The sequence below is a fragment of the Diadema antillarum genome, unplaced genomic scaffold (genome assembly GCF_040938485.1).
Source record: "Diadema antillarum isolate AM-2024a unplaced genomic scaffold, OU_Dant_1.0 seq00000318_RagTag, whole genome shotgun sequence".
NCBI classification, from domain to species: Eukaryota; Metazoa; Echinodermata; class Echinoidea; order Diadematoida; family Diadematidae; genus Diadema; species Diadema antillarum.
The window spans coordinates 377,138-449,226 of record NW_027271337.1 but is presented as its reverse complement, the minus strand read 5'-3'; the positions used below and the strand labels follow the sequence as shown (position 1 = coordinate 449,226).

The 72,089-nt window shown below is 38.7% G+C and overlaps 1 protein-coding gene across 1 annotated transcript; it reads left to right on the top strand.

Annotated features, from left to right (window-relative positions):
- Positions 1 to 25,398: 25,398 nt before the first annotated feature.
- On the top strand, positions 25,399 to 46,560 carry LOC139730501 (A disintegrin and metalloproteinase with thrombospondin motifs 1-like). Its single transcript, XM_071641341.1, has 11 exons — positions 25,399 to 25,470; positions 26,362 to 26,422; positions 28,010 to 28,305; positions 29,035 to 29,200; positions 30,989 to 31,173; positions 33,048 to 33,137; positions 33,786 to 33,934; positions 34,119 to 34,262; positions 40,230 to 40,362; positions 43,340 to 43,438; positions 46,318 to 46,560. Exons 1-11 carry the CDS (start codon positions 25,399 to 25,401, stop codon positions 46,558 to 46,560), a joined length of 1,638 nt encoding a protein of 545 aa, XP_071497442.1.
- The last annotated feature ends 25,529 nt before the right edge of the window (positions 46,561 to 72,089 follow it).

Genomic DNA, 72,089 nt, shown 5'->3' with positions numbered 1-72,089 from the left:
AACTCAGCAAGTTGACTTGTTTAGAACGAGAAGACAAAATGATGAGTTCTCGAAATTCAGCAAGTCGATTTGTTGGGGACGATAAGGCAATATGACGGGTTGTTGGATCTCGGAAACTCGACTTGTTTTCGACATGAAGACAAGATGATGAGTTTTTGGAACTCGGCAAGTCGATTTTTTTTTTGGGGGGGGGGGATGGGACATGAAGACAGAATGATGAGTTGCCGAAACTTGGCAAGTCGACTTGTTTTGGACAAAAAGACAAGATGACGAGTTGTTGAAACTCAGCAAGCTGACTGGTTTTAGACAAGAAGACAAGGTGATGAGTTGCTTTAACTCGGCAAGTATTGTTATTTGAGACAAAACGACAAGATGACGAATTGTCGGAACTTGGCAAGTCAGCTTGTCTAGGACAAGAAGACAAGAAAATGAGTTGTAGGAACGCAGCAGGTCGACTTGTTTGGGATAAGTAGTAAAAATGAAGAGCTGTTGAAACATGGCAAGTCGACTTGTTTAGGTAGAGCAAACAAGGTGCCGAGTTATTGGAACTCGGTAAGTCGACTTGTTTGGGACAAAAAGATAAGATGACTAATCATTGGAACTAGGCAAGTCGATTTGTTTAGGTCAAGAAAACAAGGTGATGAGTTGTTAAAACTAGGACAGTCAACTTATTTTGAACAAGAAGTCAAGATGACAAGTTGTTGAAACTCGACAAGTTTCTGGCGCCACGTCCGGGTTTCATGAGCTTACAAGCAAAAAACAAACAAACAAAAACAAACAAAAAAAAGGACTTTGTAAATAGCGCAACTTCTGGTGCTTTAAGCTTTCTTTGGCTAACAAGCAACTTAACCACATTGTTGGTACTTAGTTACTTGTACGTATTTCATGTATATTTGATGTGTGTGTCCTTTTAACTGTACACATTTTACTTACCACGTAAATTCAATTTATATCATTATGGTTAGAATCAATCACAGCCCCTGAAAATGTATTCGCCTAGGTGTATCCTTACCTTACCCATTCTTATGTCTCTTACTTTTAGCTCATTAAATTGTCGAGATTTACAAGCAAGGGCGCCGGAAGGGGGGGGGGGGGGAGGCAGAAGGGTCGCTTGACCCCCCCCCCCCCCCCCCCCCCGTGCCCTCCCTGTAACAAATAATTAATCAATTATTTATACACCAAAATGTACAATAAAAGCACTTTTCTTGTCTAGGAGTAGAAAATGCAAAATTTTCGAAAATCATAATACATTATACATTGTTATATCTACACACTAATATTTACTTATGAGTAAATTTAGTGTATAGATGGTAGCCTCGCGTCCTCGAGTGTGCCCTCTGAAACATACCTTAAGTAAACCTTTCATTTTTCCTTTTCTTCTATGCTTTCTAGTAATATGAGAACAGTGCAATCACGTTTACGCTTTTAATGAATACATTTCAGACGAATGTCCAAGTGAAAGTGGTTCGCTCGCTCTGCCCGTAGTTATAGTAAAATGAATAGTTGTCATAAGTTATGATCATAGTCCTTTGCAGTGATCTTTTACACGTTTAATTCCCTAGAAATTTGATTCAAATCTTTATGTGCCATGGTGGAACCCCACCCCCCCCCCCTTCGTGTGCCACATTATTCTGAGACACCAACTTAGTCATGCCTTGAAATTTGCTTTTGAATGGTTAAATGCTCAATAAACGCGACTTTTATATTCTCTTTTTACAAAAAAGTCCCTACTGTGGGAGGGGGTATACCCCCTCCCCACACCGTCCCTCGCCGAGGATCTCAGACCGTCACATAAAATAATGTACCCCCGTATGTTATAATCATAGATCTTCGAACTGATTTTTTTCCCACTATGTTTGATTCCCTAGAAATTTGCTTTTAAATGCTCTATAAACGCGACTTTTGTACTCTGTTTGAAAAAAGTCCCGACTATGAGGGGGGTGTCCCCCTACCATATCCTCCCCCATCCTCCTCAGGCTCGCTTCGCTCCCTCGCCGAGGATCTCACACCACCACATAATGTGCCCCCGTCGAGATTTATGTTGTTGGAAGAGTATAATCTCATAGATATTTGACGAAAACAACATCCAGGTACACGAGCATTTACAAGACACCAAAAACATGAGTCGTTCTTTCTAAGCTTGATTTTTTAAAATCTTTTTTTAATTTTTTGAACATAGTGAACATAGTTCTGATATTAAAACTGGTATTAATTTTGATCATTCCATGGTTACTATTGATTTCAATCCTTGTGAAGTCCAAAGAGGGAAATGATACTGGAAATTGATTGTTCTTATTTGAAACACGATCCTGACTTTTGTTTGTGTATTAAGGATAGAATTAAGGATCTTAAAGATTTTAATTACAATACAGGCCTTAACCGAAGTATTCTATGAGATGTTTTTACATGCACAATAACATGATTATGTATTTGATATACAAGTTGAAAGAAAATAAAGAAAGAAAATGTGGCAAAAATAAATAGTACTCATATAAGCGTTATGTATGTTACTTTGATTTACTTTACATAGAAATAAAATCATTTTGAATTGAAATTGAATTCAAGAAAAAAGAAAGTTTGCAGAATAAGATATTAGACCTTAATCAAGAAATATTAAATACTTTAACAGGTAATAGGTCTGATGAAAATAAGGCTGAAAATATTCAGAAGTTAATGGAAGAAATTAATTTACTAGAAATACAACCTGTAAAGCTGAATGATATTTCAGATAAAGAAACTGCTGGTCATATTGTACGCTCTGGAGTGAAATGGGCAGAGCATGGAGAGAGGAGCTCCAAATATTTTTGTAATTTAGAAAAGAAGAAATCAAGAAACGAAAATTATTCGTGACCTAAAACTGGGTAATAGTCGTATTGAGATTGAACCCTCTGAGATGAATGATTTTTTTTCTTAATTCAAAGTTATATGCTTCAGAATTGAGTGATGATAATATATCAAAGGGGAAGGAGTTTCTAGATTCCCTTACTCTGCCAACATTGTCAGATGTCAATAAGAATGTCTTAAATAAACCTGTTAAAAAAACTTAAATATTGAATATAATAAAGGCTATACCGGTTTAAACGGTTTTCCTATGGAATTTTATATTGTTTTCTTTAATAATGATTCTGATTTCCTATTATCTTCTTTCATAATGTAATACTCATATGAAAGTGGCTTCGTATCTTCGTCACAAAGAAATGAAATAATTAACCTTATACCAAAAAAAAAAAAGAGTAAAGATCATTCATTAATCAAGAACTTTAGTTCAATAACATTATTGAATACAGAATATAAAATACTCGCAAAATTGCTGGCAAATCGTTTAAAGACTACTATCATTAATTCATGATGACCAACAAGGTTTCTTATCTGGCAGAAATATTAGTCATAATATTATTGATGTGATTGGTTACTGCGAAAAGTAAGATGTTAGAACTTAATCAAGAAATATCAAATACTTTAACAGGTAATAAGTCTGATGAAAATAAGGCTGAAAATATTCAGAAATTAATGGAAGAAATTAATTTACTAGAAACACAACCTGTAAAGCTAAATGATATTTTAGATAAAGAAACTGCTGGCCATATTGTACGCTCTGGAGTGAAATGAGCAGAGCATGGAGAGAGGAGCTCCAAATATCTTTGTAATTTAGAAAAGAAGAAATCAAGAAACGAAAATTATTTGTGACCTAAAACTGGGTAATAGTCGTATTGAAATATTAGTCATAATATACATACTATTATTGATGTGATTGGTTACTGCGAAAAGTAAGATGTTCCTGGTGCAAATTCACTGTTAGATTTTTTTGAAAAAGGCTTTCGACAGAGTGGAACATAAGTTTATGTTTGAGGTGCCGAACAATTGGGCATGGGTGATAATTTTATTCAATGGATAAAAACTCTGTATAATGATCGCATTAATTTTTTATGAACAGTGTTTTTTCGACCAAACCGGTGAAAATGTCCAGTGGTATTTTTCAATGCGCCCTCCTGTCCTAAACAAACTTGTACAAATCGACTTTCTGAGTTCCAACTCAACAACTCGTCATCTTGTCCCAAACAAGTCAACTTACAGAGTTTGATTAACTTGTTTTAATTCTTGTCCCACACAAGTCGCTTTTTCGAGTTCTATTAACTTGTAATATTGTCTTCTTGGCCCAAACAAGTCAACTTGCCGACTTCCAATAATTCCTCATCTTATCTCCTTGTCCCAAACAAGTCGACTTGTCGGGTTCCAACAACTTGTCAAGTTCTTGTCCCAAACAAATCGACTTTCCGAATTTCAACAACTCGTCCTATCTTGTCTTCTTGACCAAAAAAAAAAAAAAAAAAAAAGAAGAAAAGAAAAAAGAAAAAGCGACTTGCCTAGTTCCAACAACTGGGCACCTTGTCTTCTTGACATCAACAAGTCGACTTGCCGGGTTTCAACAACTCGTCATTTTTACTTCTTATCCTAAACAAGTCGACTTGCCGAGTTTCGACAATTCATCATCTTGTCCAAAACAAGTCAACGTGCCGAGTTTCAACAACTCGGATTCTTGTCTTCTTAACCTAAACAAATCGACTTGCCGAGCTCCAAGAACTCGTCATCTTGTATTTTTGTCCGAAGCAACTTGACTTGCCGAATTTCGACAGCTCATCATCTTGTTTTCTCGTCCAATACAAATCGACTCAACAACTCGGCTTCTTGTCTTCTTGACCTCAACTAATCGACTTGCCGAGTTCCAAGAACTCGTCTTCTCGGTATTTAACTTGTCTTCTCATCTTCTTATCGTGACATCTGGTTGACACTTATAAGCTTCCGTAGGGTCGTGAGGGGTGAGAACAAGTTTGCGATTTTCGGTGTGAGCTTGAAAAGACGCCCCTGAGGCGTGAGTTTCAAGTCGAAAGCGTGAGACTTTGCAGGTCTGCCGACCCTTTTCTCTCGCAAGTTTGAGTTATGGTGTGAAACTATTATGTTGCGCATGTTTATCAAGGAATTCATCAGACAGAGTATACTATATTACCTTACACGAGTTCAAAAGGGGGGGAGGGATGACCAGGTACCCAAATTAGATGGTCTCACTCTTAGAAAATTGTTTAGGAACATGCTTTGTTGAATGCAGCATACTTAACCTTTGCCAAAATGTCTAGTTACGACAGATGCCTCTTGAATTCACATTATACCAAAAATACTACTTAGACTGTCATGTACATTTCATGTCACGAATCGACCAACGCCCCCGCACAGCAGAGCCCGCCCCCCCCCCCCAAAAAAAAAGAAAAAAAAAAGAAAAAAAGAAAAAAAATATATATGTATCAATTTGAAATTAACAAATGAAGAATCCTTTGTTGTAATGTTTACTCCGGTTAGCGTCACGGGTCGACAAACGCCCCCGTGTGAAGATGTTTTGTGATGTTTATTCTAGCAAAGAGGACTCTCAGGCGTGTTATTTGCGATCAATCTAACGCCTCGGCTTGATTTTGACATTCAATTTGGAACTGGCTAAAAAACAAACCATAACAGGCGGAGCGCAACGGTAGCGTCCCCCTTCATTTTTTTTTTTAAAACAAACGAAATAAAAAAGGGAAGAGGCGTGAGTCCCCTCCCCTTTTATTTAGTAAAGGCGCCCCTGGATCGCCCCTGTACTCCAAGGGGTGAAGGACAAGAATCAACGACCAATCTTCAGAGAGGATGCCACAAATCATTACGACGCGTTTCCAAGCTTGCCTGCTTAACTAAACAAGGGGCAATGAAGCAGTGGCTTCAGTTTATTCTGGTGGTTTTGTTTTATCATTCCTCGACATTGCTCAGGAAAACTATGTAGCTCAAAGGTAGATTCCATCTTCACTCCCTATTAGGCCCCACTGATTTCCGCTCGCAGCAAACCATGATTCCTAGGGTTAAAATGCTATAATCGTGATAATGCTAAAGTCTGAATAATGTCGACATTGGACGATACTTTACAGCGTTCAAACCAATCGGACGTCACTCGAACGAAATAATAAGCAGCAGATTATGCAATATCTCCTGCCGCTTAGCCTTACAGGATGCTAGGAACACTTGTTGGTTGCCAAAGATCAATTGATAAGCTGGTTACATAAGAATTCAAACATTATAAACTAACCATTAAAGAATAACTTAAGAGTTGTCGGGACTGTTTTAATGATGACAGCATCGTTTGCTTTTTCACGGTCAGACGCGCCTGTTCGACGAAGACTTATAGGGTTCTAAGGATTTTGACTTATACACTTGACATTTCAAGGACACACATATGGCATTTATCTTCTGATATACTTTATTGGGGAATCAAAAAAGAGTACGAGTATACATGCGGATTTATTGAGTGAATCCACGATTCCTAAGAATTTTAATCTTTATGAAATTAAATTAAGCAATTCACTATTATAAAAAAAAAACCTTCATCTTATTGAAAACATTTGTCGGGGGAAATTTATCATTTTCCATATACTTTCCGAAAAAAAGTAAAGCGATCTTCCATTATGCTAGAAAAATGAATATAAGATGACTTTTGTGTATATTCTTTTTAGAGTCCAAACGTGACGTCACAAAATAGTGTAGTCCTCTCATCCGACACTAAAACTTAACCGACATTCCTCCTTCTCATTTCTTATCAATGCTTAAGAACTATTAAAAGGAAAATACGTTGTAGATACACGTCACAATGGTGGGCGATATAAAAGATTGTCTTTTATTGTTTATCTGTCTTTGTTCAAATATTTTTTTTTTCCTTTGGCTGCGATGTGTAGGCGAGAAGTTCAAGGATTCTTATTGAAAAAGTATGACCACTTTGTATCAAGGATAAGCACATAAAGAGCTTTTGCATGCCTGCATACACATTCAATGCGTGAACATGACAGTACCTATATAAGCACGTATCTCACCCGTAGTCGCCCGGAGGTGTGCACGCAAATCTTTTTACCTGCAACAATGTTTAGGCCCTGTCAAACCTTTCCGGGCAAGCTACGCGGGCTTGTTGCGTGCAGGGATTTTCCAGCATGCCGGACAATTTCTGAGGGCGGACAGGGATTTGAATGGGCGAGTCAGTAGCATGTGCTTGCTGGACGCGTTATACTTAAATTCTATTTGAGGGTTGTGACCTGTGTACCAGTCGTATGGGGGCTGACAACTCAGTGAAGGAATTCCTCTGAAGGAATGGCAGAAGTCCCACAGATTGTTATTATCATGGCTGCATACGGGGACTGCGAAGTACCTGCGTGGGAGTTGCCTGCGAGGTGCTTCTGCTTCTGTTCCATTTTCCCTTTTTGCCGATGACACCAGCATTTTTTATTCGAATCGAAACTCTCATGTCCTACTGAATACCATTAATACTGAATTGAAATCAATATTCAAGTGGATTCAGGCTACTACATTGTCACTGAATTTGATTAAGACAAAATTTATGGTTTTAGCAATATAATCAATATTTTACGGGGTAATTTGTCGTAAACGATGTGGAATTGAATCAGGTTGAATATTTAAAATTCCTTGGTCTTTATATTGCTTGCAAGTTGACATGGAAAGTTCATGTTGATTCTCTTAGGAAAATATCATCAAAAAATGTAGGTGTTATGTTTAAGTTAAAGTAGTATTTTCCTAAGCATGTTCTGCAATCATTGTATTCTACTATTTTGTTGCCCTATATATTTCAAAGTTATGGAATCCTGGCATGGAAAAACTGCTGTACAACTAGATTTAATTCTTTAGTATTGATACAGAAAAGAGCTATACGGATAATTAACTTCGCCACATTCCTGGACCACACTAATGCCTTATTTTTTTTCCAAGTAAAATTCTTAAGATCCAGGATCTATATTATTTAAATATAGGAATATTTTATGTATCAGTTAAACTCAGGTGGTCTCCCCGATGTATTTTCTTCCATGTTTGTTAACCCTATTAAGCCCAAGCTATTTTGACCCTTCCCAGGCCTAAGGGGGGGAGGGCACATTGTTCCCCCTATGTAACTTGTTATTGATTGATGTTTCATCGTCATATTTGGCACTTGGGTAGAGCAACTCATACTCTACATGACAGCATACTTGAATTTTTTCAAGGTTACCCATAGAGGGCGCTATTTACCAAAATATTAAAAAAATACATAGGCAATATGCTAAAAACATGATTGTTCTGTATAATTTCTTTATCTCCAGTATATATGTCTAATCATAGACCAATATTTTTCATATTTGCCACAAACGATGTGCAAGTCAAAACTCATCATTTGTTATGGTTGAAATTTCTCAAGGTCACCACATGGGGGCGCTATTCATAACAAAATAAAGAAATACAATATAAGACCTGTGATGTATTGTTTGGGATAGGTACATGCATAGTTATCATATATAATATTCCTATAATATTGGAATTTTAAGTTTGCAGATTGATAATGTGATAAACAAATGATATCAGAGGTAAAACTTGGGTGAAGGAATCAAAATGACACCAAATACAACGACAATCTTTGGAAAATACTGTTATTTTCAAGTATCTTTATTATATTTACTGTTTTACGCCGTTGTCACAGAAAAACAACGGCAATGATAGGAGAAACATTTCAGGGCCATAATTACTTCACATTTTGCTTCTTCAGCAAATTTCAGCCAAGAAACGCCCATTTCATACATTGTAATATTGTAAATTGGAATTGGAACAGAAAAATACGCAACATCTTACTGACATGGTTGTTAGTTTATGGTTCCCATGGCAACCAGCAATATCAAATATAGATAAATTATATATCAAAATGTTTGAGGTAAGATTTTAGGAAAAGTCACCAAATTTGGTGAAAATTGGATAAAGGGCGCATGAAAATCTGTTAGGGGGCACAATGTGCCCCCCTTGGGCTTTATAGGGTTAAAAGATCGAAGCTCATTCTTACCCTACGAGACAAAAAGATTATTTTCATCTCTCTCCTGTATGGACCGTATCTGCTTTATAAACAATAACTACTACAGGACCTAAATTTGGAATGATTTGGATAGAGAATTAATCCAATCCCAATCTCTTAATTCATTTAAGCATAAACTGAAATTAGTGCTTCAAAATTCATACTTATTGGTGTTTTTTAATCCTCCTCGAGATTCTCTGCACATACTTCTTACTTCTGTCATCATATCATGTAACACATGCCTCGCTCACGATTTCTTATTATCTCCTGGACCTTCTTTGTGCATATTTTGCATTTTTGCTATTGTGCACTGTGTCTGGCTTGTAACCTCGCTCGGGTGCTCACGCAACTCTTCAGAAGTTTTGTGCCGCGGACATTGTCTTTCTTTGTCTTTTCTTTGTCTTTTTCGTTCTTCGACGTCTATATTTCCCCATTTCACAAATTGTAATTCCTTTCAATAGTAAATATCAAGTAAGAATTCATCTCATATCGGCCATCTGGGAATCTACACCCTATTCTTGCGGTCGGCTACACGTCACTTCCGGTTGACTGGAGTGAAAACAAACAGCTTGCACGCGCTAAGCCTGCATAATGCGCATACTACATGCTGTGCATGTGCGACGCGTATAATTTATGTGCAACTCTACGCAGACATGGGGACTGTTTTTCATTATTCATTTTGTCATTTGTGCCACCATTCATGAGATATATGCACCATGTCTTGCCAGCAATATTCTAAAAATCTGGATCCTGTCGATCGATCGATCGGTCCCGGTATTTTGCCAAGTTGAAGGCAGTCGGACTGGACCTGTGCCCGTATGAAATCGCGGCAGGACTCTGGATCAACGACCCGACAAAATGGCCAGATGTGCAGTAGAACCTCTTTGAGTAGGCCCTACCCCGATATCTACGCTTACTTAGTACCTCATAGAAACTTCAGGTAGGTCTACAGGCGTAACGTTAGTACTGTAGTAGGCTTAGGGTAGGGCCTAATTTAGGGTAGGCCTAGGGCCTAATCCTGCCGCCCGCACAGCTACAGTAGTACAGCTTGCGCTAGCGCTATCCTCGCGGGGCGCCCCGGCAGAAAACACGTACAGCGTTACCACTCCAGGCTCACGCGCCTGTTTGTTTTCACTCCACCGCTATCCATGACCCCGTGACACGCAAAATACCCGGATGTCCGACCATGAGAATAAGCAATGCTTCTATGTAGATTCCTCATATTTCACGCGTTAAATCGTCTTAGATGCTGTACTCGACAATTTGTTGAAATGTGAAATATGGAACAATAAAAAAGGGGCCTTCTACTGTCGTTCTGCGTGGATCTCTCCGGGCATCCCCGCGACTCACCCGCAAAAAGTTTTGGTCATGCTCAAAACTTGGCTGCTGATGCTCAAAACTTGGCTGCTGTTAAATCGGACTTACGTGCGCACCTCCAGGCAACTACAGGCGAGATACTCGCTATAGGCCTACTGTCTGGTGCGGACCAAGTGCGGAGAGCTCCGGGTAGCAAATTTGTTCCCCCGCAAGTCAAGCCGAAAACTTCCCCAGATACGTTATGGCAAGGCCTTGAGCATGCTCAAAACTTGTTCCGAGTGAGTCTTGGGGGTTTGCTCTCAGAGGTACACGCAGAACACCAATAGGAGACCCTTACCGGCAGCACCTCGCAGGCAACTCCAACGCAAGTACTTCTCAATACCCGTAAGTCGCTCGTAACAGAAAACGGATCGGTTTCAAAGCTCTCAGGCAGGTCACACGGAATACACGCAAGTAGAAGATAACTAGCACGCGTTTAGGTTAAGAAACAAGTGCGAAACTCGCAAACATTCTTGTCCGCCCACGAAAAATTCTCCTGAATGCTGGAAATTCCTCCTCGGAACAAGCCCGCGAAGCCTGCCCGGAAAGGTGTGACATGGCTTAAAGTGACTCGGATGGAGGAGGTATCTAATTGAAACTAACTCATAGTCAGTGCTCATCAAACAACTATAACAACACTTCAAACTCGGGGTACCGATGGTCCAAAGTCCTTAACACAGGACATTGCAGAAAGAGCCCTTGTCTCTGTAACTGTAGGCGTGATTCTTTTACCCTATAGAAGTTATAAAGATATTAGAAACTGAGGTCTGAATTCACGAAGGTGGTACCAATGAAGCCATGGTTTAAACCATGGAAAAAAACCATGGAGCGCCACGTGTCGCACGGAATATTTTGTTACGAAATTGGTCATTTCGCCGACAAAATGACAATTTCGTTAATGAAATTATAGTTTCGTGGACGAAACTTTCATTCAGTTACAAAATGTTGTTATTTCGTTACAAAATAACCATTTCATCGACGAAATCACTGATTTCGTAACTAGATATTCTATGCGACACTAAATGGTGCTCCATGGTTTTTGTCCACGGTTTAAAGCATGGTTACATTTGTACCATCACCTTCATGAATTCGGGCCTAAGAAATCATTTCACGCTGTCTTAGAAGTGCTTTTTGAGACTGGAATCTGACCTTCGATTTTGTACAGAAAAAACAAAACATCTGATTTGAAATAGCATCTGCCGCCGATGACGTCGAAGACTAGTAACGGATTTTCGTATCTTTTTTTTTTCATTTTTAAGTCATCATTATCATTCATCATCTGGAAGTCACACTAATCAGTTTTATGTACTATTGAAAATCATTTTGAAGAGTAAGCAATATACAATGGTGTATCCCGAAAGTAGTAATTTTGTTAAAAAAAAGCAACATGATAAAAGATGAAAGGAAGATATTATTCAGAGGGGTGAAGGTTTCTTCACTTTGTCTCCCTCTTATACAAGTAAATTTGTTAAGATCGCAACTGCTGATCTGTAAATTAACAAACATGTCTGAAAAAACGAACCCATATGGAAAGCTTGTCTCTTATAATAGACACAGAACACGCGCGCACCCTGTGTCAACCTATGAAGACGCACAAGCAAAACCCGATATACTGTCATTAATGGAGAAATATCATAAAATAAGTAAAGTCCGTGGACTTGGGGCTAGCGGTTTTCTAGTCTTAGGACATTTTTCTATAGAATACTAAAATTAGAAGATAAATGGACTTCTAATAACGTCGGACTGGCTGCTCAAAAACAGCTTTGTGAGTTCACTTCAGAATAACTGCCCTACAGGATTGTACACACTTCCTGAAGTATTCGCCGTGTGATGCAGTAATACCTCCCTATTTGAAAGGCTGTATCTCCGCAACCGAATAGTACATGAAGCTGAGGCTTCTACCATATTACGCGCCAAAAAAATTTCTATCATATATGTCAAACTCATTGGGATTGAATTTTAGGTCTTGTCGGAATTGGCAAAAAACTGAGAAGGTCCCGTCCTCACAATCCAATCACAATCAGCGACACAGAGAAGCTCATTTTTATGAAACATGACGTCGCTGTTTATTCGTGGCTGCATTTGGACGAGTTATGATTTCATATACCGTGAGTTATAACGTAAATTGGATATGTATTTCTCGTTTATAAGTTTTCTGAAGTCAGCAGTGAACCCTTTTATTAACTAACCACATACTGTACCAGTTATGACTTTATATGTTGCTGAGAAGATATAGGAAAAGGGAATTTTCTTCTTCTTCGATGATGTTCGATAATCATATCTTTCACGGCTAGCACATATACACAGAGTGCACCATCGTGTAATAGGGGTAACCGCGAGTGGAGCATGAAGCGCAGTGCAGTGCAGTGCAGTGCAGTACAGTGCCGGTGGAACTTGCAGTGGTCAACATTCCAACATGATTGTGAATCTACACTACATCAGCTTAATATTTTTTACACTTGTGCTTCTTAACCCCGTACTTTCTCTGACCCAGGACTATCGTTAGTCCCGTACCAATTTTTTCAGCTTTTTACACTCGCCAATTAGTCCCGTACTAAGCTCTTGTCCGGGGCTAAGGAGAAAATTGACCTTTTTACACTCGTATTTCTTAGTCCGGTACTTTCCAAACCACATGAATATTCATGATTACGATGTGCACTGTACATGTACACGCACGCACCGGCAGCACTTGATTACTTCGTTTCTGATTGGTCAGAGGGGGTCGGACTTCGTCTCCGTCTCTGTCGCTTAGCTCCGGATTATTTTTTCGTTCTGTTTACACTCGCTTGCTTGGCACCGCAAATGCGGGGTTAGCACCGCATTTGCGGTGCTAACCCTGCTATTTTGCAGGGCCAGATAGTACCGGACTATCGGTGGGGCTAGCCCACTTTGGCAAAAACAAGTGTAAACAGAAAGTGGGCTAAGGAAAGTCCGGTACCAACGGTGGGGCTAAGGCCCCCCCCCCCCCCCCCTTATTAGCCCCACCGTTGGTACGGGACTAAGCAAACATTTGCAAGTGTAAAAAGCCCTTATTTGTGCATCTTTTAGAGTGTACTTGGGTTTGCTATTAAAGGGTGTGTACAGTTCTGGTCGAGCTGAGGATTTAGCTTTTAACGTTTTTCGAGATATTCACAAACCACTCTATGAGATGTCAAAGAACATGCAATTCTAAGGGGTATCAAAAGTTTATTCGACGAAAAACGGTTTTGAAATGGCTGAGATATCAAAAAACAAGGTGAAACAAAGAGATCCTAATAAAAGGCGTGACCTGTCGCCTTTTATTATCATCACTTTCTTGGATATCTCAGTCATTTGAAAACCAATTTTCATCAAATAAACGTTGAATCCTTCTTAAAATTACATGCTCTTTCATATTTCATAAGAGGTTTCTCATTATCTCACTTAGGAATGTTCAAAACATGAATCCCCACCTCAACCAGTGCTGTACAGTCCTTTTAATTTACTGAAGTTGCTGCACCGGCGACTGTCAGCAATATATGATTGATACCTCAGTGAGTGTGTGTGTGTGTGTGTGTGTGTGTGTGTGTGTGTGTGTGGTCAGTTAAAAAGCAGATAATGTAAACAACTTCATGAAAAGCATGTAATTCATGTTGTCAATGTAGGTTTAACCGATATAATGCTATGTCTATGACTGCTCCTATGTTGTTTCTGAAGCATTTTACCCATATTCGACAATGGACCAGTCCGTATCACTGCTGTGTACACGTCATGTACACGACGTGTGTGGCAGACCGTGTAGGCTCATGAATAATTCAAAGCGTGCACCTTCGCGTTCCGTGTGTGCGGACAGCGTGCACTCTCAGCCGTAGAATGATTTTAGTAGACTACTGGCCAAAAACCTTTTCATACGGTGGGACTCGAACCTGTCATCTACTGCTTTCTGGGCAGCGACACTATGACCACCAGGCTGTCCCTGGTTGCCGGCAGTGACACGATGAACATGGAACAAATACCCAAGCTCCGAGATTCTGACATTGCTATGTTAAGTAGTCCAAGGCGGACAAGGCAGTTGCGATCTTAACAAATTTAATTTGTAGAGGGAGATAAAGTGAAGAAACTCGCGCATAATAAAAGATATTTGATATATACATTAGTGTTTGTCACAGCGTCGTATTATACTTGAAATATCAGGTCAAAGTTCGGTCAGCTACTCGTTCTTAGTTGCTTAAAAACGGACGGTAACAAAACGGTGAGGATGACAGCAATGAAGGTGACAATGATTATGAATAACAATATTTAGAACGATTAATACAGCAATTGCCATTAGCATCATTTTACTACCATATACCACAAACACCATCTTGCATAGCTTAGAAAATTTGAAAGTCAATCTGATAGTCATTAAGTGCGATTGGATACTACAAAACATGACGGCGATTTGTAAACACTTTCTTCGAAAATTTTGTACACAGAGATGGAAGAATATGGGAGCTATGACCATCAACATGAATATCAAAACAGCTCAAAGATTCACATTTATAAGCTGTTATGAAAAACAATCCGAACAATAGTTTTATATCGTTGCGCACGGCAGGCTGTCTGTAGATGCGCTCTCAAAAGTTGCAACCCCGTGTGAAAAGAGGTTTTTTTTTTTTTTTTTTTTTTTTTTTTTTACCTTTTGGTTCACGCACAATTAGTGTCGTGTTTTTCTACATTCTATTGATTTTTGGAGGCGGGGAAACATAGACGTAAACCAATCATTCCATTTGGTACGGTTCAATGATTTAAACGCAGTCGAGAATTCGTCCGACTAATAATAATTGTTACATGATCGCCACAAAGAATTGACTGTCCTCTTTTAGCAAGAGCGCGATGTGCGGCCCTTGTCTTACTTGCGTTGTGACAATTTATTACTACTCTGAGTTCATGCTGCTATAGGGAGACTACAACCTCTTCAGGAACTGATACATTGACTCCATCGACAGGCACTGAAATTCCGAAAGTCGAATATAGCGCATTGTCCATAAAAGGCTACATGGTTTCTCGGTATTTGTTGAAGGCCATTCTAAGAGGAACGATTTGGATTTCGTCCATACATCAGTGGATGTAGGCATAAAGGTAAATGTGTGTTCATGTGCATGTGTATTTGACAGTGCAATGATTGGAAGTGCTAGGGTTATGATGGGTGCTGTTCGTTACTCCGAAGGTTCGTTAATCCGAAAATGAAACAAGGTTCGTTAGTCCGAAGGCTCGTTAATCCGAAAATTAAATAGGGTTCGTTATTCCGAAGATTCGTTGATCCGAAAATGAAATAGGATCTGTGATTCCAAAGGTTCGTTATTCCTAAGTTTCATTAATCCGAAAAAAGGGCATTAGGTTCGTTTTTCCGAAGGTTAGTTTTTTTTTTTTTTTGCGAAGGTTTGTTAATCCAAAAATGGAATAGGGTCCATTCTTCCAAAGGTTCGTTTTTTCCGAAGGTTTGTTAATCCGAAAATGAAATAGGGTCCGTTCTTCCAAAGGTTCGTTAATTCAAAATTGAGATAGGGCTCATTAATCCGAAAATAAATAAATCCACAAAAAGTTTTGAGGACGTTTAAAAAGGACGAAGTAACAGACATAATATAACGCTTTGTAACGTCCATTGACGTTTTCAAAACGTTTTCCAAAAAATCTGTGCTAAGTCCCAACTTTGACGTTCTATGTACGTTTTAAAAACGTCCATTTTATACGAAGACGTACGGAACCTCAAAAACGTTTAGGAAACGTTCTGAAAACGTAACGTGTTTGCTGGGAAGTGACTAATTCACTTTACTGATGGTCGCTGATTTCTCTTCGTCCCGAGTACATCAGAGGAAATGGCGCTCCAAAGATACTTGAACTGGTCAAACAATCTTCAACTGAGTGCCTTTAATGGAAATGGTTGGAGGGGTTGGTGAGTTCCTGGTGATAGCTCGCGGAGGACTTCTGTCTTGTCAAGGCTAATCTCCAGACTAAGGGTTCGAGCGGCCTCAGCAAATCTGTTGACGGTGGCTTGCAGGTCAAACTCTGAATGTGCCATGAGGGCACTACCGTCAGCAAACAAGTGCTTCTTGCAGTAGTCGCTCGAGAGTCTTTGTCTTTGCATTCAGTCTTCGCAAGTCAAAGAGTGATCCATCCAGTCTGTATATCAGGTACACCCTTCAGTCAAGGTCCTGTACAGCTTGGTTGAGTACACAAGTGAAGAAAAGTTTGAAGAGGCAGGTGCCAGTACACATCCCTGTTTCACCCCAACGGAGATTTCGAAGGGCTTTGAAGTTCGAGCACTTGAGAGGACGAGACCTTCCATTTCATAATGGAAAAGACGAATGAGATTCACAAACTTAGTTTGATAGCCAAGCTTTGCAAGGATCGTCCAGAGGGCCTCTCTGTTCACAGTGTCCAATGCTTTGATAAGGTCAAATGAAGCAATGTATAGGTTCAAATAGTTTTGTTCTATGCCCTTCTCTTGGACTTGTCTTACTGTAAAGACCATATTTACAGTGCTTCTGGCTGCAAAATGATTAGGAGATGCTGGTAATCGGATGATTCAGAATGATAGGTGCCAGTATCTCACCAGCAATACACAGAAGCTATATGCCCCTATAATTACCTCGATCCGACTTGTTGCCTGTATTTTTGACATAGAGTTTTTATCAGGGGTACTGAATAGAACATAGATAATGCAAGAAGTTCGGTTTCAAATTCTGTGTACATGTTTCAATTCGTTAATTACATATAATTTTTCATTTTGAAGTCGGCAAATATGAACTGAAGATCATGTTCTTTCGTATCCGTACACTCTCTATACACGACATTCATTACCTCCCAAATGCTGTATTTATGTATAGGTTCCCTTCCCGCGAACTCCTACCAACCTTTTACGCTCCAACTCAGCTATACACAGATTTTAGATAACCTACACTTAGACAATCCAAGAAACGTCCTTGCCCACCGATCCGTACGACATGCTGGCTATGATGTCTGGAATTCTCTTTCTCATGAAATACAATGTAGGACTGTTGTCAAACAGAAGATATTTTTAGAACATATGTGAAGAATACCCGTCTTTGTAAATATGTTTCAGCAATACCATCTGCATGGATTTTGCCCGCACTTCCAAGGTTCATATGTTTATTTTGTAATGAGCACATCACGTAAGTTTACATAGTCTGGGTGCCAAAGCCAGATTTTGGGGGTTAATCTTGTTTTGCTGTCTTCCCGATGTTTTTGATGGTTTTAGCCCATCTTAGGGGTGCTTAATCTGAATCTGGATGAACTCTTGTTCCCTTGAGAGCTTTGAGATATTCAAGATGGCTGCCAAATAAGTTGCCGCCCAAACCGGAAATTCCTGAATTATTTCCACCTAAATTGTGAAAAACAAGAAACAATTGAGGTGTTATGCCATTTCGAGGATGCGGAATCCGAATCTGCGTGATGCAACTCTTGCATCCTTGAGGGTTTCGGAATATTCAAGATAACCGCCAAACTGGCCACCCAAACCGAAAATTCCTATGTATTTCCAACTGAATCGTAAAAAAATTGGAAACAATTGGTGGTTTTACCCTATTTGCGGATGTTGATCCGAATAAGCATGATGCAACTCTTACATCATTGAGGGTTTTGAGGTATTCGAAATGGCTGCCAAAATGGCTGCCCAAAACGAAAATTCCTGTATATGTCCATATGAATCGTGATAAATTAGAAACAATTGTTGGTTCTACCCAATTTCGAGGATGCTGAACCCAAATCTGCATTATGCAAGTTTTGAACCCTTGAGACTTCGAAGATTATTCAAATTGGCTGCCAAAATGGCGATACATTCAAATGTTTCTCCTTCTATGGTAAAAAAAAAGAAAACGTTTATTTTATTTAATTTGATTTGATTTATTTCCGCATTCAATCAAAAAAAAATTGAATACAAATTTCAAAAACACAACGACAAAGAATAGCAAGGGCAATGAAATAAAACGATAACAGTACACAAATAGGTATACATGAGCAATTGCATTGGGCAGTATACATACAGAGAAACATACTATAAAACGTCGGCCTCATGCCAAAAGGGCCTTAACACCGTAGACTTTGTACACTGTTGGGGCCCTTTTGGCATGAGGCCGACGAAAATATATAGTATTTGTTTTCAGTAAATAACAGGGGTCAATTTGAATGCAGGAGACTGGGTGAAATGGATGGGGACTCATAAAAGGACTATCCAATACAACACAACTCTCTTGGAGGAAATTAAGTGATCAGGTGGATGTAGTGCAGTTGCAGGTGTGGGTGCCAGTTGAAGGAAGAAAATAGAGATTGAATAAAAATAATAACCATTCACCATAAGTATTTGTTATCTGAAAGGGACTGTACAGTACTGGTTGAGGTGAGGATTCATGTTTTGAACATTCCTAAGTGAGATAATGAGAAACCTCTTATGAAATATGAAAGAGCATATAATTTTAAAAAGTATTCAACTTTATTTGATAAAAATTGTTTTTCAAATGCCTACGATATCCAAAAAGTGACAATAATAAAAGGCGTCAGAATACACCTTTTATTAGGATCTCTTTGTTTCACCTTGTTTTTGGATATCTCAGCCATTTCAAAACCGATTTTCATCAAATAAACTCTTGATACCCCTTTAGAATTTCATGCCCTTTGACATCTCATTCAGCGGTTTCAGAATATCTATCGAAACGTTAAAAGCTAAATCCTCACCTCAACCAGAACTGTACACACGTTTAACGTAATGAGTGAGGAGAATATGATTGTATCAAATACCGCTTTAGTGAAGCTTTCAAAGAATAGATAGTTGAGCAAGACTTTATGTTGTCCGGAAGATTATTCCAAATGTCTGGACCCGAATGTCTGACAGATTTGTGTGTCGCTACTAATTTGGGATTCAAAAGATTGACATTTCTACATATACGAGTCGGGTACGAATGGACAGAAGTATTGAAACTAAACATGTTATTGAAAGATGATGGAAGTTGATCATGAATATAGCTAAACATGATTACTGCTACTTGAATAATATTCAAGTCAAAAACCTTTAATGTTTTAAGTTCATGCAATAAAGAATCAGTATCAGCTAGGAAATGCGATCCAGTACAAATACGCATAACTTTCTTTTTTTGATTTAAAGATATAATCTATTTTGGTGAAACCGCAATTTCCCAAAACAGTATTACAATAACTTATACGTGGAAGAATTAAGGCACTATATGAAAAAAGTAAAGTTGAACGAGGGAGGAAAAACTTTAGGAAATAATTAGGGAATAATCCGTATATTTTTAGAAATACACGTCTATGTATACTCCCAAAAATTTTGAATTTGTTTTCTTTTCTAATGGTATATCATCAATGCTAATATAAAGTGAAGTTTGAAATACATAAAACGAGTCTTTTTTATATGCAAAGAAAGTTTATTAGACTTAAAACAATTTGATACGTTACTAATTTCAACATTTAAGATATCACCTAAAATTTTAAGATTTTTATAAGAATAAAATATGTTAGTATCATCACCAAATAAAACGAAGGAAAGAAGGGAGGATGTATCAATGATATCATTGACATCAAGAAGGAATAATAGTGGGCTCAAAAGTGAGCGTTAAGGAATACCACATTTGATTATAAAGGGATTGGAATCAAAACCATTAAAGTAGCATATTGTCTTCTATTGGTTAGATAATCTGATGTAACCAAGTTTCACTTATTAATTCCAATAACAGATAATTCAAAATTGTTTAAAGATTGCAAAAGATTTTCGAAATATTCAAAGTTTTTATTCAAACTCCTAGAGTTTATATGAAGAAGTGAAATATTATCTGGACTGTACGGCATGGTATCACTGAATTTCAAGGGTGTGTGATATATACTGTCGTGCACAGGTATAACGTCAGCAAGAATATCGGGAGTATTCACCTGTGACTCCATTTTAAAGTACAGAAATGTAAAGTACCGGAGATTTGGAAGACAACAACAGCATAGGTGCACAGATGCATTTTGCAAGTGTATACTAATGTGCTGGTTTGTGTACAAAGTGCTAGTGTGTGTGGGGTATCAATATACAACAAAGAATACGATACAATTAGACCCATCTTGGTCACAGTTACAGTGATTACTAAATTACAACAGATCATCAGGGGATAGCCGGACCAACCGGTATAAGGTTGTTGTGTTTTAAACACGTATAGCGAAAGGGAAATGAGTTGTGGAAAATAGCTTTTGTATTCGCCATCGCAATTCACACAGCGTGACGTTCATGTATGTTGTGCGAGCTATTAAACGCAGGCCTACATGTTTGCGAATACTGTATACGCCAATATTTTCGTGTACAGATATTTTGGCGAATCACGGTATCAGTGGCACTTTCGCGTGTTGTTAAATTCGCAATTGATACTAGTAGTAGTAGGGTCTACTGCCAAGCCCGAGAAACACGTTCCAACACTTGCCAACGTACTTGTAACGTTTTCCCATTTGCATTATGACTTTCCAAACATGACAATAGAAAAGACACATCAGAAGATTTATAAAATGAAACAATAATTACGGGACCTTGCAGTGAGACACTCACACACGGCATTCACAAGTACATACCAAATGTTGCAACAAATAGATGTAGACTACAAAGTTTCAGAGCTGCGCTAGCGCTAGCGAAAGTTTTACATGCATCCCTAGGCCTCACCCAACCACGTCGAGCCGGTGTTCGTTTACGTAGGGTAACGTAGCAAGGAGATTGCACATTCTAATGCATGTTTATGATCGTACTGCACTTCCAGAATCGGTCACACTGTAGCGTATGTTAGTAATAGTATGTGTACGTACTGGCCGGTGTATTAAAAGCCGCGTGGTCCGGCCAGCGTTGGATGCATATCAGGGCCGGCGCAGTGTTTTCAAAAGTGTGGGGGCCCACCTGCGGGTTTCATGAGCTAACAAGCAAAAAAAAAACAAAAAACAAAAAAAAAAAAAACAAACAAACAAACAAACAAACACGTCGGCTCATCTCTTCTCCCCGTCCACTTCCGGGTTTCTTCAGCTGACAAAGTAAAAAAAAAAAAACACAAAAAAAACAAAAACAAAAACAAAAAAACAAAAACAAACAAAAAACAAAAAAAACCGCCGCCATACTTCAAGATCTCTATCTATTTCTATTTTAGTGCCACTTACATACTTCCGGGTTGAAAAAAAGTGTGGTGGCCCAAAGTGATGACACCTTATGTATTCCTTTGTATGGTGAACAAAAAGTGTGGGGGCCCGAGCCCCCACGGCCCCCACGGCTGCGCCGGCCTTGTATATTGTATATAGTCTACATGTCTAACATTCCTATCGTGAGAACTAATATTTTGGCATTTCCAAATTTTCTAATTAATACTTTCTCATTAAAGTTTACATTCTGAACAAAAACAAACGAACAAACAAAACGCAAGTTAGAAATCTATGTCAGGCTGCTCGAGCAATCTATACACACAGTGAACCAAATGCAACATGCGTCGAATTTGAGAGCACCATGCCACAGTGGACTGACGTGGGATCAATCAGCCGTGGCGCGGAGGAGAAGCAACGCCCTTTTTCGACATGACACGCATCAAAACAATGTTATGTTCATTTTGAATAGGACGTCATGTGAATAAGGTTGCTCGTTAGACACATGAGATTGTTGCAAGGAAAAAGAAAATATCCTGTTGAGTAAAAGGACACATACATAGTAATAGTGGAAATTCGAAATGAAAATCACAAACTGAATAGCAGAGGGTTTTTTGCTTTGTTTTTACTATGTTGTGTTTTGCTCATTAACAATCTATAAATTGAAAATTACAAAAGATATGGATATCACACTACACAATCTAGTCATCAAACTGCGAAAGAGTTGCTTGACCACGTTGGCAAGTAGCGTGAAAGGAGTATAGTTTTTTGGGGAAAAAAGAGACATTCGTCAATTATACGAAATTGAATTGTGTAGTCCTAGAAAGCTAGAAAAGAAATGATAAACATACTTTCCACTAATATTCATCACATAGGTGAGTGACGCCCACCAACCCCCCCCCCCCCCCCCAAAAAAAAGGATGGAATATAATCGCCAAATGCGTCCAGCATTAGGCAATGTTATGGGCCTAAGTTAAGTGCAGGTATTTCGGGGAGGTATTTGAAATATGTGGATGGTCTTAACCTGTTTCGAGGGAGCTGGAGCCCAATCTGACTGATGCAACTTTGGCATTCTGTAGGGTTTTGAGTTATTTAAAATGGTGTCCAAAATGGGAAAAAATTGAAACTCCAACATCAGCAAATGATTCTAAGGGTTACTTCTTAATGGTGAAAATTTCGAGGGTGAATCCGAGGGGTAACCCTATAATCTGATTGGTGCAATTCTTGTATCCTTGAGGGCGTAGGTTAGGTCTAGTTGAGCGAATTTGTCAAATCAGCCAAATTGGTATCCAAAATGGCCGCCACGATTTTAATGTGCACCAAAATATCCCCATAATGCATGCCTCACAGGATGCTTTCACGCGCAATTGAAAAGGTTGCTATCGCCATTTTCTATACAGAAGTGAAATTCTCACACTTATGCGAACACAGAAGTATAATGACCATTCATATAATTATCATGGTAAAAAGACTTAAAAAGATGAATCGTTAAAACAAGGAAACCATTATCGATTATGGCTCCAAACATGTGATCGATTACTTACCCTTTATTGCTGTTAAATAATTGTTTGACACTTGATTTTTTTTTTTTTTTTTATTCTGGAAAGTAAGAACTGACAGTTGAACAATTAACTGATCTTTATTTTTGATAAACCCTTCTTATGTTCTGATTCAAATATTTTTAGCAATGTTTGTTAGTATGACCACCAGATTTTAGATGAGGAATATTCCGCGGAAAGGAAATTTGAATTAGTTTTTGTGCTCCATATAGAAGTACCTAAACTCAAGAAGGATCTATTCTTGCATATAATTTGCAGTAATTGACACGCTTTATTCTCATGTGGAGATCGCTAAACAACTGGATTTCACTGAATTGGCAAACCACCAAAATCAGTTGCATTTGCGGTTTATTTTTTTTTCGGTCAAGGTCCTTCATCTCCCTTACAATTATTCCTTTTCCCTTTTTTAAACTAAGGTCTTACACAGATGACATTCATGTTATTCATGACGCTCATGAGCATTGAGCAAGAAAGATACATTTTAAGATTTTGTCGCGCATTCTGGCACTTGCCAAAATGTCAGAGCTTATTTTCTTTTTTTCACACGTGAGGTTCCTCCTTGTGCACAATACTTCACACTGTTTGCTTACAATCATCCTGCAAGTCAGTAAAAAAGTTATGCGTCTAAACCCAACTCAACTCTGAGACTGACAAACGAATGTATACTATACTACTTCAATCCCAGTTGAACATTACTATAAAACCAGCTTCAGCAGATATCTCGAAGATTACGATAATTATAGATGTGCCAACAATTAACTCTGCAAGACCACAGATTGAATGATTTTAGACCATACTGTTCTCGTTTCATGCAGTAGTTTTAAACACTAACAATTAGTATAGACAAGACATGCCCATCTCAATCATAATGTGATAGTGATAAAGAGAATGTTATTGAGATTACCGAGGATTACTCGTCTTTAAGACATTGTTTAAGACATGAGTTGGATATTTTTATACTTTTATTTTATATACATTTAACTTAACATATATTTGCAAACAGAACTTGGCAAAATCACAGGTAACGCCCTGTTAACAAACAAACAAACAAACAAACAAACAAACAAACAAAAACATACTGTAACAATTAATAATCCAGTACTCATGCACGAATATTGCAGTTACGCAGAATTCTTTAGGAATCATATTAATATATATGTAGTGGTCATGAATTAAAATTTCGACACATCTTTCGCTTACATGTGCTCCCTCACGCCCTCTTTTCCTGCTTGAGGCACGGTCCCCCCCCCCCCCCTCTCTCTCTCTCTCTCCTAACATACATCGTATCAATGCCTCATTGTCTCCTTCTCCGAGGCATGCTGCGTCCTTTGTTAGGAAACAACCAACTCCCACACATAATACGTAGGAGAAGAAGACAAAAGGCCTAGCTGACGCATGTTTTAAAGATTGTGATTTGCTTGATCATATCACTTAAAGGGGAGTTCACCCCCAATACATATGTGGAATGAATGAATGCAGCAATACAAGTAGAACACAGTAGTAAAAGTTTTAGGAAAATCGGACAATCCCTTCAAAGTTACGAATCTTTGAAATTTGGTGACAAGACCGCCGGATCAGAAGACTACCACAGATCATGACATCACATTATGATTATGCACTACGATATAAATAAAGTATAGATAAAATTCCACAAAATATCATTTCATATGAAAAGCACACATTCCCTGGACTTGTTACTGACATAATTGTGTCAAGGGTATCCCCTGTTTTCTGAAAGAGTTAAGTGTGGTGCTCTTTCATTATGCTAGAAAAGTGAAAACTATTATGTTGATTTTTCTTTGTAAACGAAATTATTCACAATCAGAGGAGTTATTATTGTCCTCGAGCTCTCCAGAAATGCTCAAACTGCGGCTCGTACCACTCGCAACGACATACATAGACTGGTCATAGAGCCAGTGAAACTTGAAGTCAAGTCTCAACTAGAACTAGACCATCCCTTTAAGCAAACAGAATGGTGGCTTAGCGTCATAATGTCGGGGTGTGTCATAACAATGCATTGAAATTTTGAAAGCTCACAGAAACAAACAGGATAGTAGTTATACACGTGTAACTTACGTAGGTGTGATAACGTAAGTTGTGTGTTGGGACATCGACAAATCCAAGAACATTAACTATGTCTGTTATCTTTCTCATATTGTATAATTTAAAAGACTTCCGAAACTCTGTGGAGTACTTGCTATATACTTATCGACATTTCCCAAGTTTCTTTGTCAAATTTTATTTTCATACTACATTGTATATATAGTATAGAATAATCTAGCCATCTGTTAACTATCACCGTGAAAATGTCATTCACCAGATGGTAAGGTTTCGAAGAGTTGCCTTGATCATTTTTCTATTAAGAATCAATACATAACTGACTTGTCTTTTAGTGCCGATTGATGCGGGCTCCAGAAGAACGTACTAGTCCTCACCATCCTGGTGCAAGTTAAAGAGAAAGTCAACTCTATGATGGAAAAAACTGGAATAATTGCTGGTATCATCATTCTTCTCATCGCTGGTGGCGTCCATTCACTCTCAGAAGTAAGTGTCGCTGTTGATTTTTAATTAATTATGGCCCGAATTCACGAAGGTGGTACAATTGAAACTATTGCCCCATCCCGGACCACCCCGGACCACCCCGGATCTGATCCGGGGTGATCCGGGGAGAGAACCGTGTTGACGCCGGGGACATCCGGGGACATCTGGGATGCCAACGCGGCAACTTTTGGAGGTCAAAAACATCCGGCGTCATCCGGGGATTGTCGTGTTGGCAGAGCAATCCGGGGTGGTCCGTGTGGCTGTCGTGTAGATGCCGATCCGTGTAGCTGCCGTGTTGATCCGTGTAGATGCCGTGCTTGTCCGTGTAGACGCCGCATTCTTCCGGCCTTATCCGTGTAGCTGCCGTGTTGACACCGTGTGTACAGTCATACCAAAATTACGGATCTCCCCGGATCTCCCCGGACGTCCCCGGATTTCCCCGGATCACCGTGTAGATCCTTGAGCATCCGTGTTTATATGTGACTGGGGCATAAGGCTTCAACCATGGACTATTTGTATGGAGCGCCAAGTGTCGCATGGCCTATTTCGTTACGAAATCAGTCATTTCCTCGACGGAATGTTCATTTTGTCGACGAAATGTTGTCATTCGTTACAAAATGATCATTTCGTCGACGAAAAGCGAATGATATGTATGCATATCGAAATAGATATAACTTTGAAATAAGGTAACAATGACGTTTCTTAAAACAAAGACTTGTAACAAAGACCAATGGTTACAAAGTGTTCCTATTAGCATACAAGTAGGAAAGTCTGCAATCGATTAACCAATATCTCAATTCTATTCGATTGCCGTTTAGTCAGTCGACAGAAGTGCTATTTCTTATTCTGATTTGTCAACAATGATAAATCTTTGGTATTTCCTTTGCCTTGCAGTTCCGAAATGTGCTTACAGAAGATGAACTACGTCGGTATTCGAAGAAATCTGAAATAAAAGGTGCGTTGATGATGATTTCTTCTTTTTTTTCTCTCTTTTAGCCTCTTCATGATGTGTTAATCCGTGTGCAATATGATCTTTGAGAAGAGGAGATATTAATGTCCTCCTGATAAAGTACCGCATAGATACAGAAATTCAAGATATGCTATAATCGGTCCAATTCATTTTTTCTTTTTTCTTTTTTTTTTGGGACGCCATAAGTTCAGCGGAAGTTACTGTAATGTCTTTCAAGCCATGAAATTTTGCATAAACTAGTTGCCTTATTACCTTTGATTATGCTACCGAGTTGAACTTCTTCGCATGTGATCTACCCTCACACAAGACACAATCTGCGATACATACTTGAGTTCATTATTTGATTTGATTTGATTTGATTTTGATTTATATTATAAGATTATAAGCAAAACATGACCTTTACTGAGAGGGGCTTAGGTCAGTATATTTCCAATCTAGTCCACTTAGATTTAATGACTGAATTCGAAACATGCTGAAAATACCCCAACTTCACATGTTCTAAAACTGTTTGATTTGAATTATGTTGAAATCACATGGCGGCGCCAGTGTGGGTTACATTTTTAGTGAAGCATACTCCCCTTTTTACGCCCAGTTCATGTTCATTTTTTTTTTATTATGCATTATCTTTTCAAAAAGACGCATATAGCTCAGAAAATTCTATTTATTCTTGGAAAAGCTTTTATGTTATGGCGTCATGTTTGATCTGTGCCACGGGCACGTCTCTAATCCGTGTGTCTTTATATATATATGTATATATATATATATGTATATATATATATACATATATATATGTATATATATATATCTTACTTAAACTATATGTATATAATTTATCATTACGCTCGTTTGAAACGTAAGTCTTACGGTGATACTGATTCTTCGTTAGACTTATCATCTTATATGATAAAACAACTCCGGTTTACTTCACGTATTACAATGGCCATCTTTTGATTGAATGACAATCCTTTCCTATTTTTTCATCCAGAGCTAGAAGAAAGGCCTTTGATAACATTTGGATTTTAACGTTTGATTTTTTGGTCGTTTGATTCTTCTTTTTTTTCTTTCTTTTGTAAGGAAGTTTACAGGGCAGGCAATAAAACTCATCATTCTTTATTGTAATTTCCTGATCGTCATGAATTTCGTCCACTTGAGGCCTTCCTCACCTTATGTAACTTAGAATTATGCTTGCTTTTCTAGTCAGAGTCCCGAGATAAATATTGCTCTTTGCGAGACACGTAGTATCACACATTTAGATCCTCCACTTTTTTAATCTATTGTTTGCATTAAAATCCAAGGGAGGATTTGTCTTCAATAGAAAGTCTTTTAAAAAAGAAAAGTTGAACAACAGGTACAAAATAAGTGTAAACATGGTCTGTAATAATTCATGTTCAAGTGTAAATCAGCTCTTTGAGCGTTAATTGACCACAAGAGGATAAGAATTTATAGAATCAATTGCATGTTATTTGAATATGTATGGGACGATAATCGAAAGCCAGTATCGGACATTTTGTTTCAGATGCGATTTGTTTCATTGTAATCTCATGTTCTAACATTTTCTTTAATCACATTCAGAATATGACATCATTTTACCTAGCTTTAGTCACTCTTCTGGAATTTCAAAACGTAGTCTCGGTCATCATGCACACTATCCGAGAACGCACGAAATCACATTTACGGCCTTCGATGAATTCCATCATTTGAAACTCGAGCGAAACGACTGGCTTATGAGGCCAGGACTTGAGATCGAGTACCTTGAGGCAGACGGTTCTATCCGACGAGAACCAATACGGACCAGAGACTGCCACTACTTCTCCAACTCACTTTCACACGAGTACTCCTCGGGAGCTTTCAGCACCTGCAATGAATTGGTATTAATTGACTAAGTTTACGATAAACTGTACTTGTTTAAGACAAGCAAGGTTCGTCAGTTGCATTGGTTAGGACCATGAGAATAAACCAGTCCTAAATAAGCTCTCAAAGAGCGACATCGTGCTGACTATATCGATTAAAAAAATATTTGCGAAGGACAGATATCCTTACAAATGGCAACGAATGTGTCATGGCTTCAGGGAAAACATTCCAACTCATCGAAAAGTACAAGGGACCATAAGAATACTTCATGCGAGTGTGTTTGCAACTCGTTGTATTTGTTTATATTTGCTCTGAAAGACCAATTATATAGGGATGTGTATTTGTCGTTCGTATTTGATCATACCTACAGGCTTGCCTTTATCATCCACATTAACTTTCATCCCTATGCATGGACAATATACCCTTGTTGAACGCCTACAGAAAGGGGGACAGTGTCTTCCAGATATTAGCACGGTCTTGAAATTTCCCGTCCACGTATTAACAATGGAGTATGATCGCCCTTGTGGAGCAATTGTAAGAAAATAAAACACCTGCCATTGATTTGTGACTGTTAACCATCTGGTGAAAGACATTGAAGTCAGTCATTCAGTACAATAACTATCACTTCTTTTTCCTATTATCAATGTCTACAAATGTGTCGGTACATTGTCCTTATTGTTATCTTGTGTTGCTAAGTTGTTTCGGTTTCATTATGTTGTTTCTTTTTTTCTCTCTCTTTATGCCAGCGTGGAGTGTTGACAATTCAGGATGATGTACTGTACGTCGAACCTCTCAAAAATGATCACGCCAAGAGAGTTCGGAGGAATCCATCGGAGACGTCGCATCCTCATCTCATTTACAAGCGAGAGGCGATCAGCGAACATGATGAGGGTGTTCAATGTCCCGTTTCCGGTAGGCCTACGGAGCAATCCCTTCAGCCCCTCTTTCCCCACGTAGTTGTAAATGTCGAAAAACATGCCTCCAATATTGAATAAATCAAAAATAACTTATGAGCGGTCCATTGTGGTCTCGTAGGTGAGAAAATCGCAAGATTATCTTTTTCTTATTGGTAGAGGAATGCTGCCGACGTGACAGATAATAGTGACCTATTGTTCATCTAAAGTCTGTACACAGGAGAACCTAATTTCAGAATCTTAAAGGGGAACGGGTTAACACGGACCATTGAATCCGCTAAATACTGGGTAAGCTGAACACATTTTCAGCTTCTTCTTGAAAACTTCATGACAGATTTTCACCAACGTGGCAGCTAGCACCCCCAGTGTGATAGAAACTAATAAGAAAATGGGCACCATAACCCCCTCCCCCATCACCCGGAAGCCGCAAGGGGAGCAAACAACAACAACAACAAGAAAAAAAACAACAACGAATGCAAATAGCAAATGAATGGTGAAGTATTTTCTACTAGGATGATTAGAAATGTATTTGTTAAAATGGGCAACAAGCCCTACTCGGGGGCCCCAATGGGCCCAGAGAATCTATATTAAACAATCTTTAAAAGAACCCTCTACTAAACGACAAATAATCGGAGTAAATACAATGTATAACAGTGAATGTACTTTCAAGTTTGTTTTGGCATATCCAGATGTGGTCCCCTTCTGGGCCACTTTTCATATTTTGATCTTCTTTTTGAAAACACATGGTCAAATTTTCTTTAAAACTTGGCAGATATTTTTGCCAGTGTGATAGAATGTAGAAATGGCGCCATGCCTTTCTGGAGGTCCCCTAAAGTTACCCAGGTTTGCTATGTTCTTCTCGTGTAAAAGTCTACAAAAAAAAAAAAGTTACGACTTGTGATACTCAGGTGAGTACGAGACCCATGGGTCTCTGTGGGAATATTCGTTTGTTTGTTTCTTCCTTTTTTTCATATAAATCCCACAGAAACCTTTGAATACAGCCTGATAACCTCGTATTATTTCATTTATCTTTTGATTGATTGATTGATTGATCGATTGATTTGATTTGATTTCTGAATGTCTTTTTCATACATAAATGAAATACAAAGTCAATAGAACGACCTAATTGAGCACATTGTAATTCAAATGTAACAGTTGAAACAATTAAATGATTAATTCAAATATACAACATTTTTTCCCGTAACACAATGCAAAATGAAAACAAACAAGCAATTTTTCATACACATATTTATGCTAACATATAGGATCCCGTTTATCATTCAAAGACAAATTAAGCATTTTCATTTTTTCACTTTTTTTACAATTCAATCTAAAGGGTTGGCCTATTTAGTTGTCGATTAAAAAAAAGAATTAAAAAAAAACTGTTTTCCAAAATCGCCCCGCAGATTTACAATAAGTCCTCATCATTAGAATTCGTAGAACATGTGAAACATAAATTGCACAAATAACTTAATAATATGATGTAACCAAAGGTTGAATCAATAGAATCAAGGTAATTTTGTTTGCATACGTACTTAATGTGTTAATACACTGTCAGAATATCAATATCATCCAATTGAACCGAGAAGAAACCCACTTAACCTCGCGCACTCAACAAACGCAGGAAAAAAACAAACAAACCAGACCAAACAACAACAACAGCAACAAATCTCGCCAAACTCTTTTTGTCTTTCGATTCGAAGCTATATACTTTCCACTTCGCCATATATTGTCATATATGTATAGCAATAGTCCTTCTTTATCTTTTCACTACTAATAAAACAAGGAATGAGGGTGGCAGGTAATACCGGAGAAGGAGCGAGTGCCAATGCCGGGCCCGGGAATGAAACATTGTATGACGGACCGTACCTGGGCAGAAAGTACATCGAGGTCTTCTACCTCGTAGACAGCTTGGTCTACCAGGATTTCGGAGAAGAGACGGAGAGTTATGCAATGGCCATCATGAACATTGTGAGTCTGAAGTAAAAAGTGACCCTAAAAGTTTTTTGTGAACAACCCAATAAGAAGACTTTTGTCGTAACAAACTATTGAGTTTTGGTCAAATTTGATTTTACTTTTTGTCACTTTTAAGAAATACACAGACGATTGTTCATTTTTTTGTGTGTAATAAGTATGTGTATAATGATACGTAATACATATGCCTAGGCCCATCAGAAAGAACGGAACACCGAAAGATCTTTAATGTCAGCAATATTGTTGCAAATGTGTCATTGTTTTGCATACTATCGGAAAGGTCATTCTTTTTCCTATAGAATGACACCAAGTTCTTTAATTTTTGTTAATGCGTTATGATTTTAGGACCACTTTTGTCCACCCTTGCAATTTTCAAAATGACATTTGTGATCATTTTGCACTCTCAGAGATACCGAAACCAGCGAGAATTCGGCTTGCCATAGAACCAGTAGCATTCACAATGATATTCACAGTGACATTCACATTAGTCACAATGATAACGGGCAATGACAATCACACCGTCCCCCCCCCCCCCCCCCCCCCCCCCCCACATTTCACACATTGTGCGCTACTGGCTCTATGGCAAGTCGAATTCTCGCTGGTTTTGGTATCTCTGAGAGTGCAAAATGAACACATTCTGAAAATTGCAAGGGTTGACAAAAATGGTCCTAAAATCATAACGCATCAACCAAAATTAAAGAACTTGGTGTCTTTTTATTGGAAAAGGAATGGTCTTTCCAATAGTATGCAAAATAATGACATATTTGCCACAATATTAATGAAATTAAAGATCTTAGGTGTTCTGTTCTTTCTGGGCCACCCTGTATATCATATTATGTATATGTATATATTTACATGTATATATATACATATATGTGTGTGTGTGTGTGTATATATATATATGTATATATATATATATATATATATATATATATACAACATGTACATGCATAATACACAAAAGATTAAGATTTCACGTATTGGTTCCCTAAAGAAATGTAAAAGCAATCAGGTAATGCATTTTTGCTTAATAAAGTATAGGTTTATTTGACTCTAATTTTCGACTACCTACGCTTTCTTCAGGAAAGTCATTGTCAAGAACCCTAACACGCCTGAAGAAGGCGTGGGACGCCGTAAATTTGAGTCAAATAAACCTATACTTCATCGACCAAAAATGCATTACCATTATAATATAATGATTTTTTTTCACAAACTTGTCAATTTGTCGTAGTGATGAAAAATTGACGAAGTTTTCTGCCCAATTTTTTTTTGATATAATTATGTTATATATAACTATATATATATATATATGTAATTATATATATATATATATATATATATATATATATTATTTACATATATATATAGAATATGATGAATAAAAACAAATGTCTTGGGCAGAAAACCTCGTCAATCTTTCATCACTATGACAAATTGACAAGTTGGTGAAAAAAAAATCAATCAAACGGTTCATAATGTCCAAGAGAATGAATCGCTTAATCGATATTCATCCATTTTTCATAAAGCAAATAGTATTGTAACATAATTATTTCAAAACTCGTCCAGATATAATCTTTCCATCTCATGGCGCGAGTCATATTATGGGTCACTACGATATCTTGTGCTGAGATCACAAAACTAATCGTAGATCGTTGTTGTTGTTGTTGTTGTTTGTTTGATGTATATCTTCAATTGGCTTTTTGTGATTCCGGTCAGATTTGAACAGTTTTCTCTTTGGAAATGTATCAAGATGTTTGCAGATATCCACAAGACAAATTTTAACTTCGTCTGGATCCTCATCAATGTTTCTATAAATCTCTTCTGCATGTTCTGAATCATTGTTTGCTTGTCCTCAATATGTGTCAGTATAGATGAGTCGGAGATATCTCGATCCCAGCCTGGATATTGATTTACGTTTCTCAGTTGTGCGATTCATGATCGCAACTACTAGTACGCCATCGGTAAGACATTCTACAATAATCCTTCGTTTTTGGCATCCCTTACAAAAGAATCACGGTCTACTGATTAATCACAATAATGTGGTGTCACTGGTCACTGTTTACTCTTAAAGCAGCAATTGCATCAATCAATAAAAAAAAAAAACGTGTTATCAAACTGAACATTACTGATGTATCAATTTGAATGGGAAATTATTTTTCTCAGGTTTTAATTCAGCTTACCTAGATTAGATATGCATGCAAATTATACCGGTTTCATGCGCTAGCTGTGAACAGAATTATATAGAAGACATTCAATTTAAAGGTGGTTATTGCTATCTTTCAAGACTTGTATATCAAACCGCTGATTATACTTTTGATTTAGTGTTGCAGCATCTATTCCATTTTTGCTTTGGTGATGTCCGGTATTTAATAGCAACTGTGATTCACCCGCATGTGTTCATCCGTGTTTCGAGAATTGTTGGTTAATCATTCGTTACGTGGGGGGGGGGGGGGGACCTAAAGTCGTTGGTGTCATTCTCAATTTCAGACGCAAATTATATATATTGAAAGAGGATAGCTTTAAACTATAAAACAGCATAATCACAGAGAACCCACATCATCATTTATGTTAAGGTTTGATGACCTAATAGTCTTTTGTCTTTTCAACAGGCCACCGCCCTGCAAGGTGGCAGCGTGACTTTTAACGTGACAGCAGATGCATTGACAACCTTGGATGATTTCTGCGACTGGCAGGCCCAGCTAAGTTACGATAATGACACGAATCAGAATGACTGGGACCTAGCTGTGCTCTTCAGTGGGTCAGTATGCTTTCACTGGTCTAGTAGGAAAGCAAAACACAATTCTAAGAAACTCTGATTTTGAGACATGAATAAGATGCTCTAGTGGTGCTCCGAATCTCGCTTACTTTATTTTGATACGTCTATGTTATCCTGGACTTGGACCGTTAAAGTGCATACCTTTCTTTACTCTGTCCGTGATTAGGGAAGACATACATGAATCCAACTCCTCCAGTCTCCTCGGGCTAGCAAAAGTGTCAGGAGTGTGTAGCCTGGAATCCAAGTGTTCCATCACCGAAAACAATGGACTGCAAGCAGGTATCGTCATGGCACACGAAACTGGTCACTCGTGAGTATTGTTGCAGGTTTCTGAAATGTTATTCACACATCCAATGAACAAAACTGGATAATTACCAGATAGACATGAAACGTGCTCATCTATTTTGTATCGATCTTGGGTTACTTGCTCCATGCGAAATCTCTATTCTTGATCCCACAGTGTCACATGATTTAAGGCCTAACAAAATGAAAAATCTTTTACGTAATAAGATTTGACACTTTGGGTTTTGAACGTATTCTGAAACTGGGGTTCCTCTAAAAAAACCGAACAATTATTCACATGTAGAAATGATTTGTCACACAGCGAAGAAAAAAAAAACGGCCTATAGTCGTTCAGTCAACCAAGTTTTTTTTTGTGTATTATTCTGACACTAATGAGTTTTTCTTTAAAGAAATAAAGTTGCTGATTTGTTTTTATATAACTTTAATAGGGACATTTATATATCGATTAGCCACCACTGGCTTACCTGACATATTCACGGATACGTTACAGAGAAACTATGCAAGCCATGCTTACCCCACGAGACAAAAATATTCATTTCACCTTCCATATCTTTAATTAGCACAGAAAGCAATTGTTTTCACCGTATACCTACAGTTTGGAATGATCTTTGCGAAGATACGAAAAAAAAATTCTTCTTTGTTCATTTTTAAGCAAAACCTCAAGTCAATAATACTCAACAATTGTAAGTTGCCTAGGTAGAATCCTTTAACCTGTTATTTTTCATTATCCTCTCTAAATGCGTGGCAGATCGATTTGGAAGTGCCCGCATGTTCTGCCATTTGTAATTGATATTAATGAAAAAGTTGTTATTCTTGGATATGATATGTCAAAGAACATGATAAAGGAAATGAACTTCTGCTCAATGTACATTATATTGAAAAAGATTTGAAAGAAAAACTAAGACTTATATTGATTTGAAGTGTAACTGACAACAGTTTATGAAAGTGTACTTAAAAGAATACGTATACTATTTCGATTAATTACATTGATGCACTTTTTTTCTGTCAGTATAATCATGTCGCGTGTATTTGATATAAATTTGTGGATGATGTGAAATCGCAAACATGAGAAATTTGACAGAAAATAAAGTACCTCAAATGAAGAAAATAGTACAAAATGCAATGGTTAACAATTACCATCACCACGATTCTAGTCAGCTGAGGTTACTAACAACGTCGTGCGCGTGCGCTCCTCTATATGTGTAGATAGAGGGAAAGAATATGCCTACAAAAATGTACCTTAACTCTGCCATATAGGTCCTCAGATGGAATGAGACCCCCAGGCCCGTAACTATGTGAGTTTGAGGGGGTTCGAACGAACATCCCACTGACGAGCAGGGTCCACTCGACCCCCTCCCCCACCCCGCAACCCCCCAAAAGTGAAAACTTCCTTCTGAATAGAGTTCCAAGTGTAACAGAAAAGTGATTTTTAATATTTCAAATGCCCACATCAAAGATTGTTTCTGCTCCATTTCCTCTAAGAATTTTATGGGTTGTAGCTGAGACCAGTACATTTTCGTCTATTATTAACTTTTCATGTTCTTTTTAAATCCATGCAGCAGAATATTAAATCAAGACCGGAAGAAATAACTAATAACTATGACGGAATGCACACGTCTTTAAGAAAATAAACATGTTCTCTTAAAAATAAGTTGGTCCTGAAAAAGCAGAAAACCTACCCGAAGACTGCATTATGAAGCACCAACAATTACATTGCAGCTGGAGTCCGTACATTAAGACGCATCTCTTTCTTTCAGTAATGTTCTTTTTATTCCCACTCAGAATATATAACAGCGTACAGTGCGCAACATAGCAAAATAAATAATGTTCACATTTTTTAAACAATATTGTATAACAAAAACTATTTAGTAAATATATGAAATACAAGCTAAGTAAGCAAAATTATCAGCAAATATATATATATATATATATATATGAAAAGAGAGATCCACTTGAAGGCAGGATTGTTATATATGTGGATTACTTTAACAACAAAAGAAAGCCCAGAAACTAAAAAAATCATATTCCGCACTCGTAATCAATCATTAGGAAAGAAGCAAGAGGAAAGCGGAAGGGGAAAGAGAAGGGGAAAGACACGCCCTACTCAACCCTACTGAAGTTATTGAATATGCGTGCATGGATTGAGCTATTGAGTAGCGAAGTGACTTGGATGTGATCTGGTTAATTTTGAAAGCCGTTTCTCAAAATACTTCGTTTTCATTTTCATTTTAAGATATTAACAACAACAGCAGAAACATAATGGACAATGATGACAACAACAACAATAACAATGGTAATCATAATATTGCTGATGATAACAATGATTTTCGGAAGGGGGATATGTGTTGCTAAACGCTCGATGTTTTGCATCCATTATTCCTGTCTTGAGTGTGTTTTGAATATCTCTGCAGCCTTTCATTGTCACACGATGGAGTGTACGGCTGTACGGAAGACACAAACATCATGTCTGCGATCGTCCCAAGTGGCATCGAAGCCTTTCGCTGGTCCACCTGCAGTTCAAATCAAATGAAGATCTTCATAAAGTAGGTGAAATAGACAAATACACAATGATCAGGATCATAGAACTTTCATTTAGTTCATCTTATTCTTAAATCATCTAATATCTGTTGATTTCCTCTATCTGTAATCTGTTCTGAGACTTTCAGTACTATGTTATTATTCTTCTTGAATTCATTTCGCATCGTTTCGTTTTATCACTTTCTCATGGAAATTGTTTGTGCCATGTCGATTGTTTTGTCATCTAATTCTCATACCGCAGAGTGTAAAAGGAAACAGTTTTTAGGTTTGATAGCACTAGCATGACTTCATGAAAATTGAATACGGTACGTTTGTTAGTTTGTTTGTTTTTATTTCATTTTGCTACATCTCAGTTACACTGATATAGTGACGACCATATAGATAACGATTTATACCAACAAACTGAGGATTTGAAAAAAATACTCTGTTTTATAGTACGAGCGAGTGAGCCGAAATTTGTATATTTCCGCGTTATGATTACGTTTTGTTCTTATCTTTTTTGACTTGTTTTTTTTTTTGCCCCCCCCCCCGTATGTTCGAAACCGTTGGCGTCTTCTTCATCCAATCGGCGATCGCTTCAGAACGAATGAAATTGCAGCCGCTGCTCCGAGTAACATTTTTCCTGCTAAATATAAAATGACATGTGTGAACACAATAGATATTGTCATTTTGTCCGCGTCATCGTCACGTTTTTGTTTTTGTTTTTTGATAAATTTTGGCGAGCGAGCGCAGTGAGCGAGCGAGCCGAAAATTTTTGTATTTCAGCTTACAAAACATGGAACTCTTGTCATTTTTTGCTTATCAAATCTTACAATTCTAATCAAGATATAGTGACGGCCGTAGAGATAACGATTTATACCAACAAACTGAGGACTTGAAAAAATACTCTAAACCGTACGAGCGAGTAGGCCGAAATTTGTATATTTCCGCGTCATCATTACGTTAGATCTTATCTTGTTTGAGTTGGGGTTTTTTTGCGCCCCTACCCCCCCCCCCATGTTCAAAACCGTTGGCGCCTTCTTTTGATCCAATTGGCGATCGCTTAAGAACGAAAGAAATTGCAGCCGCTGCTCCGTAAAATATTTTGCCTGGTGAATATAAAATGACATGTGTGAACACAATAGACATTGTCATTTTGTCCGCGTCATCATCACGTTTTGTTCTTAACTTCTTTTTTTATATAAATTTTGGCGATCGAGCCGAAAATTTTTGTATGTCAGCTTACAGAACATGGAATTCTTGTGTGAACACAATAAACATGGTCATTTTGTCCTCCGCATCATCATCATGTTTTGTTTTTATCTTGTTTGATTTGGTTTTCTGCCCCCCCCCCCCCTTTCCGGGCGATTTTTTTTTCTTCGTTGGTTTACTGGGATATAATCTTTGCCCATAGATCATGGAATCAGGCATATGTTCATCCTTAATATTTGCCGTTTTGTTTTCTGCTTTCATTATCCTTCTGTCAAATCCGATTCAAAGCATATCTCATGTTTACTTGTAATTTGAAATGCCGCACAGCTGAAAAAGCTTACATCCCATGAATACAAATGTATCATTGAAACTAGAAACGTCGCTATAGCGACTGGAATGCATAATGCCCAGGTATCCAAACAGGTCGAGTACGTCTTGACAATGTGAGACAGCAGTTTCACGTAATCGGCAAAACAGAAAAAAAAAAAAAAACATGATTGTCACAAATGTGTCGAGTGTTTATTTCACTTGTACTAGGTTTAATTTGGATGGATGGATGGATTGTTTAAGACAACGGGTATTCGAGAAATTGAGTGTTTTCACTTGCCCTTTGACCCCATAGCCCACAATTCTTCAATAATCACTAATTAGTAATATTCATTTTTATGACGATACTTTGAGATACTTTCAATATATGGGGAAAATTGTGACATTTACACATTTCCCTTGAACTCTGACTCCATGGCCAAGCTCTTTCCCTACACTGAGCAGTAATTAGTTTGTTTGTTTGTTTGTTTGCTTGATTTATTTTGTTCAACGTAATATCATACATAAAATTTTTACTAATACCTTAGAAAAACAATAATAAAAAATAGATTAAAATGTACATGATTCAAAGGAGAAAAGATAATTTTTTTTATTCCATTACCGATGCATGTATACCATGTATATACCTAGTTGTATTTATTTTATGCATTGAGTAATCTGCAAGGTAACAAGAAAAAAAAATGTAATTAGAGCATCTGATAGTAGAATTTTAGCTTTCCTTTGACCCCATTACCCCTAAAATTCAAAGAATCAGTGTCAGGCAGTACACGCTCATGTATGGTGTTAAAAAGATTCGTGATCTTGAACCATTTCCGAGATATGGAATAAAAATGAAATTTTAGGATTTCCCCTTGACATCTGACCTCTGACCTTTGACCCCAATGCCCGTAACTTTCCCTTTATCTGGTAATACATTTATGCACTCAAGTTTCATGAAAATACCTTCAGGCATTGCATGGATATGGGAGAAATAGTGAAATTTTGTGAATTTGACTTTGACCTTTGACCCTTGACCTTTGACCGCATGACCCCAAAAGTCTAAAGAGAATCACTGCCAGGTAGCTAAACGCATATGTACTAAGTTCCCTGAAGAAACCTTGAGCCTCTTCTGAGATACGGAGGAAAAAATAGTTACATTTTAGCATTATCACTCGACCTTTGACCTCTGGCCCAATTGCCCAACACTTTTTTCTAAAGGATCTTTATTGGGTAACACATATAATTACTTAGATTCAATTCAATAGTTTATTCATTTTCATCATCAAAGAAGAAAAAGAAAACATGATTCAAAGTCGTACAAGTTGCCGATTGTCTATCATTCATCTGATAAGGACAGTTTCTTCAAATACATTGTATAAATTATATGCACCAATGATATCACCAAAAAAACAAAAACAACAACGCATACTTTGTCATGGTAACATAAAAAAAGTTTCAAGAATATATTGTTGGCATTAGATAGATATGGTGGAAATAGTGAAATTTTAAGAATTGACCTTGAGTGTGCACACCCAAAAGTTGATAGCACAACTTCGCCCACTAATATATATATATATATATATATATATATATATATATATACATACATAAGTCAAGTTTCAGTCGGATACCTCCAACAGTTTAGAGTTACGCTGCCGGACGGAAAGACGGACGCACGGAAAACCCGAAAATATCATGTCTCCGGAGACACTTCGTAGCGAAAGCATAAACAAATATCAAATACTTTTTTATTCAAGTTCAAGAAATAGGATCTATAATACAATAAGTAGGAATTAAAGAATGGGACCTATATGGCAATAAGTAGGAAAAAGATTTTATGTTGCTAAGTTAATCTTCAATGTCTTGTCTTAATAATCATGTTGCTAAGTTGATCATTGTTCTTTGTTTCCAACATAATTATAATCTACTTTTGTTTTAGTACCCTGACCTGTGTGGATGACATTCCCGGAAGTAATCTGAGCAGCATTTTTGACCTTCCGGGCGTTACGTATGACCTTGATCGACAGTGCGAACTTGCTACCGGAAATAAGACTGCCTTCAGTAACGTTGCTGTAAGCCAAAAAAATCTGCAACTATATCATTTGCAAATTTTGTCTGTGCGATGTCTCAGGCATTGTGAGTACTGTAGTGGGCCTCATGATCAGCGTTAAGCCTCATTTTATAAATTCTCGATAAACTAGAGCACTGCTGCATCAGCTTCAGTTCAGTTTGTTATTTTTTCCACTCATACAAAATAATATAATCATAGAATCATTCTGACGTATATTTCTTATTGATACATACATATAGATAAGAGTACTTTAATACAGAGTATTTTACGGCAAATGATATGATCACGTGTGTACAGGAAATTAGATTTATCATTGTAACCTGAGGTACAGCTGGATGAGACGTAATCCCTAACAGTTAGCTTGACTCTCCCAACGGTCTAACAGCGACAAATGCAAGGTGACGAAGAAAGGGATACTTTAGTACCCGGAATAGGAAGTAGTTCAGAGAAGAGAGTGGGTAGCAACATAATTTCGAGCTGTATTGTAATCATGAACAAAGAATTGCCTGTTAAGACCGTGTCACACCAGCCTTGCGTGCGACTTGCAAAGAACAATTTTGACTACCCGGAGGTCCCCGTAGATGATCCGCACATGACAGTACCTAGCATGTATCTCAAAAGTAGTCGCCCGGAGGTGCGCACGCATATTTTTTTAGCCGCAACCGTGTTTAGGCCCTGTCACACCTTTCCGGGCAAGCTACTCGGGCTTGTTACGTGTAGGGATTTTCTAGCATACCGGACATTCCTGAGGGCGGAAAAGGATTTGTGCGAGTCAGCGCATGTGTCTTACTTGCTGCACGCGTTATACTTGCGAGTATACTGTGTGACCTTTGTACCAGTCGCGTGGGGGCTGACAACTCATTGAAGGAATTCCTCTAATGGAATGGCTGAAATCTCACAGAATTTCATTATCTTGGCTGCATACGGGACTGCGAAGTACCTGCGTGGGAATTGCCTGGGAAGTACTGCCGCTAAGGGTCTCCTACTGGCGTTCTGCGTGGACCTCTACGGGCATTCCCGCGACTCACCCGGAAAAGGTTTTGGTCATGCTCAAAACTTGGCTGCGATTAAATCGGACTTGCGTGAAGCACCTCCGGGCAACTACGCGCTAGATACTGTCAGGTGCGGATCAACTGCGGAGAGCTCCGGGGAGTAAATTTGTTTCCCCGCAAGTCAAGCCGCAGAAGTTCCCCCGTACGGTATGACAAGGCATCAATGAAAATTGCAAACATTCTTGTTCGCCCCCTGAAAATCTTCTCCGTGCTGGAAACTACCTCCTCGCCACAAGCCCGCGTAGCTTGCCCGGAATGGTGTGACACGGCCTTAAACAAAAAATCGTATTTTGAATCTATAAAAGTGAAGATTTACAATTGTCACTTTGATTCCTTATGGTCAATAAAACTACCGACATTGCAGCAAAAAAAAAAAAAAAAAAAAAAAGAGGCATTGTTACTACTCGGCACTAGAATAGGCCTATTGATATTTTGTTCAACAAAGCTTTAGTGAATGGTGTAAAGTAAAATCAGTCGCTAAAACAATGCAGAAATTTTCAGCAACTATACAGAAATGTAGTCCGTTGATAACTTCGATTCACTGTCTGTAACCGTCCTGAAGCGGACAACCACTACCCCTCTCCTTTGATCCGAGTCGTCTAACGATGATAGTATTGCATGTATGCACACGTATACGTATGCGCAGCTAGATAGCTAGCCACAGCAAAGTGTTCATAGAGATGTGATACGTGTAATGTCGTATGTAGGCGACCTTAGAATGACAACCCCGCGAAATTGAAGTCATACACATGTAATTTTAATTAGCAATATTTTTTTTTCGCTGCAGCATAGTATTTGATAATCAAATTTATGTAATAACGATCTCGTTATTCGCCCATGTCAAGGAATTGTTCAAAGTGTAAACTACAAGCTGCGATAAATGTGATCATTAAAGCTCCTTGACAACGAATTTACCACAGCTTTAGATAATTTGTTTTTTTAGCAAACTCTGCGCATATTAAGTTATCCTAGCCATTTTAAAAAGCTGCATTACTCGAGGTATTTGACACATATTTTCGTATTTTAGCGTACTTGGCAATACTATACCGCGGTCGCTTGCTGCCATTAGAAGACGATGCGCTTGCTTTTTGCAGGGATTTATTTCGGATAACTTCAGACTATCCTCGTCCACAATGTTTAAAATCTGAATGCTCGTAATTGACCATATTGTTGACGGGATGGTACAGTTTCGGTTGAGATGAAGCTCTAGGCTTTCCACGTTTTTGATGATGATTTTTTTTTAAGATAGTGAGAAATATCTTAGGAATTATGAAGGAGAGTATAATTCGAAGATGCATTCAAAGTTCATTTGAAGCAATCCTAATAAAAGTGGGATCCACCATTTAATAGGAATTGTTTATTTTACTTTGTTTGTGGTACATATCTCAGACATTTCAAAAGCAATCTTTATCAACATTTTTAATTTTGAATTCTTGTTAGAATTGTCTGCTTTTTACCATTTCATAAAGGGGTTTCTAAGTATCTCTCAAATGGAAGTTAAAAGCTAAATATTCACCTCAACCAATACTGTACCATCCCTTTAATGTGAGAATCAAACGCAAATTGCGCTGAAACGCAAGTCTCTTCTAGCAACGAAACGCAGGGATCAAGCGCAATTTGCGGGCAATACTTGCGTTTGATGCGAAGTTGCGTTTAATCGCAAGTCGAATCTCTAGCAACGGAGCCCAAGTCTCTGGTCTTTCAAAAGTCTTTTGATACGTGTCAGTATCATTACCAAGCCATGAAACTAATAAATTAATTTCTCCATGGACAATTTCGTATTTCCCATAGTTAGCATAGTGATGAAACTTGTCATACTTTGATACAGTTTATAAACAATCAGAAGATAAGAGAGAATAACCAAGTGTTTGACATGCTTTACGGTTTTTCATGCTCGCACTTGCTGTTTTTTATTTTTGTCAACAGACAACCTGCACGGCGCTTTGGTGCTCCTATTCCGACACACCTTCCTCCAGAACAATGTTTGGGATGCCAGCTGAGGGAACGACGTGTGGGGATGGATTGGTAGGTAAAAGCAGGCGGTGTGAGGTGTGCCACCTCCCTGGTAAAAGTACTTCTCATGTAAGAAATGACGAATCTCTGTTAGGGGTCTAGTGCAAGATCAAGCACCGATTCAATAGTGACTTTCTAGAAACAAGATAATTATTACGCCCCGGAAGTAATCATGTAATCACTCTTCTACGATGACAAAGACATATTGCAGTTTCAGGTTTCGAGTTCTTGGTTTTGTGGGTTTTTTTTAACGACTTCAAAGCCGACGACGAGAATAAGCCAGTTCACAGTTTGCACCAGTCTGCAATGACCCCTTGAACCACAGACTTTACCAAACATGGAATTATCTTTCATAACAACAGATGAGCACAGCCAGTTAGCAGAAAGTGGTAATTTACATGCAATTGCTGCATGAATGTCTTTTGTTGATATGGTTGAAAAGAATACAACTTCACCTGTACATTCCAATATGCACCTGGTTCATTATTATTATTGTTGTTATTATTATTATCATTATTATCATTATTTATTCGGCATTTGTAAAAAATGCAAGTGATAACAGAGAAACAAATAAAACAAGCAAACACAAGAAAACAAAGTGTCAGGCTTTCCCTGTTGAGCTTCCCTAAGGTTGAGCTTCCCTAAGGTATAAATAGATTGAAATTTTATATTCCACAAAAAATATTACTTATGTTATATTCGTCATTAATATTGCCTCATTTGAATTATGGAGTTTTAGTTTGGGGCAACACGCATCAGAATTTACTTGAAAGAGTGTCCCTCTTGCAAAAGAAAGCCCTCCGCGTTATCTGCCATTCCCCTGTACGTTCTCATACAAACACGTTGTTTGCCTCTAGCAAGCTCTTGAAAATTAAAGATCTGTTTTTGTATAATTTAGGCCAATTTATGTACAATTATTGCAACAATTTGCTCCCATCTATTTTTGATTCTATGTTCCTCAAAAACCAATCATTTCATGAATATCCCACTAGGCGTTCCAATGAATTTCATTTACCCCTTTTACGCACGATCCTTGCTAAAAATACACTTATTTATATAGGCCCAAATTATTGGAATTCTTTGAATCATGATATAAAAAACGCCCCATCTATATATTCTTTCAAGAGGAGACTGAAGTCCTTTCTATTGCAATCGTATGACTCTACAGTACTGAACTAGCCATTTGGCCTTCTTTCTCACATACTGACTTAATTATCTTTTTTCCTCTTTGAAGAATAAATTGTATTCTTTTTAGTGGATGTCTGCTGCCATCTACGCTATCGCCCAAAGCGTCAAAGACTTGAATTTCTGTCTTACTCCAGTCCATACGTCCCCTCATTTCCTTGCTTTTCTCCTTTCAGGCGTTACAATATCACTTTTTTTCTCCACAACTATCATCTGTTTCTCTTGACATGCTTCTGTCGGAGATCGCTGTCTCTGTTGTGCATTTTCGTTTGCTATTTTGTCTTCTGTTTGTTAGTCTTGTCCATTCCGTTTTGTCCCGTACAACCTTTTCTTCAGTAGTTGTTTCGTTGTCTAGTCGTTTTCTATGTTCGTTCGCGTCTATAAAAGTAAATGTATTTATCTGTGAATCTAATTCTCAGTGGGCTTCCAGACTTCTTCTTCTTTTTTTCTTTTTTTCTTTTTTTCTTCCCTTTTGTATTTATGATGCTTCAATTAATTTTCCCACTGATGTTATTTTTCCAGAGGGGCCCACATTCTACAAGCTCTGTCTTTTTAGTGGGTCTCTCCATTTTTCGCACTTTAAGCAAAGTTATACATGTACTTCATTTCGATCACTTCTGTTTCTTTTTTCACAACAATGTATAATTACTATAAGGTCCTCAATGTTGTACATTCTTTTCAATACATAATGTTCTGTTTACCTTATTCTCTGTTGTCAAAAGAAGTGTAACTTATGTTTTTGTCGGAAAATGAAATAAACTTTGAATTGAATTGAATTGAATATAGTCTTCATGAAGACTATCAAGTTGTTTTTTTAACATCTCAGTGACACTCCACTCAAGAGAAGGTCTGCAATGACCTTTATCTGCACATACTAAGATTGTAACTTCGAACTGGCTTATTTCTTTCGGTGCCGTACTATACGGGTGATCGAGGGTGCAATTCTTGGATAATTACACGACCTATGACATCAAAAATCTTAGCGTCATGAATCCCATACCATTCATCAAATCAAAATCTTATTTAATGGCCGCTTTTTTTTTTCAATACAAAAAGAGAAGAACTAAAAAGAAAGGGAAAGCAAACTTTTAAGCATGATAATCCTTAATTTGAAAAAAAATAGTGATGTATTGTTTGTCATTATAGAACAGCTATAAAAGTTGGCGTGGGGAACTTTGCCTACCTTGAATTGAACTACTGTTCATCAGGTTGAATATCAACATGCAACTCGCACCTTCTATTATTTCCAGTGGTGTATCGGAGGGTATGTGTCCTCGCATTTATCCCCAAGTTGAATTATCCTTCGGGTTTATGCCAGGTTCAAGTGTGTGCGTGTGTGTTACACACAAACACACTGCTATAGCTTCTGACCACCCGAGCATTGAGAATTAAGGGTTTCTGGGACGAACACTGTACTAGGGCTTTCTATAGCTCAGTCGGTAGAGCACCGGTCTAGCAATCCGGAGGTCTCGGGTTCGAATCCCGATGGAATCCCATTTTCTTTGCTCACTTTTCCACTAATAATTTAATATGTCATAATATCATGTTCTCAGCAGTCAAGTGATAACAGCCTAGCATAACTGATTGAGTTTTCATTAGAAAACAGCAATTTCCTGACATAGTGGACTTCAATTATTGCTGTTTAGCTGAACTATTGTTAGTAAGTTAAAGATCGACGCCCAACTCTTACTTTCTGTGCTCACCAGTGGTGTATAGGAGGGGAGTGTCTCAACACAACGCAGGACGTAGTCCCGTCCGTGGACGGCGGATGGACGGAATACGGTGACTACTGCGAGTGCTCACGAACCTGTGGAACAGGTGTTCGATTCCGAAGCCGCAGCTGCACTAACCCAACGCCACAGTGGGGAGGACAGCCGTGTGTCGGGGACAGCCGATTGTACACACTATGTAATGACCAGGTCTGCCAACTAAGCTTTAATATTGCGTGACTCACTTCTATAATCATTGCATTTTTATTTTGAACACAACTATATTATAATCCATGCAAGTAGCGATATGCTCCAGCATTTCTGTCCCTCTAAAAAAATTTAAAAAATATTTTTACAAAGTTTGTTTTACAAAAGCTTGTACAATAACGCGACTTTTCTGTAAGTCACTCGTGTATTTAATGTTAAGATCTGTGTGATGAAACACTAGGCACTTGCACTTAGTTTGGTAGTACAACGTCGTAAGGTGTGCTGATCATCGTGTCAGGCCTATAGGCCCCATACAATTTCAATGTACTAGCTTCGATTGAATTTTGATTTTATTGTTTTCTAGCAAACCAACTGGTAGGGAAAGACTTTTTGCAAACGTGATTAAAAGGAAAATATTTTCACAAGCATTTGATAGTGGGAAGCAGAAATTAGTTTAATTCTGCCACCAATTACGAAACCTCGTATTTCATATGCATTTTCCTGCTACAAGCCAGTTCACATTCTAGCACTAGTCTCAAATGACGTCTCAAACCACAGAATTTGCAAAACATGGAATAGTCTTCAAGAAGAGCAGTTGAAAACAGCCATGCAGGAAGTGGTAAATTATATACATATCACTGCTGCATGAATGGCTTTTGTTAATGTTGCTGAAAAGAATGCAGCTTCGCCTGTTGCACCTGCTTCATTTATAACACAGTTGTCATGAAGCGTAGCCCTATCTACGTTTTGAATACCTCAGATGCAAATCCATTTCAAGAGAAGGTCTGCAATGACCTTTATCTGCACAAGCTCAGATCGGAACTGTGATCTGGCTTATTTCTGTAATGTCAGCAGGGATTCTATAAATACATTCCCATTGTTCGCCAGTGCAAGCCTCTGTTTTCTCTCTCCCTCCCTCTCTTTCTCTCTCCCTCTCTTCATATCGTAGCCTTGTTCAACATCTCAAGATGACTTTCGGAACGAGCAATGCTATGCAACGAATTCCATCCCCTTCAATGGCAATACATACGAATTTCTCGATTACACCCAGACTCTCACTGGTGAGGCGTTGCCTTTTAAATGAAGATACTGTTAATGCATATTGTGAGCGATGGGATAAGACTTTTTCTATAACTTTGTTGTATAGCCGATCTACAGATTGTATATGTCACCCTACAACTTTAGAGAAAAATATGAGATTTCACTTAAATTCGACAAACTCGAGTTGAGTAAAAAAAAAAAATCTAAATTCGTTTCAAATGCATTTTCTCCTGTTAGACTCTAAGATCTTGATTATTCTTATTGTTTATTTACACAAATGCCCTGGAGTGAAAAAGAAAACAAACTAACCCACAAAAAAATATGTGGCGCAGTAATATTAAAAGACCTTATAAGGACAGACAGAATGCCACAATATTACAAAGAAAATGCAGAATTTATTTATTTATTTATTTATTTATTTATTTGTTTATTCACGTTTTCTTTAAAAAATACGGGGTAAGTCTCGTTCAAGCCAGAGGCCTGCTTGGCAAGAGAGCCCTGTAATTGTACGGATACATTTTGAATATTATGAAAAAGTTGTACAATGAAATAGAAGATAATACAACAAATGAGAATTCAAAATACAAAAGATTAAAGAAACAGACACTGTCAAAACCTTACATATACACACAAGCGCAGGTATAGGACCTACTCATGCGCGCATGCACATCATAAACACACGCACACACACAGACACAAAGACACACAGACGCACACACACTAACACACTCACTCACACGGACACAGACAAATCTGTCTTGAAAAGATATCCATAATGATATATAATGCGTTTCATTCACATGTTACAATATACACTACTGCCACATGGGCTTACTGAAACATTAACCTAATCTGTCTTTTAAAAGTTGATATTGATGGACACGCTTGTACATTATTGGTAGATTGCTGTATAAAGGGCATGCTATGTACGAAAAGGAGCGTTTCTTATAGTCAGTACGCGGGTGCGGAATGGATAGTGGACTACTGAGGGCGTGTCTGGTATAATACAACACAGGGCGTCTTTCAACTAGAGGGTTTGAATACGGAGGGGCTAAATCGTTCAAAATCTTAAAAACTGTAACACAATACTGGTATTTTAATCTCTCATCTACAGACTGCCTGTTTGTCTGTTCATATTGTTCTTTATAATACTTCCTTCGAAGTTTTTGTTTAACTTATTTGCTTTATTCCTAAAATATATAAATCTCTCCCAAAATACAATATTTCTCGTTTGAAGAAATGTCTGTTTATTATACATGTACTTTCTTTCTCTTGCTAAATATAGATATTCATCGTTAAATCTAAGGAGAGCCATTTTGTTTGTTTTTTTTTCGAACCGTAGTGAAGGGAGCATGTTTGTTACTTAGTTTAACAAAGTTCGATTTGAACTTGTCCCATATTTCGTCAACGTCTTGCCACTCTGAAAAAGAGCAATTCCAATAAATTGCTGCCAAATCTTGTAAGAATAGGTGACCCGCTACAACAAAAGGGTCCTAAAGTCGCGCACGGTCGAAGCCGTGAAAATCGAGTTTGAAGTCAGAGCATCAAAATTGGTCAAAACTTACGATTTTCTGATTTTGACATATTATTGTAGTCTGACATATCTTCTATCTGTCGAAATTTTGAAGCAAAATGGTGAAAGGAAAGACCAAAAAATAGCGTTTTTCTTGGCCATGTTTTTTTTTTTGGCGTTTCAACGAAGCAGAAACTGGTTCCAAAATTTGGATTGAGCGCCACGCATAGGCTCCGCCCCTAACAACGACCAGAGTGATCTCATTGGTCAGTTTGCTGCTTGCCGCTAACCGAAGCGTGAAGCTCACACACTGCCCAGTCGACTGGTGCGTGCAGGCGGGGTGCGCTATGCCCAGCCGCTTCTCCTGGCATCCTGGTCACTGATTGGTCGGTGAAGAGACCGCCGACGCTGTGCTTGAATGAGCCTTTCGGGAGTTGCTAGGGCTTGCCTTCTATTGTCCGGAAGTGAAAACTGACTTGCGTGTCCCTTGATCGCGATTGCGTCGCAAGGATAACTTTTAGGATGCTTTTCTCGAAACAGTGATTTCCCAGACGTCTCGACATGCTCTCTTTTAAACATCGATATCTCCGCAGCCGATTATTTTTATAAGATGTCTTATATATCAATTTAAAGCAGAAAGATTAGGAAATTATGCCATGCAATTTTCAAATAATTGACCTCGCCCGACTTTAGGATCATTTTGTTGTAGCGGGTCACAATAGGTTCTCGTCAAATGCCTGAAAGAGCGAAAGGTAGAGATTTGGGGCGTGTACATGGTAATCGACGCTTTCATAATAACATACACAAGAGAGTGATTACTAAATCCCACTGACTGAACTCCAGAATTCAAAGAACCCATTGAATAGGTAGCTAAGATAAGATCTATTAAGGATGAGCTGGTTGGAGTTACGCGGGTGGGAACATCGATTATCTGGGAGAATTGAAAAGAGTTACAAAGTTCGTTGACTTTGTGTGAAAGAGGATTTTTTATTTTTTTTTTTGTCAGCATGTTACAATTAAAGTCACCAACAAGAAAGATCTTAAAATTCTGCAACGAAACACGGTCTACTTGGGCTTCCAGTAACTCTAAAAAAGGTATTAGTGCAACTGGGTTTCCTGTATACAATTCCAAGTAAAACTAAAGGCGAGTTTGGAAACTGAATCTCAACTCACATTAATTCAATATCGTTAGTTACTATGTCATATTTTCTCACGTATGGTGCATTATCTGTAATATAATACGCTACACCACCTCCGTGTTGGTCTATATCTTTTCGTTCACATTTGTAGCCTCCAACATGTCCAATGGATAACATATTTGAACCAATCTCATCATTAAGCCATGTTTTTGAGAGTGAAAAAAATACCATACTGGTTGTTCCTGTATAGAAACATAAATAATTCATGAGTTTTATTTCGAAGACTTGTTATATCTAGAAGTGTTGTTTTCATTCATTTACAAGACGGAAAAATGTGAATTTTGTAAAATAACATCGGGGTTTTTTTTCACAGATTCAATTTTGGTATTAACTTGATCGGACGTATTGTAGAATGTTAACACTTTTAGAATACATTTTGGACACTTCCAATGTAGATTTTTTTTTGTTCAGATGAGTTATACTGATCAGATGTCACCCTCGCACACGAAATGTGAACCCGTTCATTACACTCTGTAGACAAGAACGCTTTTTGGTTTGATTTGACAGGTTGCAGACAACATACGCATGGATACTTAAATACCATTACAAATTAGCAACTAAGTATATCACAGGCAAAAGTCGTGGTAAATAGACAAAATGTTAAAACAAATCAAAATAGAAAGGCGATATGGTAAGACATATCTCAAGTTCTTACAACCGGGAATTGAGTCTCTCGAGATCGCGGTCTTTGGTGATGGTGAATCGGTCGCCTCTGGGTGATTTCACGATGATTTTACCGTCTTGCGTCCATAGTTTACAGTGTTTCTTTGTTTAGTCTCGCTTGATTTTCCAGAAGAGTTTTGACCATCGTTTCGTCAAGTTCTCGTTGATGAAGACGGTTTTGTGCTTCGAAGATTGCTTCCTGAGGTTGAATTGCGCTTGGCAGACCTTTTCTCTCATGCGATAATTAGCGAATTGATGATGACGTTCCTTGGCTGCGATTTCCTTCCCTTGTTCGAGGTCGAAATGGCGGCAGACGACGGCTGTTCGAGGAGGGGTCCTAACCGATGAGAACGATCGATGTCATCGTCACGTAGTTCGATTCCGAGGTCCTCCTGGCATATCGTTTTGATGATGGAGTCAGTGTTTTCGTCCGCCTTCTCCTGTATTCCAGCAAAGATGAGGCAGTTTCTCCTGGAATATCGTTGTGCCCCATCCATGGCGGTTTCCAGATCACGCACGGCCGCTTCCAGGGACGCCATTTTTTCATCGCGGCTTTCAATGTCGAATTGCAGAGATCGCTGAACTTCCTTACATATTATGGCAGCCTGGACCTCATGTAACAGCTTGTGTTTTAGAGCATTGACGAGCTTTGTGATAAAATTCGAGTCAGCTAGCAGATTTTCCACTGCAGTTTGAATAGTTTCAGTCAGCTCGGCGTCATTAGCTCCGTTTACAGCAGGATCACCATGCTGTTTCTTCGCTGCAGTACACGGGCTATCGCTGGCTTTGTTCGTAGTAGTGGCCCGTTTCGGTCGGTCGTTTGCAGGCATTTTGTAAGGTAGATTGCTGGTCTATTGTAAAGTATACATTATGTTCGGCGGAACGGTACTTCACACACGTCTATAATTACTGCTTATCTCCAGAATCTAGTCTTGAACACTACGCGTTGAGTTTAATGTCATAAATGTATTCCTTTTAAAAGTGACATAATTGTCTCGATGATTTTGTGCAGGTGACGACCTCTGTGTGTTGTACTGCGCGTCGTTTTTTTCCCCAGTACCGTTTCTAGCCGACCGGCCCGGTGATTTCATCGATGGTACACTATGTTGGGACGATCGCGAAACAGAATTTCGAACGAACAAGATATGCCTTAATGGCAGATGCGAGGTAGGATAAGCGCACCACATCTATTATTCATTATTTTGACAGTCACTTTCATAACACTCAAACAAGTAACTAGTGGTCTTTTTAGAAATCTAACATCTAAGCAGTGAGAGATCAAGGAAAGTATGTGGGAGAGGGGTCTATTATACACTCGGCAAAAAAAAAAGAAAGTAAACACTTTTTCAAGTTTATATTTCTCATAGAATATTTGGCTAAGAGTTAATGTATAAATACCATATTGAAGGTTATTACACTGGCTATCAGCCTAGTAGGTCAATAAAATGGAAAACCACAAAAGCAAACATTGCAAAAATGAACAAGTTGTTATTCATGCGCAAGTGCTCCTCCATATAACAATAAGAACAAAAGACAAAGTTAGCACAATTAGATACATGAATTGAGTTGCAAAAATGAACCTTTGATCTCTATAATATCTCTGAAGCCCAAAATGTCAATAAAGGCAAAAAATAAGGGAAAAAAATGAAGAATCTTGGGTCAAGCCCAAATTCAAATGAAATAAGGGACGAAGCAATGTTAATGAAAATGGTACGAATTTCAATTTGTTTTCAAATTAGGAGAATTGTAAATAATATTTGGTTCTTAAATTTATCTCATGAATCCTTGACTTACCAAAAAAAAGAGTAAAATAAAGAAATTTTGTTTATCTAATCATCTTTATGTCAATACTCCCTATGTCGTTTGAAGTTTAAGCTGACAAGAAATTCTTATTTTTTCCCTTTAATTTCTCATTTTGGTTTTGTTTGAGGTTATAAAGAAAGTTAAGAGAACAAAAACTTGTTTATGCTATTTCATTAATGTCTCTCATTGTGTTAAAGTGGCTTTTTGTTGTCATTCTTATCTTGAAGGGCATTGCCAAATGAAAGACAACTTGTCAAATTTTGCAATGTTTACTTTTGTGTCTTAGCGGGGGAAAATGAATGTGTTCACTCATGCGTAAAATTTCCTTTTGTATGAACCTACTAACGTGATAGCCAGTTAAATTACCTTTGATATGGTATATAATAAATTGATTTTCATCAAAATCTTCTATGAAAAATATGATCTCGAATAAGTGTTTACTTTCTTTTTTTTTTTTTTTGCTGACTGTATTTGGAAATCTAACATCTGAGCAGTGAGAGATCAAGGGGATTTTGCTGGAATGGGTCTATTATCAAATTGTTTGATCAAGAAATCAACATGTTTTTGTTCCACATAGAAACAACAGCCTAAGTGTTTGTACAATGTACCACTGAATTTACACATTTTATTATTTTGCTAACTTGTGTGACCACCGTTTGTCATGCCTTCTTACATTGACAGAACTTTGGGTGTGATGGGACTTTGAATTCTGGACTGGTTTATGATGATTGTCACGTATGTGACGGGGATAACACCTTATGCAACTGTACCGGAGGGACTGTAACCTCAGTGCCCGTATCCATGAGTGAGTTTTTAATACACCTGTAGTTCGATCTCTACGCCAGTTGCGCAATGACTGTAATCAAACGTTAAAAAGGATGTGTACACAATGTATTTTTGGTTGAATGCCGCAGAATAAACCATAGTCACTCTCTGTCTATGAACAGTTATTTAAAGTGTTATTTGTCAATGTTGATGTAAAGTCCGTCACGGTGTTAAACCGATGTGATTGTGAGTTTCCAAATATCTTGTGTCCGTTTTTGTGTACCATGATATTTCAATAGCCATATCTATCTATCTATATATATATATATATATATATATATATATATATATATAACCCTTCAAAAAAGTGTGGAAATCTGAGTTTGATCAATCATTTCTCATTTTTCCTTAGATTAAATAATTTATTTGTGCTTAGTACACTACCACACAAAGATTGTTTAATTTTCTTTAAAATGATACCATACTTGTTATGATTATCGTATACATGGAGGTTCAGTGCTTGCAAATATGAGGTAAAGTCAGAATTTAAAAGCTGCAAAATGGCCCAGTTTTTGACGTCCCTGATGGAGTTTCCTCATTATTGATTATGAGTGAGTTCCCCATTGTTTCTTTGGTGTTCATTTATTGTACATCAACATTTTATAGAGTGAAACATATATGCGTTCAACCAAACAGATAAACACACACACACACACACACACACACACACACACACAAAACACAAACACAAGCGATCATGACTCAAACCATTTTATCTCACAGAAACTCGCTACGTTAACCACAACAAGACAAAAGAGGTGAAATGGCATGGTCTTGATTTTATTTGAGTTTCGTCTTTATTTTGTCTTAGTTTTGTAGTTATTTTGTCTTTACTTTATGTCAATTTGTCTTTATATGGTCAATGAACATAATCGGGGCCCAGTATCTCGTGGACGACCCAAGTGTTTGCACCACCGCCTGGCACCATGTCCTCATGCTGTTGATTAGCTTCGTGATTCGCTGCTGAGGAATGGCGTTCCACTCCTTAAACAGTTTCTGACGGAGTCCTGCGAAATCAATGTCGTTGCATTTGTGACCCTCTTCCCCACAGCTCAGCCAAGTTGATCCCAAAGATGTTCTATGGGGTTGAGGTCGGGGCTACATGCAGGTCAATCCACTCTAGTAATGCCCTCTCTCTCGAGAAAGTTGCGCACAAGTCTCGCTCTATGTAGTCTTGCGTTGTCATCATTTTGAAGCATCTCAGTTTCAATCTGCCCTATGGCAAGGTGGCGCGGGCTTTTTGAACATTGCTTACACGTGGCATGATGTACTACCATAAAACTTCATGAGCTATCAAAATTGCCTGGCATGGCACCACTGAAAACTTGAATGTGAATTTAAGATGTCTATTGCAATTTGCCTTCACGGCTGGCCAGTTGAGAACAAAAGACATAACAAAAAAGACATGTTCTCTATTTACTCTTCATGACCATTCTCATTCATAAGGACCGTTCTTGTTTATTTTGCAACTTTTCAACGCAGACCTTATCAGACACTTTTGAGTACAGCCCTTTACTTGATAGCATAATCATAATGAGTTGGATATCATTTGAAAGAAAATTTAATAATCTTTCCATTGCTATCAAGCAGGAATTGTATAGTGCTTACAAACTGGAGCAATTTACAACTGAAGTCAGATTTCCAAACTTTTTTGAGGAGTTTAACACCAAGTTCTTTCGCTGAGAATGATATGGATACTAATCGCGGATGTACCACATGGATAATGTATATAGGTAACCTAAGGGATCATTTATTTTAAGGGTTTATATCGATTCTTTCCCCTTCTTTCAAGCATGGAATACAAACTGATTCGAATTTTTCCATGTTTTGATGTAAAAAGTCTTAATCTACTTGGCTCGTGATAATTCCAGATCTCAAATTTGTACTTTGTAGCTTCAGCTCACATTAAACATATACGAGATGAATTTTGATTCGTTAATGCGTTTCTCAAATCCAGGTTGAATGTGGAAGCTAGTTTTCAGATCTATTTGTTCCAAGTCTCCCGTTAAATAGGAATTCCAGTCCAATTGTAAATTAGTCTGATATAAAAGAGTAAAGTCATACGAGTTCAACGGTGACAACTAAATTAAAATTAAGGGTGTTGTGACATTTTGAAGTTTCGCTGATTTCTGCAGAACGGTTCTCGTACAGTTCATGTGTGTAAACGAGTGAGCTGATGATGTCATCACTTCACAATTTTTCATTGATTTTGTCCAAAAAAAAAACAAAAAAACAAAAACAAAACAAAAAACAAAACAAACGAAATTCAATGTTTTTGTCGATTTAGTGTGAAATATTGTATTCCTGGGTGAAAAAACTTCAGAACAATGATCAGATAGATATATATCAGGATTTGAGACTGGGGCGTAATTGTGTTTGAATGGAAAACTGGACATTTCACTTTTTTTACTACAAACTATACATCAAGTTGTGAGGGGATGACATCATCACTTCACTATTTGTATATTCACATAGAAGTTCTCCATGAAAATTAGCGAAACTTCAAAATGCCATTACTTCCTCATTTTACACCCGATTTTGATCAAATCTTTATTGTTACGCTAAAGACATTGAACTCCTATTTTTCAAACTAACTTCCAAGTGCATTGCAATTCCCCTTTATTCAAATATAGCGTTCATATATCCGGAAACCGGTTCTGCCCTTCAAAAAAAAAAAGAAAAAAAAACAGACTGTATGGATGTTATTCCTCACCAAGTACCTTGCCTTTCTCTCAAGTTTCGGGGAAAATTCTAACCACTGACAGACCAAAGATACCAAGAGGAGGGAGTTATAAGGAACATGGTAGAGAATTTTCAGAATTTTCATTTTCCGTTTCGAAATCGTTAGATATAGGTATACACGAAATATGGCAGAAACTTGAAATTTGCACAGATAAACAACATTAACAGAGGCTGTTGTAACAGCCACCCGAGTTTCAGTGCGTAACGCGTACGAGGGACCCACAAGAGACTCAAGTACTGCCTGATACCTCTTGCCTTTTGAAGCAATCAGACGGCGAATGCGTGGCATTCTGCGGAATTGTAGTCCATTCAGCTTCCACAACCAGCCGTTGCAGTGTCTGAAGTTGGGGTAGTCGCCGTTGAACACGTCTGTCCAGTTCTTCCTTCAAACGCTCGATTGGTTTGAGGATCTTCAGAGGGCCATGGAAGACTATCAATGTTGTCTGCTAGGAGGCTGCGATGTGGTGATGCGCCCTTGTATGAGAATGGGCATCGTCCTACTAGAAAACAGCACTACTGTCGGCCATGCCGCGGACAACATACGAGCGCCAGATCTCGTCCACATAGGCTGCGCTGTCAAGTTCCCCCTGATGTGCACGAAGCCTGTCTTGGCTTTGTGAGAGATCATCGCACGTCCTCCACCAAATCTGTACACTTCCTGTATGTAATTGGCTGCAAGACGATCACCTCTTCTGTGGTAGACACGAGCCCCTCCATAATGTATTACTGTGGTGCTACTGGGTGAAAATTACGCCTCCAACAGGGCGTCTGCTTCTTCCTGACGATTCCGGACAGTCTGCATGGTTATATGCACTCTCGGTATTCCGGATGCAAAGGAGGTAGCCATGGTTGTACTTTGGCGAAGGTGGCACAACCGGATGTGGCGATCTGGGCAGGAATGACGAACGTGGAGCTGTGAAGGTCAAGTGTTGATCCATTGCTATTTGGGCACAACTGAAAACCCGCACAACCTTTGATCTGAATACGCCTGCTTCCAATCGACCGTTGGCGTTGTCCCCCTATGCTTCGTTCAGTCTTGGCATTTTGAAAGCCGCTATGGCAGTTTTCAACCAAGTACAGCAATATCTTGAATCCTGCATTTTATAAGGCTTCTTGTGCCAGCCCTCTTCCACGTGTGCACCGATGCTGACTGTTCAAATCGTTGAACAACAACAAATTCGGAACAAATTTTCAGTAAAAACACATTAATTTATTTTGGAACAAAGCCCAATAACACCATGTAGAGCCCACTAATGTCAAAATCGACCACATATGTCATAACGACCACTAATGTCATAACACGTCGACGACAAATGTCATAATGACCATTTATATCCGTACACGTCGACGACAAATATCATAATGACCACTAATGTCATAACACGTCGACGACAAATGTCAAAATTGGATTAACCACAGATATCATAACACGTCGACGACAAATGTCGCAATCGGATTAACCACAAATGTCATAGCACGTCGACCCCCCCCCCCTCTCGATCTGCGACTGCGTCAACCACAGAATTCAAATGTCAAAACTCATTGCTTGCCTTACAGGGCGGATTCAGAAATTCCGTAAAGGGGAGTCGCCTTTACAAAATTAAAGCTGCCGCAAACCTATACCCATTTTTTTTTTACAAAGATAGAGAGGGTGCACTAGAGGGGGTGCGCTCCCACCCCTCGATCCGCGATAGCGTCGACCACGAATGTCAAAACTTATTGCTTGCCTTACAGGAGCGGCATCCAGGAATTCCGTAAAGGGGAGGCCCCTTTACAAAATTAAAGGCTGGCGCATCCCCCCCCCCCATTTTTTCCTTTATATTCTTGTCTTAAAAGGGCATTGTACCGGTTTTTTATTTTTTTTATATGTTGTTCTTTTAATTCTAAAAGACCCAGCGGTGCAAACAGAATCGAAATTTCATAACGATTTAGCCCGTAATTTCATGTTGAAAATGGAACTTTTTGGGCGAGAATATTGCTAAAGAGCTGACGAGCCCGATGTCGTGATGTCACAGGTGCCAAATATATCAATGATTACAAGCCCTCGCATAGCGTGCGTTAAATCGTGCCGAGTAGCAGACGACGCTTAGGCCCAATTTAGCTATAGCAGGCGGCACTTGTGTGCTGTCCTATCCATGCAGCTGCCTCAAATTTCGCTGAACCAAATCGCACCAAAATTACAGGATATATTTCGAAGCATATTTCAAAATACTGTAGTATGTTTGAACGAAATCGGTAATCGAGAAGTATCAATGTTGACGCCGACTTTCAAGTTGTCACTCAAAAAAAAAACTCACTCTTCGCGAGAGATCTTGGTAAACGCGACATGCACAATCTAGAACTGAAGTTAGCCGACTAGTACTGTGCGAACGGGGAATTTACGCGGGAACTAAACTAAAAAAAGTCATGATTTTGGCGATTTGTGGGATTTACGAACTTTATTTTTCATTCAACTTAGCTCAAATAATTTATAAATTGATTTTTTGCTCCCGATTACTTGAAAGATTTGTCTCATGATATCAGATGGCTTATTTTCAGTCTGTGCGTGCGCAGGCCGGTAGGGCTACTACGCCGCGATCACTCTTGTTTAGTCGTACAGAGCAGATTGTGTTTAGCGACGACAGGAAAGTCGACAACTTCACGTACGCTTTCCGACTTGCGATTTGGTTCCAATTACCGTGAGCAAGTGGATATGAGTCATAAAATATTTCTTGTGATTTTGGTGCAATTTGGTTAAGTGAATTTTGAGATAACTACATGGATACGGAAGTACTCTAGCACTATGCCTACACCAGCGCTTGGATCGCGAAGCGGCGGCACTCTTTGTATCTACGTGGTCAGGCCACTCGTCGGAGGTATGGGTCCTACTAAAACTAGATCTAAGTCAGTCCTTGGTGTTAATACGACCACCATGAGATTTATCTCGACTACAAAAACATAGAAAATCCATAAAGCAGATACCTTACCTGCAAAATTCAGCACAGAAACAGCAGGGCCTGCAGCACAAGGGCCTAGATCTAGCGGCAACGCTAGACCTTGGAGTCTGGACTTTCGTCTGGACTTTCTTCAAGTTCTGGCAGCAGCTCAGGGGTATGTAATTCATACTAAACGTTTACGCTGTGCCTATTATTAGCGCTGTGCACGTGCACGTACAGCTGTCGACGGGGCGGCGAGTAGAATCTTCTCGGTCTTGACTGCTCACTAGTCCTAGTCCTAGTTCTAGTCTAGAGTCTATGTACTGGGTGCCGTTTTCGGCGGTAAACCATGATTGCCGTTGACTATTTTTTGGATTTAGATTTTAAGAATCACTCAGTCCTCATCTTCGTTAGATAGTTTGAACTGTGATGTCGAACCATTATCGCTCATCATCAATGCATAGTTAGTGCAACGTTACTTAACACACACAGTTTTCTATGGGCAGCACGTTCGGACAATGATGCCAATTTCATTTTGCATATCTGGAATATTCCCCACAAATTTTATCTAAATAAAAAGCTTCTGAAGAGATTCCTTTTAAAAATTAATAAATATTGTTTAACATGTTTATTTCAGCTCCATATTGCAGTTTTTACTAAATAACAGTTTTGGCAGTACTTCGTGTGAGATTTCATCAGTAAATTGACATGTGTAGTTCGTTTTGCTAAAGTCGGAGGTTGGCACCTGTGACGTATGCCAAATTGTGTGGATCGTTCCTTGGCTTGCTCGTTTTCATTTTTTTTTTCAAAAAATCATTACAGGCTTATTCTGGGTTTTAGAATCCTCTCTTTCCAGTTGTAGGCATCAAAAAATGTAGATTAGAATTATCAGACAAGTAGAAAATGTCAGTAGAGTTTTCTTTTAACAAAAAAAGAAAATAGAAGGGGAGGGGGCACCAGGGAGGGATGTGCCCCCTCTCGATCCGCAATTGCGTCAACCACAAAGTAATGTCAAAACTCATTGCTTTCATCATTACAGAGGCGGATCCAGGAATTCCGCAAAGGGGAGGCGCCTTTACAAAATCATATTTATCATTAAATTTACGTAAAGGCTGCCACACTCCCCCCCCCCCCCATTTTTTCATTTCTATTTCTGTTGTTTTAACAAAACAAAAAATAGAATGGGGGGCACCAGAGAGGGATGCGCCCACTCTCAATCCATGACTGCGTCAACCACGAAATTAATGTTAAAACTCATTGCTTGCACTACAGGGGCGGATTCAGGAATTCCGTAAAGGGAGGCCCTTTACAAAATTAAAGACGCCCCAATCCTACACCATTTTGTTCTCTTTATTTCTGTTGTTTTAACAAAAAAAAAAAATAGAGTGGGGTCACTAGAGGGGGTGGCGCCCCCCCCCCCCCACCTCGATCCGCGGTTGCGCCAGCCTTTGATTTTGTAAAGACGCCTCCCCTTTAAGGAATTCCAGGATACGCCCCTGTGATGCGTTATGACATTTGCAGTAAATTTTGAAATTTTGACATTTGTGGTCGACGTGTAATGACATTTGTGGTTAACGCGATCGCGGATCGAGAGGGGGCGCATCCCCTTCTGTTGCCCCCTCTCTACATTTTTGTTTAAACAACAGAAATAAAAAGAAGAAAATGGGGGGGGGGGGGGCTCGCGCCAGCCTCTGATTTTGTAAAGGGGCCTCACCTTTACGGAACTCCTGGATCCTCCCTTGTGTCGCGTTATATAATTTGCAGTAAATTTGGAAATTCCGACATTTGTCGCCGACGTGTTATGACATTTGTGGTAAAAATGGAAATTTGGGGGGGGGGGGGGGGGGGGGCTGCGGCACAGTGGATAAGACTCCCAACTCCCGATCGGAGGACTCGAGTTTGATTATTGTCCAGCGCATACGTCCTTGGACAAAATGTTTTTACATACAATGTCCCTCTCGGACTTGAACGCGTTAACCAGGGGAGAGGATCCGAATAGGGGCCGAATTTTCACATTTTCAGCTTCTTCTTGGGAACGTATAGAGAAGAAGACTTTTCTGAGTTTTCCACATTTTTTTTTTTAAGTTGGGGCTTTTAGTTGCCCCTGCCACCCCCCCCCCCCCCACCCCTTTACGATTGGCATGACGCCATTTAAAAAAAAAATGAGATCCTATTACAGACCCCAGAGGAGACATACCCTGATCCGACATAAGTAAATGTTCTTTTGATTCAAGGCTTTCATTTTCTTCTGCCACAGAACATGACAAAATATCTTAAAAATGACAAGTTATTTTGAGTACACAATAGTTGACTATTTGATTAAAGTTAGAGGTAATTTACAAATCAAAAGCATGTATCCATAGCTTCAAACCAAACTTGTTATATTATCCATGCTTTGAGAAACTTGAAAGAGTTATCAATGTACGTACCCAATGCATTACATTCGCTCTATCATTTCTGGTTCTAGATAAGAATTTCTTTTTCTATTGTTTTGGGACTTTGGGGCCCGGTGCCCCTTCCCGTGTCCCAGGTTGGGCTTGATGCTCATTTGTCTGAAATGAGATTTTATTCCTGATAGATGCAACCTGCCAGGTACATCAGTTTTGAAGAAGAAGCTTAAAAAGTGAAAATTCGGCCCCGTTCAGGGACACCCGGATTCACCGTAGGCAAACTTGACATGCTTGAAGCTACAGTCATCAGTGTCATTCTTCATAGCACTATCTATGCTGCGTTTACACCATGTTCCTGGCGGCCATGGCAGTCACGTTTCAGGCCACCGTGGACAAAATGGGATGGACCTGAGATAACGCGGGGGACGGGATTGGCAAATGTGACAGGCAGTGATTGCCGTGTATGACGTGTATGCCGTATCAGAGTTTTGAACTGTCAAAAAAATTGGCACGGCACTCCCGGTGCTAATGAGTAACCTTGTAGGCCGTAATAAATCGGGTGAACGCAACAAACTGTTACGGTCGTGTATAAGGGAGTAACAAAACTTGGAGGATGTCCGTACTTTTAAGCAAGGGAAAATATTGTGTAGTCTACCTTGTTCTCCGGAGCGAGGACTGGAAAGATCAAGACTAGAATACGGAGGTGGAAAAACAGGAAAATATCTCATCTACTCACGGCGCACTACGTTTCGTGCAAACGGGGCTGCTGTGGCCACCAGGAACATGATAATTAACTACAGGGCAGCAAGATGATTCAGTCGGTAGCGTATCTGCCAGTCAGTGGAGTCCTAAACCCCCGTTACACACACACACACGCACACACACACACACACACACATACACACACAAGGAACCGTGGGTGCTCCGGCTTCGATACGGCAGTTTTTTGGTGTAAACGCACACGGGCCCATATGCGGTACCAAATTTGGTCTACTTTCGCGAGGAAGTCTCGGGCCTGCCCACTTTTAATTTAAGGGCAGGCGGGCCCACATATGGTACCAAATTTATCACGTGAACTATACTCGCATGTCATGCGCAGCAAGGCAACCTTAACTGCATACAATTCAGGTTATTTTTTTTTTAATCCTTTCATCGTGGTTGTAATGGAGTTTTACTTCCTGATTTTTGTTCTATTCACTGCACAGAGCCCAACGTGGTGCAAGATTATGCATTTGAATAGACCCTAAACTTCAGAGCCTCTTTTCTCAGTAAACTCTTCTCCAGAGCGTGTACTTTTGTTCCATTATTTAGATAGGTTTAAAGGAAAACAAATTGTATTGAATTATACATAATTTAAAGCATAGACTCTGCTCTTTCAAAATCTCCCCTTCATCTTAAAATCCATGTCTGGCGACTTTTTGTTGGTTTTGTGATGCAGGGTCACATATATAAAACTCTTCTGAAATACACTGGAAACATTCGACTTTTTCTTTATATTCATTACCCAGATACTGTTATCATCACTATACCTATTGGATCATCCAACGTAACCGTGACAGCATCTTCGACAGTTGACCTGGGTGAGTCATTTAACACGTATTCCTTTGATTTCGAAAGGATTAACGTAGCGAGCACCCACATTCTGTTTCATTGTTTAAACATTATTTTTCTTTCAGGACATATATGTTAACTTTCACTCTTTTGTTATTTCCCCACAGGACTTGAACACAATGGAAACTTTGTAACTGGACACAGGCTGCCCTTAGGGGATCGGCCCATCCCGGGAATATACAATTTGGATGGTACTGATGTACTCTACGAAAGAACGGAGACGACCTCCTTCCTGAAAGCACTAACCGAACCAACAAACGAGATAATCGACGTTCTCCTCTACAGTGAATTCGAAAATGTCAGTGTAGTTTATAACTACTGTACAGCTGTAATAGACAGTCAGGGATCGAGCTCCACTATTAGTCCTATTGTATTACCTTCCACATCCATGGCAACCGCGTCGTCTGTAGCATCTAGCGACATTATAATGACGCCTTCTCCGTCATCGGTAACCCCCGAGATGTCCTCAAGTTTCCAGGAGTCAGTTTCATCTACGGTTCATTCGCCATCTCCCTCACCAATGACTCGGGTCGTTTCAAGCTCCATTATGACGGTTACATCATCTCCCACAGCTGTATCAAGCAGTCAGAGATCGAGTTCCACTATTAGTCCTCTTGTATCACCGTTAACATCCATGATGATGTCGTCTGCAGCATCTAACCATATCATGACGCCTTCTCCGTCATCGGTAACCCCCGAGATGTCCTCGAGTTTCAAGGGGCCAGTTTCATCTACGGTTCATTCGCCATCTCCCTCACCGATGAATCGGGCCGTTTCAAGCTCCATTATGACGGTTACATCATCTCCCACAGCTGTAACAAGCAGTCAGAGATCGAGTTCCACTATTAGTCCTCTTGTATCACTTTTAACATCCATGGTGATGTCGTCTGCAGCATCTAACCATATCATGACGCCTTCTACGTCATCGGTAACCCTCGAGATGTCTTCAAGTTTCCAGGAGCCAGTTTCATCTACGGTTCATTCGCCATCTCCCTTACCGATGACTCGGGCCGTTTCAAGCTCCATTATGACGGTTACATCATCTCCCACAGCTGTAACAAGCAGTAAGAGATCGCGTTCCACTATTAGTCCTCTTGTATCACTTTTAACATCCATGGTGATATCGTCTGCAGTATCTAGCCATATCATGACGCCTTCTCCATCATCTGCAACCCCCGAGATGTCCTCAAGTTTCGAGGGGCCAGTTTCATCTACGGTTCATCCGCCTTTGCCAACCGGACATGTCTCGTCACCCGATCAAATATCGATCCTCATCACTTCCTCAACACCAACAACGATGCTTAATTCAACAGCGCAAGTTGTTTCAAGCGACGAAAATTCCCAAATCTATTTCTCTACCACTGCTGCCCCTCAGCCACCAACACCCCCAGGAAGCACTGGAGCTGCAACAGGTGAGTCCCCTTAGTGCCGCTTAAAGTTTAAATCAACAATGGTGTTCGAGTTAACCATGAAATTGCAATAATTTGCATGATTTCGGCTTGTCTTTACTATTGGAGACATGACATTCAAGAGGACAAGTTGCATTACATGTTAACATCGGTACTATAGTATTTACGAAATGAAGAGTTTAATTGCAAAACGACTTAACTCCATTCTTGTTAAGTTGTGTTATTTGCGGTTAAAGCTGCTAAAACACAAGAAAATAATGAGAGAATGATGGATATATTTAAGTATAAATTCGAAAATATCCCTTTCATGTTACAGGTGAGGTATCACTGGAAAGGTTTTCTTTTACTCTCTTATGAAGGGACTATCTTAAATATTTAAAAAAATGGCGATAAACCCATTTTGCAATCAAACACTTCCAAAAGTCTCTGTGTGTTATAGTAATCAGTGCTGTTACGATTTACACATCCACTTTAAAGGAGGAATTCCTTCCTGATTATTATGTTGCTTTTTTTTATAAAATAAAAAAGTATTGTGTTCCAAGTTCAACTTGTCAATGCCGACAACCGGGGATATCGTGGTGGTTGCGTAGTTGCCTGAAAAGCACTATAGATGATAGGTTCGAATACTGCTGGTTCATTTTTCATACATGTTTGGTGAAATGAAGATCAGCTAGCAGTTGCGATCGTACAAATGCATTTGTACAGAGGGTGACAATTGTTCTAAAGAAAAAAAAAATACGTCATAGAATAGTGATATTAATTGTTACAACTCTGCTAACTGAGCTGCCGATGTTTTACTACGCGGAAATGTGGTGTAGGAAAAATTGTGTGCGAAATTGGACGGCTGTATTACGAAGATGGCTACAGTGGTTGTCTGATTTGTCGGAATTGTACTTTGAATAGCATTCTCATTAATAAACACTTATTTGAAATCGAAAATTAAGAAGAGGCTATTGTTCAACGTCTCTAGAGTTTAGACGTGATTCCTTCTTGGAACATAGTTTTTCAGCTATCTACGTACATTGCATCAATTTATTTATTGCTCTACTTCGTAGTTGACTTTAAAAGAGATATTATTGCCGTATGCCGCCGATCCCTTTCAAAATGGAGGTACTAAGTGTTACAAAAAACATTTCCCACTTTTGATCGTTAATAGTTCAAAAACTATATATCAGATAACACTGACATTGATACGAGCAATAGCTGAATAGTGTACAATTTTTTTTGGACGTAATTTAAAAATGATAGCATAAATCAGTTTCATTAAGTTCGAGATTTATTTCTAAGTTTTATTTTTGAATTTCAGATTCTGCTCTGTTTTCAACCCTCTGTACAAAATTTTAAATTTGCACAGTGGTCAGTTGGTGTGTATGGGAGTGTGTGGTTAACACCCTGACAATGATCCTGAACAATGGCCATGACTGGAATGCTCTATTACATACTCATGAGAAATTCCACTATCACAGCGAGTCTTTATTCATCCTAAAATGTAGTGTATGCAGGTATATGAAAACATGTGCTTATTGTTTTCATGTGCATGCATTTTACCCTTAAAGCCCCGTTTACACTTTCACGGGTCGCATCACGGATGACCACGGATCGTCGATCCGGAATCATCCGTACTGTCTCCGGCATGACCATGTTGACTCCGTGAAGTCATCCGGCATTATCCTTGATCATCCGGCATGTGCGCGGAAAAAAATAATCTTGCTTAATTTTTCATCCCAGACATCACGGATGAATATCAATACGAACACTTTCTTGTCGGCACCGTCTTCTCCGTGTTGCCTCAGTATTCCTTCCTTGTAGGCACCGGCTATTCCGTGTTGCCTCCGTATTCATTCCGGGACAATCCATGAAGACATCGGGACGTCCGTATTAGCCTCGGCTCCATCCGGGATGAAAAATTTATTTTACCAATACAAGCTCATAAGGTCCTTGAAATTTGCTCACATCTTCCCCCATCAGTACAGCCATCAACCCCTCATGTTCGTATAGTGGTCGCTTGGAAAGCTTTAACCCTATTAAAGGACAAGTTCACCTTCATAGACATGTGGGTTGAGTGAATGCAGCAATATTAGTAGAACATATCAGTGAGAGTTTGAGCAAAATCGAACAATCCGTTAAAAAGTTATGAATTTTTGAAGTTTCTGCTCAGTCACGGCTGGATGAAAAGACTACTATAGCTTGTGATGTCACATGAGTACAACTATATAAAGAAAGAATAATGAAAATTCAACATATTTCCATTTTTCTTGCATAACAAAAGAACACTCGACTTCTCTCTTTCAGAAGGCAGGGGAAATGATATTACCCTTAACATACGTCAGTAGCAAGTCGAAGAAATGTGCACTTTATTCAAAAAGTTTTGTGAAATTCTCTTTTTATTTTCCTTATTGTACGCATGTGACATCATACACTGTAGTAGTCTTCTCTTCCAGCAGAGACTGCGCAGATACTTAAAATATTCGTAACTTTTGAACGGATTGTCCAATTTTCCTCAAACTTTCACTGATGTGTTTTACTAATATTGCTGCATTCTCTCAATCCTTATGTATATGAGGGTGGACTTGTCCTTTAAGCCCAAGCTATTTTGACCCCTCGCAGGCCCAAGGGGGGCACATTGTACCCCCCCCCTATATAACTTTTTTATTATTTGATGTATCATCGTCATATTTGGCACATGGGAAGAGTAACTCATACTCTACACGACCGTACATTTGTATTTTCTCAAGGTCACCCATGGAGGGCGCTATTTTCCAAAATATAAAGAAATACATAGGAAATATGCTAAAAACATGATTTTTTTGCATAATTTCTTTATCCCCATTATATATGTCTTATTATAGATCAATCATTTTCATATTTGTCACAAATGATAAGCAAGTGGAATCTTATTATTTGTTATGGTTGAAATTTCTCAAGGTCACCACATGGGGGCGCTATTAGTGTCAACATAATAATACATTATGAGACCTGAGATGAAATGTTTGGGATGGGTACATGTACAGTTATGACATTTCATATTCGCATAATAGTGGAATTTCAAGATTGCAAATTGAAAATATGATAAACTAATGATATTAGAGGCATAGCTTGGGTGAGGGAATCAAAATAACACAAAATAGAAGGGCAATCTTTAGAAAGTATTATTGTTTTCAATTATCTCTATTATATCTATTGTTTTATGCCTTTGTCACATAAAAACAAAGGAAATAATAAGAAACATTTTCCAGGACCATAATTACTTCAAATTTTGCTCCTTCAACAAATTTCAGCCAAGAAACACCCGTTTCATCCAGTGTAATGCTCTTAAATAAAATGGGAACAGAAAAAAGATGCAAAATCTGACTGACATGGTTGTCAGTTTATGGTTGCCATGGCAACCAGCAACATCAAATATAGCTAAATTATATATTAAAATGTTTGCAATAAGATTTTAGGAAAAGTCACCAAATTTGGTTGAAATCGGATAAAGGGCGAAGGAGTGGCAAATGAAAATATGGTAGGGGGGCACAATGTGCCCCCCCCCCCCCCTTGGGCTTTATAGGGTTAAGGGGATGGCTATAGTAACTGATCATTCGGAATCAGTGCAAATGCTGGGGGGATGATTGTTCCAATCCTTGTGGGATTCATTTAAGAGTACATTATATAGCTGTTGTTTTGTGAAAATTATTTGCGTCAGAATGGTCTCATATTCAAGTAATGTGCAGTTTAATGTTTCCAGGTTTGCATGCCTGTACAGTCAGTGACGGGGCGATCGTTAACGGCCCGTTATGTTATGAGGAAAATCGGGGATTATGAACCACTGCTGGACACCATGAAGAGAAGGAAGCTGAAATGGTTCGGACATATCAGTCGACGGCCAGGTACACTAGTGCATACGGTAATGCACGGTCGGGTGGATGGGCGGCGAGCTCAAGAAAGACCAAGGAGGAATTGGGTGGATGATGTGAGGAGATGGGTGGAGAAGCCGGTGAAAATCTGTATGAGAATGGCGCGGTATAAGGAAACCTGTGGAGAAGGACATCTCAGTGCCCTAGCGGCAGAAATGCTACGGGTGTGACCTGACCTGACCTGACCTGACCTGACCTAGCTATGTCATGAATTTCCAGAAAAAAAATAAGAGTTTGCACCAAAGAAATTTGCCTTTGTGGTGTCGACAAGCAGAGAAGTATGTACGCTGCTGCAGATTTTCTGGTGTGCTTGTTTCCTACATAGCTCTGGAGGCACGCCGCCCGAGAATTATTAAGTATCAAAAGCAAAAGCAAAAGTTATCTGTCAACATTTTGGGGATATCCGTATAAGGGCCGTGAAGGGACTCAGTTGCATCCGTGCTCTTCCTTGATATCCGTGTTAGCTCCATATCATTTCCGCTGTGGTCCGCGTTCATTCCTTGTCTGTCAGTTTAGGCACCGTACTTGTCCGTGTAGCCTCCGTACTTGTCCGTGTAGACACCCAATTAGGATCGTATTCACACCGGCATTGAGAGGAAAATTGATATTTTGCATGCCGGAACACCACGGTTGACTATCCTTGGTCATCCGTGTAGCAATCCGTGAAAGTGTAAAAGGGGCTTTACCATGAATTCAGACTAGCAGTGCCTAGGACAATCCATCATGAATTATTAATAAAGCATTCATGTGCCTTGAAGCAAGAGTCCAGAAGCCTAGTCAGCAGAACTCTGAAAAGGTGGTATTCATGGTATTCATGTCTATTACTGAGGGTCATTTTAAGCACACACTCATATACACATCATTCTTGAGTTAGGTTCAATTTTGTACAGAGGGTTCTAATTTGGCAAAAATCTGGAACTTAACGTTAAATTCAATAATGGATTTAACGAATGGATTTAACGAAACTGATTCATGCTTTCACATTCAGATCACCTCCAACTAAATTGTACACTCATCAGCTATTGCTCATTATTCAATGACAGTGTTATCTTGATGCATTGTTTTCGAACGATTAAGGATCAAAAGTGGGAAATGTTTTTTGTAACACCTAGTACCTGTTTGGAAGTTGGCATCAGTTGCGCTGGTGCATGTTCGGATTCCTATGTTGACACGAACTGTGATATTGGGGAGACAGTGTTTCTCTTTATCATCTTGTGCAACAACAAAAAGAAAAATCAACAAACGTTCATAAAGTCTGTCTTAGCAACCTGAATTAACTATCAACTTGGAAAGTTTATCGATTTGACATTCAAAAATGAAAAGAGAGGTTGAAAGACTATAAATTATACCACGAGTTTAAACATAGCTCATCTGTAACTACTTTGCAGAAATTGATGCATGCCTCTCCTCTCCTTGTCAAAATGGCGGCGCGTGTAGTTCAAGTCGGGGTGTTCACATCTGTGAATGTCCTGAGACATACGATGGACGTAACTGTGAGACAGGTGAGTGCAATCATGTGCAAACGGTCAGTTTTAACGGGAAATGTGCAAACGGATCCGGCAAATGTGTAGGTCATTTACACGTATAGATAATAGATTAACACTGTTTCAAGACTGAGCATGAACCTTTACCATTTTCATTTTCTTGAAAACCCTTTCGCAGATTTGTGATAGAATCTAAATCTATTTAATTGAACACACCCCTCCCCCACCCCCACCCACCCCCGTGAAAAAGGGGCTCGACTCTAATGGCCCAAAAGTATGCATGTATTTTTTTCCAATCTTTTTCTCCAGCAGCAGAAGAGATGTAATATTATAAGAGCTAAGTTAGTGCTGTGAAGATATCAATGACTGTAGTTTCAAGTTCAAGGATGGGGCAGGATTTGTACATTTGCAGTTCCTCCTTGAAAACCTTATGATAGTATCCTTCGGGTAATACGATCTCAATTCGTCCAGTGGGCGGTTTGGGGCCTAAAAACACCAAACGTAATTAGTTTGTAAAAAAAAAAAAAAAAATATATATATATATATATATATATATATATATATATATACATATATATATATATATTTCAAGCGCTTAATCTTTACCAAACCGTGCTGGCTGTGCGATGAATGGGACAAAAACAGGAAGTAAACCACCAGAGTAACAACAATGAAGGGATTATCAGATTAAACTGAAATTAAGCATACCTCATTAACACATTCTGTCCATAATTAATGCCAACTTTCAAAGCAGTAGCACTATCCTGTCAACAGATATTAGAGTTGAAAGTGAAGAGTGTGGACAAGGTTTTTCAGAAATGAAAAGGGGATTCTAAAGACACACCTAATCACACTATTCTACCAAAAATGTTCGAGATAAACTGCTAAAAAACACACTTTCCTGTGCGTTTTATGGTACCAAATTTTAGCGTAATGTAAAAGAAGATATGCTCTTTCAGAAAATATGAGAAAGTCAAGTTCGGCTAGGTTGACCCATTTTACTTATTTTCAGTCCTCATGCAAAATCAGTGTGTGCGACTTTATGTTCGTTTTGAGGTGCACGGTCACATATATTCTGTACAACAAGCAGTGATGTGAGTAATACTGTGCTACGCCCTGTCTAAATTAATATGAAATTGATGACCGCAGTTTCAAGATTGCTTATGACGGACCCAGGGGGTGCCCAGCACGGAGCACGAGGTTAAAGGCCCCAATATAAATAATTGTTACAAAACTTTTCTCTAGAACCAGATGATATAGAGCTAAAATAGTGATTCATTAGTAAGTACATTTATAAATGTAGAGTTTCAAGCTTGCGCTATATAGCGGATCCGGGGGTGCAAAAGTGTGGGGGGGGGGGGGGGGGGGGGAGGAGGCATAGTTTTCACATTTTCATCCTCTTCTTGAAAACTGAATTTCTCCCGACTTGGGAGGTCGCATCCCTATGGGTAATTATATCACTACTGTTTTTCGAAGGGGCATTAAAAAAAGGGGGTGGGTGATGGAGCCAATATAGTGCATTGATGAATGAATTTTAAAGTTTGCTTGATGCGGATATACAGGAATGCCCTCCTCGTGGTCCCGAGGGTACGGGCAGTGAAATCGGGACCAAATGCTTACGTTTTCAGGTTAATTGTGAAAAACCCCACATCAGATTTTTACAAAACCATACGAGATGATAGGATCTCAATTTGTTCAAACGGACACCAGGCCCAGGCTTCAGGTTCTTCAATAGATTTTGTAGCAGGTAATCAAGTTTTGGGGTTCGGACCGCATAGAGAAGAAGAGAAGAAGATGAAACAAAATGGAACTTTGAGGATCGATTCCCTCTCAGTCCCCGTCCCTTTTTTAGGGGGTGTTCATTATTAATTCAAACAAATCGAGATCGTATCACCTTAGGGATGATACCTACCAAGTTTATTTTGTTTACAAGCGGTTTTCTAGAAAATAAAAATGGCAATGGTTCATAAGTAGTTTTGACATATATTGTTTATTTACCATCTGTACCTAATATTGTTGAAGTATAATGATAAGCATATTTGCCAGATGCTTTTGCACATTTCTCGGCGTT

Coding starts and splice junctions, on each gene's coding strand:
- LOC139730501 (XM_071641341.1), top strand. CDS start 25,399: ATGGAAAAAACTGGAATAATTGCTGGTATCATCATTCTTCTCATCGCT. Junction 33,935..34,118: donor CTAGCTGTGCTCTTCAGTGG/GTCAGTATGCTT, acceptor GTCCGTGATTAG/GGAAGACATACATGAATCCA. Junction 40,363..43,339: donor CTGCCTTCAGTAACGTTGCT/GTAAGCCAAAAA, acceptor TTTTGTCAACAG/ACAACCTGCACGGCGCTTTG.